General features: G+C 42.3%; 1 protein-coding gene across 1 annotated transcript; it reads right to left on the bottom strand.

Annotated features, from left to right (window-relative positions):
- Positions 1 to 12,879: 12,879 nt before the first annotated feature.
- On the bottom strand, positions 12,880 to 60,778 carry LOC130275982 (NUAK family SNF1-like kinase 1). The gene is made up of 7 exons (XM_056524739.1): positions 60,056 to 60,778; positions 42,231 to 42,351; positions 37,796 to 37,947; positions 26,618 to 26,683; positions 23,434 to 23,553; positions 21,505 to 21,637; positions 12,880 to 17,245 (listed from the first exon to the last, which is right to left on the bottom strand). Exons 1-7 carry the CDS (start codon positions 60,326 to 60,328, stop codon positions 16,299 to 16,301), a joined length of 1,812 nt encoding a protein of 603 aa, XP_056380714.1. The 5' UTR covers positions 60,329 to 60,778; the 3' UTR covers positions 12,880 to 16,298.
- Between the last annotated feature and the right edge of the window lie 9,086 nt (positions 60,779 to 69,864).

The following is a 69,864-nucleotide window of genomic DNA, read 5'->3' as shown; positions in this document are numbered from 1 at the left end:
CAGCAGTTGAAGGCAACCTTGTTAGAAAACACTGCTCTTGGAAATAGTATACAAATAAGGATTGCAGTAATAATAGTGCTCAAGGTTTAGAATATTGGTAAACAATAGATACTATAATTAAAATATACAGTATTTATAGGGCTAATAAATGAAATAATACTTTAAATTGATGGTCTACAGTTCAAACATGCATATATATGCATCAGGGCTTGGCACAGGGCACTTGTACATGCTCATAACTATATAAATACAGTGATCCCTCAACTTACAATGGCCTCAACATACAATAATTTCAACATACAATGGTCTTTTCTGGACCATTGTAACTTGGAACCAGACTAACATACAATGTACAGAGAGTCCAGATCTGCGAAAAGTGTCCATGGATGGAGGAACTGACAATGGGCATTTTACTGGTAAAACACCTGTATTACTGAAGTTTATGCACTGACTGTCTGTCTGGTAGCACCCCCTACAGTACAGGGAGGTATTGCATGTTCTGTACTCTTTACCTGTGTCAGGGTTAGCTGCTCCTTTGGACACCAGGTAAGGGCAGCTTCATTACTTTTTTAGGACATTGCGTGTACTGTTCAGGACCCTGATAGACGGATAGACAGTGATTTACAGCTCCCAGCAGCAATTTCTTACTTTTATATGTAAGGATTTGCTTTATCTATATTAGTTATCTACTTATTTTTGTTTGATCCTCACTTTTTCCTATTTTTGGATGACATTTTGCTGGCTTCAGAACAAATTACCAGGTTTCTATTGAGTTATGGTCTCAACATACAATGGTCGTCCTGGAACCAATTAATATTGTAACTTGATGGACCACTATATAGATAGAATATAATAAGTACAATTGAATACAGTCAATTTATGCCCAAGATAGTAAAATGTGCATAAACAAGGTTTAGGGATAAAAATAATATATAAAAAAAATGAATATGCCAATAGTAAAAGCAGTGTATATACTTTCTGATATTTATGAATGTCCAGTTGTCCTGTGAAAAAACAATGCTTATGCCGATAGTACATTCCTTTGCATCGTCCTGTAAACAGATACTCCTGTTAATCTGCTAAGAAGATCTACAATTATACTCTTTAGGGAATTTTGCTATGCACCGCTTATCACGAGATCACTAGCCCTGTGAAAGAAAAGGCACACAGTGCCGCTCACCCAACTTCAACATGCACTATGGTGTTGAATGGTCCGCTAAGGCCCTCTTTACATATGTGCTTCGTTCAGCAGCTTTTCCCTTAGGCGCTGTAGAACCATTCATCTGGTGTCTCAAATTGGATAGCAGATGGTAGAACACACTGCATAGGCGCCAGACAGGGTTACACATTTTGCTGCGTTCCTCTGTCCGGCATACACAGTTAATGAATGCAGGATCCTAAGCAACTGGTGCTAACTGATGCACTTTTATCATCAGTTGCCTCAAGTTTAGGCTGGGTTCACTTAAGTGGATGTTGGGCATATGTAAACCCAGCCTAACTCTCCTCAACCTCCATTCTGTTTCCGCCACTGCTGCGATCCCACGGACTGACCATACAGGCTGGCGGATCAGATCATGTGTCTCCAAACTGCTGGAAGGTAACGGGATAAGGGGGCCATATGCTCCAGGTTCTCCTGACCTCGTATTCCATCTTTGTATCCTGTCCTCATATACCATCCTTATATCCCATCCTCATATCCCGTCCTCATATCCCATCCTCATATCCCGACCTCATATCCCAACCTCATATCCTGTTCTTATATCCCCTCCTCATATCATTACCTCAAATACCTTCCTCATATGCAGTCCCCATATCCCATTCCCATATCCCAAACTCATATCCTGTCCCCATATCAAGACCTCAAATCCGACCTCATATCCTGTCCTTATATCCTGTCCTCATATTCTGACCTCATATCCCGTCCACATATCCCATTCACATATCCTTTCCTTATATCTAATCCTCATATCCTGTCCTTAGGTGGGTCTGAGTTGTGATGAACATATTGTAAGCCAAAAATAGAAGAGGGCGTGGCTTTATGGGAGTTGGCATGATTTGCAAGCCAGACCGATACACAAAAAGGGTACAAAATAAAAGGGGTGTGGCTTGAAGGGTGGGCATGTTTTTTCAAGATGGGGCATGGCATGCGGGGAGGGTGTGGCTTGCCAGCCGGATTAGTGTATTCACCAAGGGATGCAGAGCGGAGCTTGTTGAGTAAGGTAACAGAAGTACCATATACTTGCATGGGACTTGAAACAAAAACCCCATCCTTCACATAAAGGATTTGGTTAGGGTTGACTTAACTATCCCATATTTTTATTTGACATATAAGTGACCAAGTGTTATTGAAATACCTCCAGCTGTACCGAAGTTATGCTGGATCATAACATTTCCCATAGACTTGTATAGAACTTTAAACAAAAACCCTGATCCGGGCAAATGGGGATGAGTAAGGGTTAATTTACCTATCCTATGTTTGTAGTTGACATATTGGCCCATATTTATTAATCAGCCTGAAACCCTAATTGTCTGTTTTTCCCACAGCGACCAATCACAGCACAGTTTTCATGTCTTAATGAGCTCTTATAAAGTGAAAGTTGAGCTGTGATTTGTTGCTGTGGGAAAAAACAGACAATTAGGGTTTCAGACTGATTTGAAGAAAAATCGGTAAAAACTTGAAATATGTAATAAATATAATAAATGAGATGGAATAAAATAAATTAAATTAAATCATATAACAATTGATATTCTTTGTTTCCATATGCAGTGTAATAGAAAAATAGATTGTATAGGAAATCATTTAAAAATAAAACAGAAATATGTAATACATGTATGAAATCATGTACGTGTTTGCATGTATTCCAAGACAGTTTTAAACCCGTATTCAATCATCTTGGCCATGTTTTCACAATGGAATTTCTGTGCGGAATTCCGCAGAAGAATTCAGCACCGACCTTCTGCTGCAGCAGAGTCCCATTAATTTAAATGGGATTCTTATGCATTGGGCACACGGCAGAATTTCCATCTGCCACGAAAACGTAGTCCGTAGAAACGAATGTTTTCACAGTTGGGACAACGACCACATCTAGAGAACCCTTTCATGTCTGCAATTATTTTTAGACAACTTGGTTGTCAGCTTATGGATTGTTGGGACCACTTTTAAACTTAAATTAGATGCCCTAGCATAGACTTTCAGAGGTTTTTGGGGTAAATTGTCTCCTTTGGTCCTGCTTTGGTATAGATGTGGCCGATATCTATTAACAATGTGTTCCACTTGTTTGTACTGAGTGTTGTAAGGCAGGATCAACTTAAGGCTCGGTTTCTGCAGGTTTTTTTTTCTGCTGTCTTTTGGAATTCTGCCACTGCAGTTTTTATGCCAAAGCCATAAATGTATTCAAAAAGGCATGGGAAAAATAAAGGAAAGACTTACACTTCTTTCTGTCTGACCACAGTGTTCTCTGCTGACACCTCCGTCCATGTCAGGAACTGTCCGGAGCAGGATAGGTTTTCTATGGGGATTTGCTCCTACTCTGGACAGTTCCTAAAAGGGACAGAGGTGTCAGCAGAGAGCACTGTGGTCAGGCAGAAAGGAAATTCAAAAAGAAAATAATTTCCTGTGGATCATACAGCATCTGATAAGTACTGGAAGGATGGTGATTTTTTTATAGAAATAATTTGCAAATCTGTTTAACTTTCTGGCACCAGTTGATTTAAAAAAAACAATGTTTTCCAGTGCAGTACCCCTTTAACACTGCATCTTTCTCAAACTGGTCAGTTAAATGGGCACTCTCATTAAAACTACTTTTTGCTATTGCACTCCTTATGGTAAATAAAAAATCTTTCTAATGTAACTTGTTTAAAAATAAAAAATAAAAATAAAAAAAAGTTTTCTATATTTTATTTGAGTTTAAAAAACCTGCCACTAGGTGTCTCCTTACTCGACTATAGCCCATTTTCCCTCATGTTTTGCACAGACTTTGAACTCCTGCTTGCCTGGCAGAAATCCAAAATAAGGAAATGCTGAGGGGGGGGGGGGGGGGTGTAGCCTTATCCAATCAGAGTTCCTCTCATACACTTAACTGTTCTGGGCTGTGTGTAGCAGAGTGAGGGAGGAAGTTCTCCCCTGTATGGCTTCAGATGATGTCACCCCTGCTGGGGAACGCCCCTTCCCAGTCTGTGAATCTGAGACTGAGCAGAAAATACAAGGCATTATAAAGGTAGAAAACAAACAAAATAATAAAAATAAAGGCAGGGGGGGGTTTATCATGATGGGGGAAGTGAACTGGGAGGACAATAACATTTAAGAAGGTCATGAGAGGTACTCTTTAAGGTACAACTGACCATTACTTTATCCAGGCTACTGAGGAAGGGGTTCTGAAAGTCTTAAAACCCACATATAGATTGTTTAAGCCTAGCTACAAGCTTTTTTCATACATTGCTACGCAGGAGATACAAAAACAAAATTCCCGTTCTTATCAAAATCAGTTGTTCATTCAACAGGACTCTGGGGCCCACTACCTTCAAGCAGTTTAGAGCAGTGGCTGCACATGGAGTTTGAGGAAAGTTAGCGGATCATTTAAGTTAGTGGACCATTTAAGTTAGCGGACCATTTAAGTTAGCGGACCATTTAAGTTAGCGGACCATTTAAGTTAGCGGACCATTTAAGTTAGCGGACCATTTAACTCCATACTGCATGCTGAAAGAGTACAAGCGGTACTGTGTGACTTTACAGGACTATTGATCTCAAAATAGGCGGTGCATCGATCTTCTTTGCACAGTACCATTAGTATAATTTGTATTATTCTTATCCCTGTCTGTCTTTTTCTTAGTCCTTGTTTATGTGCAACTTACTATCTGTGGTATAAATTCACTGTATGACATTTTATAATATCATATATCATATAATTTATAAACATTTTTATTCCATCTACATTTATATAGTTCTGGGCATGCACAAGGGTCCTGTGCTACACCCTTACACCCACACACACATATATATATATATATATATATACTTTATATATAATCTATTGTTTCTCTATATTGTAAACCTAGAGCGCCATTATTACTGCATTATGTCTAGCCTAAGCAGTTTTAAAGGGGTACTCCCACCCTAGACCTCTTATCCCCTATCCAACGGATAGGGGATAAGATGTCTGATCGCGGGAGTCCCGCCGCTGGGGACCCCCGCATTGTTGCATGCGGCACCCTCCTGTGTTCTCACCGGAACCGCTGGAGGGTCTGAGTCGTGACTCCGGGAACGGAAGTCCGTGACGTCAGGACTCCGCCCGGCCGTCACGCCCCCTCCCATAGACTTGCATTGAGGGGACGGGCATGACGTCACACGGGGGTGGAGTCCTGATGTCACGGACTTCAGTTCCCGGATCCGCGACTCAGACCCTCCAGCGGTTCCGGTGAGAACACAGGTGGGTGCCGGATATAATAATGCGGGGGTCCCCAGTGGCGGGACCCCCGCGATCAGACAAATCTTATCCCCTATCCTTTGGATAGGGGATAAGATGTCCAGGGTTGGAGTTCCCCCTTAACAGGGATAGATATATGCTTTGCAACAAATGTACATATATATATATATATATATATATATATATATATAGCCTCTCCTCATGACGTCAGTTGTATGTATAGATAGATATATATAGATAGACAAAGTAGATTGACCTAGACTCTATTAACCTCCAATACATATTTATTCAGGAATTACATCATATTTTATCTTAGTAAAGTAAAGATTTCTATAGATTTTATTGGGTCACGAAAATGTTTATTAAGTCTATTATGTCTATTTTATTGGGTCACTACTGTACTATTAAGTTTTTACTGCTGCCTTTTCTGTATCTTGAAAGGCCCTTTTATATTAAGACTAAATTCCATAGGTTGGACAGAATGTTATTTTTAGATCAGAATTTGCATTGTGAGCTATAAATGCGTAGAACAAAAATTCATGGATAATCCGGGTTATATTATCTCTGATTTGAATTCATGTATTCTTCATGTACTTTCTTGAGATAGTTTGGGGCTGATGCACCAAAACATGACTAGAAAATTAGAGATGTTTCTCAAACACATTTGAAATAAAGGCACACTGCAGACAAAGTGGATACACTTATGTCTAGTAGAGACTCTAAGGGGTGGGTCATGAGTAGAATTCTCTCTCTGGAGTACTTTGAATTCCTGTGTCATAAACTACCACCTCAGATTCCGTGCTAACACCATGCATCAGTTATGCTGGGAGTGTTCCTATAAAGTTATATTATAGAATCTCTTAAGCAGACAACCCATATAAGTAAAAAAAAAACTAAAGTGAAATCTCATTGAAATGACCACCAAAAATAGAATACAGTGAAACCTCTTTAAAGGACATCTGCAGCATGATTAACACTTATCCCCTATCCACAGGATAGGGGATAAGTGTTTGATCGCGGGGGGCCCGACCGCTGGGACCCCCTGTGATCTGTTGTACGGGGCCGTGGCTGTCCCGTGCAGGGGGCGTGCCGGACGCAGCATGACGTTGCGGCCGGCACGCCTCCTCCATACATCTCTATGGGAGACGCGGGGAGGCAGCGTTCGTGCCTCCCTGTCTCCCCCATAGAACTGTATGGGGACGGGGAGGAGACGGGGCGTCATCGTCGACCTCTAATGGCGGTGCCGCGCTAATGGCGGTGCCCCGTTAGGATGATCGGGGGGGGGGGGGGGGTCCCAGCGGTCGGACCCCCCGCGATCAAACACTTATCCCCTATCCTGTGGTTCTTGTCAAAGAGGTGGTCTTTTGGAGAGGTTTCAATGCAATTGTCGAGTGGGTAAGCACATTTAAGATGGCACCCTGTAAAATAAATGTCAGGCACAAATAATTTATTTTACTGTCCCTATTTATATCTATCTATTCAGTAGATACAACACATTTGTCTTCATTTGCCTTGAAGAACAGATACTTAGACACTTTTTTTTCTCTCTCATTCACCAGCAGTGACTGAGTTAAGTATCTTCTTCCAAACTCATTCCAGTCTGTTTGGTAATGTGAGCAGAGGGAACAGTAAGAACTAAATCAAAGACTGTTCCTTCCAAGCAATCCTGTGTACTTAAAGGGGTACTTCAAACATTTATTTTTAATCAACTGGTGCCAGGAAGTTAAACTGATTTGTAAATTACTTCTATTAAAAAATCTTAATGCTTCCAGTACTTATCAGCTGCTATATGCTTCACAGGAAGTTCTTTTCTTTTTGAATTTCCTTTCTGTCTGACCACAGTGCTCTCTGATGACACCTCTGTCCATGTTATGAACTGTCCGGAGCAGGATAGATTTGCTATGGGAATTTGCTCCTACTCTGGACAGTTCTTAAAATGGACAGAGGTGTCAGCAGAGAGAAAGGAAATTCAAAAAGATGAGAACTTCCTCTGTAGTATACAGCAGCTGGTAAGTACTGAAAGGATTACAATTTTTAATTAGAAGTAATTTACAAATCTATTCAACTTTCTGGCACCAGTTGATTAAAAAATAATGTTTTCCAGTGGAGTACTCATTTAATGCATGTCTCTTGCATACAACTTTCTTTTCTTCCTTTTTTCATTTCTCTGCTTTACTGTAAGCAAAACGGAAGAAGTACTTCTAGGTGAGCAGGTAACTTCCCTTAAAAGCGGATTCAGCTTGGATCCAGGAAACCAACCATTTGTATTCTTGGAAAACTGCAATGCTTTGCACAGGAATGACTCAACCACACCACATTCTTCTTTTCTAATAGTCTGCACCCAGTGGCCTTCTAGAAGTGGTCATGCTAAGGGTCTATTCACACGGCAGAATTACCGCTTGCGGAGTTCCGCTTGCAGAATTCCACCTCAAATTAAAGCCCATAGACTCCTGCGGGATTCCGCACTCCCGTTCATCCCAGGTGTCATCAGAGAGGACTTCGACAGAAAAGAACAACCTTAACTTCAGAAGCTCATAAGTACTGAAAGGATTAAGATTTTTTAGAAGTAATTAACAAATCTGTTTAACATTCTGGAGCCAGTTGATATATAAAAAAAAGTTTTTTCCTGGATAACCCCTTTAAAATACACAATACCACAATGGCCTCCATAATTCTTAAAGGAGTACTCTGGTGCAGAGTATTCCTTCTCCGTCCTGCCCGGGCTGCAAAATAAATGAAAATAAACCATCTCTCACCTCCCTGGGTTCCCGTGGAGCGCCACTACAGCTGATCGGTCCTCTGGTCCATCCTCTTCATACTTCCGGGTGTAACGAAGCATCACATGGCGCTCAGCCTATCGCCGGCCGAGGCGGAACATTGCGGCGGCCGGCGATAGGCTGAGCGCCATGTGACGCTTCGTTACACCCGGAAGTATGAAGAAGATGGACCGGAGGACCGATCAGCTGTAGTGGCACTCCGCAGGACCCCATGGAGGTGAGAGATGGTTTATTTTCAGTTATTTTGCAGCCCGGGCAGGACAGAGCAGGAGTACTCTGCACCAGAGTACTCCTTTAAATGAAAGAAGTTTGAATAACTAGTATTCTTCCTAGAGCTGTATGTTCCACCAAAGTAATTGAGGGAGAAAGGCCTTGGTAAGAAAGGTGACCAAGAACCCAATGGCCACTCTTGGTGACCTCCAAAGATCCTGTGTGCAGATAGGGGATACTTCCAGAAGGTCAACCATTATTCATCACCTGCTCGATACCATCCCTACAGTGAAGCATGGTGGTGGTGGTGGGGGGGGGGGGGGGCATCATGTAGAGGTATTTTTCATCAACTGGGACAGGGATAATGGTATAGGTTGAGGGAAAGCTGAATGGAGCAAAGTAGATACCTCAGCCTGGGCCGAAAATTCACCTTTAAACAAGACTGTGACAATAACCACACAGCCAAGACAACACAGGAGTGGTTTGAACTCCACATGAACCCGGACTTGAACCCAATCAAACATCTCTGGAGAGACCTATAAAAATGGTTTTCACCGATGGTCCTCATCCAACCTGACAGAGCTTGAGAGGATATACAGAGAAGAAGGACAAAAAGTGACGTCACTGAAGCCTGCAAGAGCTGTGCCTTGCCATGCCCCGCACGCACTTCCTGAGTTTGGTCTCCTGCCAGGCCGGGGGGAGACCAAACTAACTATTTGACTTGCGGCAGGGAACAGAACAGAGCCACCTAGTGGCCGTTTTTTTCAATCACATTAAAAACATATAAAGGTTGAGAATTTTAACAGCAAGTAAATAGCAAAGTGTCTTATAATTACATAAGGAACAATATAACAGTTTAGTTTAGTAACAGGTACTCTTTAAGTACTGAGAAAAGGGTCTGAATAGTTAAAGGGGTTATTCAGAGATTTTGTAATTTTGTCCACTCTGCTTGTGCTGCAACAACAAAAATAATAAACTTTACCTTACCTATCTTTCTTACCGCCGATATCGGTCTCCAGTCCTTTGGCCCTGGTCTCCTTCCTATTTCTGGGGTTCGACACGTCAGACTATGGTCAGCTAATCGCCAGCTGCAGCGGCAGTGTCATGAAGGACCCGGGCACCAGGAAGAAGGCCAGGCCCATTATATTACACTGCTGTTCAGCGTATGACTGGCCGAGGCAAAACATTGCTGCGACCAGTCCTCAAAAGCCAGAGAAAGAGTAATTTTTCCAATGTGTTGTGTTTTTTTTAATTTAATTTTAAGAATTAGTAGTGGAAGCCGTCTTATAGATGCAATCCATTACTAAGACAGGGCTTAGCATTAGTCCCAAAAACAGCTAGCGCTAACCTCTAAATATTAACCTGGTACCCAACGCCACAGGGGTACCAGGAAGAGCCGGTACCAACAGGCCTGAAGTATAACAAAAATGGTGCTCCAGGGCTTAGGTGGTAAAAGGCTGGTGTTATTTAGGCTGGGGAGTGCCAGTAACAATGGTCCTCGCCCACCCTGGTAACATCAGGCTGTTGCTGCTTGGTTGATATCTGGCTGAGAATTAAAATAAGGTTGAATCCTATGCGTTTTTTTTTAAATGTATTTATGTATGGAAAAAATTGCTAGGGTTCCCTATATTTCATTCTCAGCCAGATAACAACCAAGTAGCAACAGCTTGACATTACCAGGGTGGGCACGGACCATTTACTGGCCCTCCCCAGCCTAAATAGTACCAGCTTGTTACCGCCTAGGCCCAGAAGCGCAATTTTTTATACTTCAGGCCTGTTGGTATCGGCTCTTCCCAATACCCCTTTGGTGGGTACCGGGGTAATGTTTGGGTCTTACTCTAAGCCCCGGCTTGGTAATGGATTCTATCTACAAAGATAGCTTCCACTACTAAGCCTGAAAGAAAAGAAAAAAAAAGGACACATTGAAAAAATATTTTTTTTTAGCAAAGCACTCCCCCACAGCCCTTGTTAGCCATTTTATTAAAGATTAAAAGGAAAAAAAATGCAGTTCATCGCTGTAGTCCATGGAATCCGAAACGAGAAGAAAAAAAGAAACAAAAAATGGGTTAGTACATTTTTGGCACTCTCAGCTGAAGAGAGCGCCCATAATGCAATGTCTTATCAAACAGGGAGCCGCCAATTGTTGCAAAACTACACCTCCCCGCATGCCCAGGCAGCCAAATCAGTGTTAAAGGGGTGCCAGAAAGGTGCCAACTGGTGCCAGAAAGTTAAACAGATTTGCAAATGACTTCTATTAAAGAATCTTAATCCTACCAGTTCTTATCAGTTTCTGAAGTTGAGTTGTTCTTTTCTGTATGACAACATTGCTCTCTGCTGACACCTCTGTCTGTCTCAGGAACTGTCCAGAGAAGGAGCAAATCCCCATAACAAACCTCTCCTGCTCCGGACAGTTCCCGAGACAGACAGAGGTGTCAGCAGAGAGCACTGTTGTCAGACAGAAAAGAACAACTCAACTGATAAGTACTGGTAGGATTAAGATTTTTTAATAGAAGTCATTTACAATTCTGTTTAACTTTTTGGAGCCAGTTGATTTGAAAAAAAAAATTGTTTTTCGCTGGAGTACCCCTTTAACCCCTACAGGACCCATGACGTAACTGTACGTCCCGACACCCTGGGTCTTAAGGACCAAGGACGTACATTTACGTCATGGGCAGTTCTGGTCCCCGCCGTGCGCCGGGCGGGGATCGGAGCAGGATGCCTGCTGAAATCATTCAGCAGGCATCCCGTGCAAATGCCCAGGGGGGTCATCATACCCCCCCATGTCGGCGATCGCGGCAAATCGCAAGTGAATTCACACTTGCGATTTACGCGATTCCGGGTCATTACGGGTCTATAGTGACCCGGTGACCCGGAATACTCAGAAGAGATGGGGTTACAAATTTGGGGGGTCTTTTCTGCTATTAACCTTTGCAAAAATGAGAAATTTGGGGGGGAAACACATTTTAGTGAAAATTATATATTTTTTTTTTTACATATGCAAAAGTCGTGAAACACCTGTGGGGTATTAATGCTCACTTAATTCCTTGTTACGTTCCTCAAGGGTTCTACTTTCCAAAATGGTATGGCATGTGTTTTTTTTTTTGCTGTTCTGGCACTATAGGGGCTTCCTAAATGCGACATGCCCCCCGAGCAAAATTTGCTCTCAAAAAGCCAAATATGACTCCTTCTCTTCTGAGCATTGTAGTTCGCCCATAGTGCACTTCAGGTCAACTTATAGGGTACCTCCATACTCAGAAGAGATGGGGTTACAAATTTTGGGGGGTATTTTCTGCTATTAACCCTTGCAAAAATGTGAAATTTGGGGGGAAACACATTTTAGTGAAAATATATATATTTTTTTTTACATATGCAAAAGTCGTGAAACACCTGTGGGGTATTAATGCTCACTTAATTCCTTGTTACGTTCCTCAAGGGTTCTAGTTTCCAAAATGGTATGGCATGTGTTTTTTTTTTTTGCTGTTCTGGCACCATAGGGGCTTCCTAAATGCAACATGCCCCCCAAAAACCATTTCAGAAAAACGTACTCTCCAAAATCCCCTTGTCGCTCCTTCGCTTCAGAGCCATCTACTGCACCCGCCGAACAATTTACATAGACATATGAGGTATGTTCTTACTCGAGAGAAATTGGGCTACAAACATAAGTATAAATTTTCTCCTTTTACCCCTTGTAAAAATCTAAAAATTGGGTCTACAAGAACCTGCGAGTGTAAAAAATGAAGATTGTGAATTTTCTCCTTCACTTTGCTGCTATTCCTGTGAAACACCTAAAGGGTTAAAACGCTGACTGAATGTCATTTTGAATACTTTGGGGGGTGCAGTTTTAAATAATGGGGTCATTTGTGGGGTATTTCTAATATGAAGACCCTTCAAATCCACTTCAAACCTGAACTGGTCCCTGAAAAATAGTGAGTTTGAAAATTTTGTGAAAAATTGGAAAACTGCTGCTGAACTTTGAAGCCCTCTGGTGTCTTCCAAAAGTAAAAACACGTCAATTTTATGATGCAAACATAAAGTAGACATATTGTGTATGTGAATCAAAACATTTTTTATTTGGAATATCCATTTTCCTTGCAAGTAGAGAGCTTCAAAGTTAGAAAAGTAGAATATGTCACGAAAAAACTATCTCGGAATCAGAATGATAACTAAAAGCATCCCAGAGTTATTAATGTTTAAAGTGACAGTGGTCAGATGTGCAAAAAACGCTCTGGTCCTAAGGTGTAAAATGGCCTGGTCCTTAACGGGTTAATCAGTAACCCCTGCCTTATTAGCTTATATCAGCAGGTTAGTTTTTCTTTAATAAAATTCTCCCATTAAAAACACCAAAATAAAAACACAACAATGTAGAAAGAAATTGATTTAAATTTTTTATTCTTAAACATTTGTAAAAGAAAAAAAAAAAAAAAAAAGAAAAAAAAAAATTTAGAACATACAGCAAATGTTTATTAGATTAAAATCACAAATGTTCTCTTTACTCTCATCCCAGTGTTTCATCTAACAGTGTTTCCCAAGCAAAGTCCTCAAAAGAGTGCATATTTTTTTGGATTTTTAGGATTTCCTTTAGAGGTGATATAATTCTGGTCAGTGCGTCAGGTATCAGCACAATTATATCATGTGTGAAAGACTAAGGAAATCCTGAAAACATGACCTGTTGGGGGGTCTTGAGGAACCCGCTTGGGAAACACTGATCTAATAGAACAAGTTACCAGGTTTGAGGAGTGAATATCTATACACTGTATTTTTATCAGACTGTGGCCAGGAGGAATCCGAATACTTCATTGTCAGAACTAGAGACCAAAGTAATAAATAATAGAATCTCGTTCATTGTTTTTGCATTATACATAGTAAGTTAAGAGATAATTAAAAGTGGTGATCCGGGGTTGGAAAAACATGGCTCATTTCTTCTAAAAAAACAAAAAAACAGTGCCACATATGTGGACAGGCTGTATGTGGCATTACAGCACAGCAGCATGAATTGCATTTAAGCTGGGCTGCACTACTAGTCATAACCCAAAGACCGGTGTGGTGCTGTTTATGGGAAAAGCCAGCTACAGTATGTTTTCTTATTTCTCTATAACCCATTTAAAATCAGAGGCATCCTACAGTATTATTGAATGTGAGGTGAGGTGAACTGTATGCATTTTACTGGTTCAGAAAATCCAGGTCATTACGGCTGAAGTCCAAACAGCAGGACGAATTGGTCAATTCAATCAGGGTGCCCATCAAATAAAATGGGATTGTCCAAAGTGGAAAGCTACACAACTCGGAGAATGGTAACTGACTGTTCTGAAACCTCAACACTATTGTCCATAGTCTTTGACTGGTATTACAACTTTGCCTTTAGTTACTTAAAGGGGTACTCCGCACCTAGACATCTTATCCCTTATCCAAAGGATAAGGGATAAGATGTCTGATCATGGGGTCCAACGGGTGCAGCGCCGGAAGCTCGTGATGTCATGGCAGAGCCCCGCTCTTGACGTCATGGCCATGCCCCCTCAATGCAAGTCTATGGGAGGGGGCTTGACTGCCGTCACGCCCTCTCCCATAGACTTGCCTTGGGGGGCGTGGCTGTGACGTCACAAGTGGGGTGTGGCCGTAACGTCACGAGCCTCTGCCCCGCGTCGCCAGTCATCGAAGTTTGCTCTGTGCACCGGATGTCTGGGGTGCCTTTGGATAGGGGATGTCTAGGGGCGGAGTACCCCTTTAAAGATTGCGATTCAAGATAAAGTAGATAGGCTCTGTTTCCAGAAAAAAAACAATAAACAATAAATAACATTGTTTAATCTTAAGGCCCCATTCACACTGCAGAGATTTCCTCCGGCAATCCGCCTTGCAGCACCTTCCCATTAATTTCAATGAGAATTTTGCTGCTTAGTTCACACGTCGGAAGTTCTATAGTGGAACCTTCGACAAGGAATTGAATTCCAGCAGAATATTGAACGCGTCCGTCAAAGGTACGGTGCTTATGCTTGCAGCAAATGGGCATGGACATAAGCGCCGATTCCGAATCATATTGAACAGCGCAAATCCACTAAAGAATTCAGCGAGGAAAATTTTCTTGCTGAATTCTGTCACTGTGAATATTTTCTGCTGCAGAAATGCTGCAGTGTGCACAATGTAGCAGAATCCCATTGAAGAAAGTGGCAGTTTTCCCAAAAAACTGCTGAAGTTGACACCAGTTTTAAAAACAGCTCAGGCAAGATGGCTGGCCCTATAACAATGTATAAAAAATGGGAAAACAATTAACAATCAGGAAATAGAAACATGGGAACAAAGGTAAGTAAAGTAAAATAAATATCTAAATGATTCATTCACGTTAAATCTGTCATCTGAGCTCCCACAATGAAGAAGAAATCAGAATAGTGAATGTAGTTCTGGATATTATTCAAGTATAAAACGTTTCCATGGAAAAACATTGATTCCATATCATGTATTTTGATCATTGCTCCTTTATACATAGAAGCAGCAGCTGTCATTGGGTTAAAGTCAGATGCCACCGAGCAATTCAGTACGAAAGAGACTTACGCTGGTGCCACTAAATTTAATCAAGGTAATGACATTCTTCACCAGCGTCTTGTTTTCCTTTCCCTTCCTTATAAAGAGTCATTGTTTTATGATTTTGACTGAAGACAGAACTAAGTGGATCTTAATCCCGTTATTTATATACCCTTTCTCCAACTAAACGCTCTGGCATTTTCATATTTTGTTTAACAATTTCCTCTGGCTTTACACAAAATACTCCATGTTATGTAAAAACATCCTCACACTGGTCGCCTTTTACTCTAAATGTTTAAGTTTCTCAATATCCACCTTCTGGGTTTTTTCTAATTGTATCTGCAGGCCCATAACCTTAAAGGGGTACTCTGCCCCTAGACATCTTATCCCCTTTCCAAAGGATAGGGGATAAGATGTCTGATCCCTGCCGCTGGGAATCTCCGCTATCTCTCTGCTGCACCCGGCACTCGTTTAGGGCATCGGGTGTAGTGCCGGAGGCTTGTGACATCACGGACACCTCAATGCAAGTCTATGGGAGGGGGCATAATGACCGTCACGCCCCCTCCCATAAACTTGCATTGCGGGAGCGTGGCCATGACGTCATGAGTGGGGCATGGTGACAAGCCTCCGGCCTGCATTGCCAGTCATCCGGGACGGAGCAAAATTTTCTCCGTGCCCTGGACAGATGTCTGGGGTGCTGCAGCCGAGGTCGTGGGGGTCCCGGATCAGACATCTTATCCCCAATCCTTTGGATAGGGTATAAGATGTCTAGGGACGGAGTACCCCTTTAAGACGGACTTTGTCTTATTGGATAAAGATCTCAAAATCTTTAAGAGAAATAAAGTTATATCATCAAATTGTGTTTGCCTCTACCCACCACTAGGAGGAGCTCACTGCATACAGTTTATCAATAGAAATAATAGATTAAACTTTATGCAGTAAATAAGGATTGCTTACAATGAATGAGGCTGAAATACAATACTGCATACAGTGAATGGATACGAGTGGTGCTGTTTATGAGAAAGGCAGCAATATTTTTGAAATGTCACACAATCTTTAAGTACTGGGGTGAATCAGCCAGACTAATTTCCTCATCCCTAATGCTCACCTATCACCCTTTATTGTTTAAGACACTGCAAAGTGATATTTACCATATTCATAACTTACAAAGTTGATCAAGGAAACATACAGTATGTTCAATGAATTTCACTAATAAAATACAACTGCCATATATACACAACTTGTCAACAAAGTCTTTGTATTTCAAGATCCAGAACAGCCCAACAAGCAGCACTGGATATGTGCAAAGTTGAATTCTTATAGTTTTTTCGTACTGTTTCTTCAGGGCCGTAAACACTAAGCTGTCCTTTATAGCTTATGGTCTCGTATGCACCATCGGTTTATTGGTCAACACATCTTCCTCCTCAGAACTGTAGGCATGATTTCTAGAGTTATAAGAGAAGAATTGAGATTTTGTGACCGAAGGTATATCGAGCAGATCAAAAGAATCACTGGAGAGAAAACTGTCATCGCTGATGACACTTGATGGTCGACTTGGACTCTTTGGTGGATCTGCATTGGGTATTACTAAATCTTCCATCGAGTCTGAAAGCCGTATAGCCGAGCAATCACTGGGAAGGTCTAAGCTGGTGGAGAACCGTCCGTTCTTTTTCAGAATGCCTTTTTTCCTTTTTGAATGCTTGTCAGACTTTGCTTTTTCTTCAGGTACTGTGAGGTAGGTCTTCTGAATTTCTGAGGATGTTAACCTCTCTGGGGAGGAAGAATAACCCGATTCCCTCTCACATGTTTTTTTTAGGATCCCTTTTTTCGGCATACTGAAAGTGCATTCAATATTAACTGACTTGTGGGACTCGTAGGTGGATGTGGTTTGTGCTTCTCTGCTGAGCTCCAAGCGATTTCCAGACAGGTTCTCTGAAAAAGTAGAGTTTAAAAAAGAACTGTCAAAACTGCTCCTTTTCTTCAAGATCCCTTTAGGTTTCTGTCTGGGAACAATAAGTTCATGCTCCTGCTGAGAGTGATTGATGTCGTTCTCCTTTTTGGACTTTCTCAGGCAGACTTCATATTCATCATCTTCCCTTTGCTGGGCTTTGCAGTGTTCTTTCTTTGCTCCTTTAAAACTTGGTGTGTTCTGACACTCAATATACCGGGCCAACAATGGAGATTGGCATTCCGCTACCAGGTCACAGTCACAGACTACAGTGTCGTAGCCCCAATTAACCCACCAGTGATTGGCAATGTCTTCAATGGTAGCTCTTCTGGCTGGATTTACTGTTAGCATCCAGTCAATGAGTCCACAGGCTCCTATATAGAAAAGACAATGGTTATAGTTAATTGCTTCATTCTGGAGTAGAAAGAGTGCATTAAGTTTTCTTATTTTAAAGGAAAACTCCAAGTCATATATTGGAGAAAAAAGCTGATGTGGAAAGATGGAAAAGCCGGCAGGGGTTCCTTTTCTTCCAATGAAAAACCCGACTTCAGCTGGTGGAGCTTCCCGGACGAGATGACACGGTAGTCATAAAAAGTACAGGCAGATACAGACAACGTGTTTCGGAGGGGCTCCCTCCTTCATTAGGTCTAGACCTGACAAAGGAGGGAGCCCCTCCAAAACGCATTGTCTGTATCTGCCTGTACTTTTTATGACTACCAATAAAAAGTACCCTAATCCTACACTTTGACTCCTGTATCATCTCGTCCGGGAAGCGCCACCAGCTGAAGTCGGTTTTTTCATTGGAAGAAAAGGAACCCCTGCCGGGTATTCCATCTTTCCACATTTGTTTTTTTCTGCATTCTACACAGTCCTGGATGGGACTGGCGTCCGGCTTCTCCCGACACATCACAGCAGAGACCTGCTAAAACGATTTTCAGTGTTGTGCCTGCATTGTGCAACCTACAAAGGTGAGCAGGTCCATTAATACTCTTTGCACTACTACTATATGCTATATCTCGGATAATCGGTACCATAAAGCGTCAATTCTATCCTTTTTTTCTGCACTATTCTCAGTCATATATTGGGGCAGATTTCCTATAATTATCTAACCCTTAGGGCTGGTTCATATCTATACCACAACAGTAAGCCAGGAGATACTCTTAAATGGTACCTGAATGTTGGCTGAGGTATGCCCATAGACTTCCATTATGCCAACATTGTCAAAAGTAGCTATGCTCATGTTGTGATTTTGTGCCACAAAAAATAGTTTGTAAATGCATACTTTTCTTTTTCCCATGGAAGATGAAAAGTGACGTATGGTCTGGTATAGGTCTAAGTGTTAGGTCTAGATGTTTAAAACATATCTTGTTTTGTTTTTTTTGCTGTTTTTACAGATAAAAAGTATGTTTAAAACATATACAATATGCCACAAAAATGTATATACGATAAAAACGTCTGCAACACTGCGCCAAATTTGACTTGCAGCGGTACATTCATTTGTGTTATACCATAAACATATATGTGTGGTACAGATGTCAACTTACATTATATTAGAGTGAAAGCTTAGTCTGGCAGTCTAATGCCATGTTCACACACAGCATTTTGGGGCCATTTTTGAGCTGTAAAATGCTAAAAAGACAGAAAAAAAAAACTGCTGTTTTTTTTTCAACCAGTTTTTGATTTTAGTTTGGTTTTTGTTTCAGTCATTAATGGCCCAAACATTATGGGGGAGATTTATCAAAACTTGTCCAGAGGAAAAGTTGCCCAGTTGCCCATAGCAACCAATCAGATCGCTTCTTTTTATTTTTCACAGGCCTTTCTAAAAATGAAAGGAGCGATCTGATTGGTTGCCATGGACAACTGCACCACTCTTCCTCTGCACAGGTTTTGATAAATCTTCCCCAATGTATGTTGCCCAATGCTGGGTGCACACAGTATTTTCAGCCTTATTTTCTACTATCTTATTCGGTCATTTTTGTTTCCATGTAGTTTTTCAGCAGTTTTTTTTTTTTGCATAAGGCTATGTTCCCAGCCACAAACAGTCACAAATACTTTTTGTGAACAAAGCCTTAGAATGGATCAGATTTACCACAGTGGCTCATGCTTTTTGTTAAATTTGGTACATTTTTAGTCAATCTAGTCTAAAAATAACTATTAGTTGGCTTAAATTATGCCAGAATCTTGTACCACAATTCTTGTAGAATTTTGCACACATTTTATGCCAAACCCCTTTATCGAAGCCATGTCTCTTTGTTGGATTCCGTTTTAAAAGTGTCTAAAACACATAATAAAAATAATTTCCTGTGTAGCATACAGCAGCTAATAAGTACTGGAATGATTAAGATTTTAATAGAAATAATTTACAAATCTGATTAACTTTCTGGCACCAGTTGATTTAAAAAAAAAAAAAAGTTTTCCACCAGAATACCCCTTTAACCCCTTAAGGACTCAGCCCATTTTGGCCTTAAGGACTCAGACAATTTAATTTTTACGTTTTCATTTTTTCCTCCTCGCCTTCTAAAAATCATAACTCTTTTATATTTTCATCCACAGACTAGTATAAGGGCTTGTTTTTTGCGCGACCAGTTGTCCTTTGTAATGACATCACTCATTATATCATAAAATGTATGGCGCAACCAAAAAACACTATTTTTGTGGGGAAATTAAAACGAAAAACGCAATTTTGCTAATTTTGGAAGGTTTTGTTTTCACGCCGTACAATTTATGGTAAAAATGGCATGTGTTCTTTATTCTAAGGGTCAATACGATTAAAATGATACCCATTATTACGTACTTTTATATTATTGTTGCGCTTAAAAAAAATCACAAACTTTTTAACCAAATTAGTACGTTTATAATCCCTTTATTTTGATGACCTATAACTTTTTTATTTTTCCGTATAAGTGGCAGTATGGGGGCTCATTTTTTGTGCCATGATCTGTACTTTTTTTTGATACCACATTTGCATATAAAAAACTTTTAATACATTTTTTATAATTTTTTTTTAATAAAATGTATTAAAAAAGTAGGAATTTTACTTTTTTATTTTTTTTCGTTCACACCGTTCACCGTACGGGATCATTAACATTTTATTTTAATAGTTCGGACATTTACGCATGCGGCGATACCAAATATGTCTATAAAAAATGTTTTTTACGCTTTTTGGGGGTAAAATAGGAAAAAACGAACGTTTTACTTTTTTATTGGGGGAGGGGATTTTTCACTTTTTTTTACTTTTACTTTTACATTTTTTTACATTTTTTTTTACACTTGAATAGTCCCCATAGGGGACTATTCATAGCAATACCATGATTGCTAATACTGATCTGTTCTATGTATAGGACATAGAACAGATCAGTATTATCGGTCATCTCCTGCTCTGGTCTGCTCGATCACAGACCAGAGCAGGAGACGCCGGGAGCCGCACGGAGGAAGGAGAGGGGACCTCCGTGCGGCGTTATGAATGATCGGATCCCCGCAGCAGCGCTGCGGGCGATCCGATCGTTCATTTAAATCGCGAACTGCCGCAGATGCCGGGATCTGTATTGATCCCGGCACCTGAGGGGTTAATGGCGGACACCCGCGAGATCGCGGGCGTCGGCCATTGCCGGCGGGTCCCTGGCTGCGATCAGCAGCCGGGATCAGCCGCGCATGACACGGGCATCGCTCCGATGCCCGCGGTTATGCTTAGGACGTAAATGTACGTCCTGGTGCGTTAAGTACCACCTCACCAGGACGTACATTTACGTCCTGCGTCCTTAAGGGGTTAAACACGTGTCAGATCAACTGGTGCCAAAAAGTTTAAGATTTGTAAATTACTTCTTGGCGTAGACAGAGATGAGAACAGAGAGCACTGTGGTCAGACAGAAAAGAACTACACAACTTCCTCTGTGGTATATAGCAGTGGATAAGTACTGGAAGGATTAAGATTTTTACATAGAAGTAATTTACAAATCTGTTTAACTTTCTGGCACCAGTTGAATAGAAAAAAATTGTGTTCCACCGGAGTACCCCTTTAAAGTAATTTAGTGTACATTGAAATCTGCAGCATAAAATCTGCAGCTTCAAATCCTGAGCATCAAATAGGCACAGGATACTGTATGCGTTAATAAACCCTTAAAGGGTACCTCTCATCAAAAAAACTTTTGATATATTATAGATTAATGTATGCAGAATAACTTCACAATTGCATGTTATTAGAAAATATGCTTCTTTCTAATTAATTTTCCACTTTGAAGAAATGACCACTAGGGGTCTCCCTACCAGTCCTGGCAGCAAGCATATCAGACTGATGCTGGAGTCCTAAACACTATGAGCTGCCAGTCTGCTTTGTTCACAAAGGAGAACACTCAGAGCTGCCAGCCTGCTTTGTTCACAGTCTGTTTGGCTGTGAACAAAGCAGGCTGGCAGCTCTGAGTGTTTAGGACTCCAGCATGAGTCAGAAATGCTTGCTGACAGGACTGATCGGGAAAAATACAATAGAAAGAAGCATATTTTTCATTAACATGCTATTGGAAAGGTATTCAACATTCATTAATCTAAAATATATCAAAAGTTTATTTGATGAGAGGTACCCTTTAAAATTCTATATTTTATAATGGTCATATTAAAAAGAAGAGAGAATGGAACTGACCTGACAGATGAGGAGGCTGTCTATATAGTCCGCTGCCAATCTGTTCTGCCAGCGTCTTATAGTTGCTGTTATCAAATGGCATGCTCCCATAGATCAGTGCATAAAGCAGCACCCCAAGAGCCCAGCAATCTACCTGTGAAGGAAAAGATAGATATTATGATGAGCACTAATGCGGATAATTCAGATAATTCACCCAGAGACTGAATAATAATAATGATAATTCACTACAGAGACTGAAGTTTGATAATAAAATGAAAGCAAAGAATATGGTATTTCTTTGCACAGCTTCAAGGCTCCTACAATGTCACAGAGCACAGCTGAAGTCTGTTTAAAGGGGTACTCTGGTTGAAAACTTTTTTTTTTTTTTTTAAATCAACCGGTGCCAGAAAGTTAAGCAGATTTGTAAATTACTCCTATTAAAAAATCTTAATCCTCCCAGTACTTATTAGCTGCTGAAAACTACAGAGGAAATTCTTTTCTTTTTGGAACACAGAGCTCTCTGCTGAATCACGAGCACAGTGCTCTCTGCTGACATCTCTGTCCATTTTAGGAACTGAGCAGAGCAGCATATGTTTGCTATGGGGATTTTCTCCTACTCTGGACAGAGATGTCAGCAGAGAGCACTGTGTTCCAAAAAGAAAATAATTTCTTCTGTAGTTTTCAGCAGCTAATAAGTACTGGAAGGATTAAGATTTTTTTTAATAGAAGTAATTTACAAATCTGTTTAACTTTCTCGCACCAGTTGATTTAAAAAGTTTTCCACCGGAGTACCCCTTTAAGACACTGCAGCTCATGACCATGATGCAGCTAGATCTAACCTAATCTATAGGTGCGTTGTGATGTCCCAGTACAGGACATTGTCCTGCACTACACTTAGGCCCTATCAGGCTGAGTCCCTCGATGACCTGGGGGCTCCCCTGCAGTGTCTCCCCTGTTGTTATTATAGTGTTATTTAATGTAAAAGTATTATAGTCAGTATGTCAATGTATAGTCAGTATAAAGGACCTTTGGAGGACCCCAGTAAATGTCTAAAGGACCTGTGAAAGGTCACATGTTATGTTTATGTTATCACATGTTACCCAGAGGGAACCAGGTTAACACATGACCTGCAGCTTGACCAATGGGCCTTGGCTCAGCCCCCCTATATATAAGGGGGCAGCTATTACAATTGTCTCTCTTCTACCATCACTCTTGCTCTTGATACAGTGGAGACCAGATGTCTCAGTGCTAGTGTCCAGAACCCGGAAGGCCTCAAATCTACAGTCATTCCAAGTCTATGTCCGCTGTCACTATCTATAGTCTAGTTAAGCCTCAAGTCAATTGTCTAAAGTCTATTACAAGTATAATTGGTCCCAGCAAGCTGTGAGGTCCTTCAGTGTTCCTGGCCACCTCTCTGGGATTCTGGCCTAGCTGTGCAGATAATACCACCTATTTGACCTCAGTAAAGCCTTCGTTAAACCATAACCTGGTTGTGGACTCTCCTTTCACTGCCTAGTTATTGGAATACCGGAGATACCGTTTGGGTAATTCCGGTACCCAAAAACCACTCTGGCATCACGAACAATAGGTATTAATAACACCTTGCCCCTGGGGTTAATACCATGTTGCCCCATCCACCTACACCGCTACACCCCGTGGTCCTGCCATCACTGTGGGTCACCACAGCGTCATCTTGGCCGCACATCAGCGGTGCTGTGCGTCACCGGCCATACTGTGCAGGAAGGCTGCAGGGGAATGTTTAAAGCAGTGTTTCCCAACCAGTGTGCCTCCAGCTGTTGTAAAACTACAACTCCCAGCATGCCCGGACAGCCTTCGGCTGTCCGGGCATGCTGGGAGTTGTAGTTTTGCAACAGCTGGAGGCACACTGGTTGGGGAACACTGGTCTAAAGATACTCAGAGTATATTAAACAGTATGCAAATAACATTTACCTCAGGTCCTTGGTACGGTAGACCCTTGACAATCTCCGGAGACGCATACAGAGGACTGCCACAGTATGTTTCCAAGACCTGGTTCTTATGATAAAGATTTGAAAGCCCAAAGTCTGCAAGCTTAAAAATAAAAGAAACATGTAAATCCCTTAGAATGTAAATTACAAAAGTGTAAACATACCATAAATTCCCTATATTCACATATTCCATCAGCTTGGAGTTGACATGCTTATGTGGGTTAAATAGGGTGCAACGCCATCTTGGTTTTACTGGGATTTTTAAAAAATAGAGCCAAAAATACTGTGGCTTTTCTACGGTTTCAGGACAATTGTGTTAAAACAGATTTTTAGTCTGAAAGGGTGTGTGGGTACTGTCCCCCCCCCCCCCCCCCCCCCAGAAAGCAGCCATGTTGTACAACAAATCTTTCATTGGCTTCCTATGAAACAGGCCCCAGTGTGTGTATGAAATAGGGAGATTAGATGTTGTAAGTGGAAACTGTACAACGCTGCGGCTTATGCTGCCGCAATATAACAGGGAAGGAATAGTATACAAAACATGTCTGCCTATGACAATGTGCAATCACGTTCTTCCCCTACATGTAGAAGCGACAAGAAGACTAAATGCTGGCACGAGAGACTACACAAAGGAACCGGATTGTTTCCTTGAAAGAGTAATTCCAGGAATGCTAATACATCCTGTGATATGTCAGGAATAGAATGAATTGCTGAAGACGGATCCAATTAAACTCTTCTTTTTTCCCCGTTCAATACTAAAACACAGACATTCCCGGCATTCTTCTGCACAATGTTAAACCTGCCATACCTTCCATAAAAGGCCAGTGCACCAGCAGGATGTTAGTCAGTGGCAGTTTTAGGTTATTTTTAGCCATCCCATGAATCTTTTAGCTATTTCTGCCTGGTCGCACTTCAGCTTTTTAATACTTGGAAAATAGGTTAATTTTTGGCTCCGAGTTGGTCACTTCTTTCCCACAGTTTATCACCGCTAAAAGCGCACATGGTTGTTAAGGAGCTGGCAGGGTGTCCAGATCAAGGTCTATTTGCATGGTAATAAGGCCCCCACATAGGTAATTCCCCCAGTTGGGTAATAATCCCCCCAAATAGGAAATGCTCCAGATAGGTTAAAAAAGGTTATGCCCCCAGTTAAGCAATAATACCCCCAGTTAGGTAACCATACCCCCACATAGGTAATGCCCCAAGTTAGGTAGCCATACCCCCACATAGGTAATGCTCCCAGTTAGGTAGCCATACCCCCACATAGGTAATGCCCCCAGTTAGGTAGCCATACCCCCACATAGGTAATGCCCCCAGTTAGGAAGCCATACCCCCACATAGGTAATGCCCCCAGTTAGGAAGCCATACCCCCCACATAGATAATGCCCCCAGTTAGGTAACCATACCCCCACATAGGTAATGCTCCCAGTTAGGCAGCCATACCCCCACATAGGTAATGCCCCCAGTTAGGTAGCCATACCCCCACATAGGTAATGCCCCCAGTTAGATAACCATACCCCACATAGGTAATGCCCCCAGTTAGATAACCATACCCCACATAGGTAATGCCCCCAGTTAGGTAACCATACCCCCACATTGGTATGGTTATCTAACTGGGGGCATTACCTATGTGGGGGTATGATTACCTAACTGGGGGCACTACCTATGTTTGGTATGGTTATCTAACTGGGGGCATTACCTAACATAGGTAATGCCCCCAGTTAGGTAATAATACCCCCACATAAGTAATGCCTCCAGTTAGGTAAGTTTTCTTTAAAATAAAAAATAAAAAAATACACTCACCTTTCCGCTGATCCTGCGCTGAGGACATCTCCCGCAGGCTGCGTGATGAAATGACATCATCACGTGGCCTGCAGCGCAATGTGCGCTCTTGTACGTACATTGCATGCGCTATTTGTGTAATATACGTACAGGAGCCTGAAAAATGCTTTAGCCTGTATGTACATTATTTACACAATTTGCGTACTGTACGTCAGGAAGCAGGAGACCGCTGCACAGTGGTCTTCTGCTTCTGTGCTTCCCACAGTTCTTTCCCACAGTTTATCACTGCTAAAAGCGCACATGGTTGTTAAGGAGCTGGCAGGGTGTCCAGCTCAGGGTCTATTTGCATTCCGGCTTCTTGCAAGTGACTGTCCCGTCTGGAGAATAGGAGATTGTGACATTTTAGCAAAAGCAAATGCTTTGTGGGGAATGGAGAGTGTTGGGAGCTGGAGTAAGGCTGCAAGCCTTGGTCCTTTTTGCACCCACCTCTGTGATCCAGACACAACTGACCCCTTTTGCAGCCACACAGAGGTGAACATGCATGTAGTGAGGAACTCTCCATTGAAGTCTATGGGAGTTATGAAGCATGTCTGGTTACCCATCCAACTGAATAGGATTACCAAATGCTCACCAGGGAGAGTCAGGCCATGTTCACTAGTCGGAATGTCTGCACGGAAAATCTCTGTGTGGACATTCCGCAATCTGCAGATGTCGGCTTAAGGCCATGTTCACATGTCAGAATTTAGATGACAAATTGCACATTGGAATTCGGCATGGAGATTCCGCTGCAGCAGAGTCACATTGAATTCAATGGGATTCTGCTGCGCTGTTCTCACAGGCAGAATTTCTATGCCAGATGTTTTCGGCACAGAAATTCTGTTTTCCATGTCCGCAGAAAGAAGGAATATTTAGACACCGCATGGAATGCATAGCCGTATATGAGATGGCACATTCTTGAGCGGTCCTATCACCAGCATATTATGCCGGTGCTCGCAGACTCTGGAGTGTCCGTACAGAGATTTTCCTTGCGGACATTACGACATGTGAACATGGCCTAACATGCCGGCGCTAGGACCATAGGTTCATTCTTTCTGCGGATGATGAATCTCTGACGCAAAACCGCACGTTCGTTCTGCCTATACTCTCCTGCTCTGGCTGCCGGCTGGTAGCTGCTCTGCCTCCATGCACACCGGGTGAATTTATTTATCGACTTTGTTCGTATTTATGCTGCTACAATAAAAGAATGAACTGCTTCTGAACATCATGGTGAGTGCAGACATATTTCTTTCTCTCTATGCTTACTCATATCTGATTGACTGTCACATGTCTCATTCTATCAATTACATGCCCTGGGGCTGATATTTTATTTTAATTTTTTTATTTCCACTTACCTTTACATTAAGGTTTTCATCCAGAAGGATATTCTCCAGCTTAATGTCTCTGTGCACAATTCCGTTCTGAAAATAATAAAATAAAAGAGGATAAATAATAATTCACTCATGTCATATACGTCATGTGATCTGTATTGGATTATCGAATAATGTGTGATTTATTGGAAGGTCACAGAAAAGTAGATGACATGGTCTGCCATTTTTGCATTCAATGGGAATCAACCGCTTTTCCAGACTAACAATAGAAAATATGCCTAGTTATGTGGTGTTACAGGGGTGGCAGATTACTAAATAAGATTTTACTGCACAGGTAAGCAGATATGCTGTTCAGTGGCCCGAAAGCAACTCTTTGAAAACTATGGCAGCCATATTGATTAAATTATGACCCATTTTGTAGTATTTTTTTACACACCATTTTTGAGGCTCACTTTGGGCCCATAAAAACCAGCAATTTTAGAGGCAAAAATCCTCTGACATAGCAAAATCTATACCCTCTGAGGGTCTGATGAATCGTGCTCTGCGCATGCGCAACAGCTGTCACCGATTCTGCTGATCGAGGTTTGGCGTCCGTGTCTGGCCGCACTTGATGTTCACTTCTGCACTTTAAAATAAAAGAAGAATATCCTTCAACTGTTTCAGTGAGTGCTGCCATCTTCTTCTTTCATGGAATTGATTTATTCTGTAACACTGACCCAGATTTATCTATCTGCCTAAAACCAAAACTGTCTGGTTTTGCTGTGACAACCAATCACAGCTCAGCTTTAATATCTTAATGAGCTCTGGTATTGGTTAAACAATTTGAGAAATCTGGGCCATTATCTTTTTACCCAGGAAGAGTGAACATTTCTTCTTCCATTTATTCCGTACATAGGTTTCTAACATTCTCCATACTAATGGGTAACGGAGAAGGAAGATTTAGTGTCAGACATTTTACTATTTCCAGTAGTCACAGTTAGGAGTAACAAAGTATTGTTAGCGGAAGCGGAGTAAGCTGAAATAAAGAGCCTATCACCGGAGATAAACGCACAAAGGTTCCCCCGGAAACCATAGTAATGTTTGCCTAGACAGCCACGTGATGCTAAACTGGCAGACAAGGGCTTTAAAAAGTCAGTCTTAAGATGAAGACAAAAAAGACAATCAAATAATCTTGTTGTAATTGTTTGAAAATGTGAAAAACAATAACGGCGGATGTAGCGATGTAGCAGGGCTGAGTACATCCCTTACATGTTTCTTTTGTGCATCAGGATTATTCACGCTGGTGAGATCATGAAGTAAATTTAACAGCAACTTTATGAAAATACAAGGTAGTATCACCATGAATTGTGTTTATGCAAATCTATGAGTCTCCATGGTTACAGACTACAAACAAACCCTAAGTGTAGTCTGATCCTGCAGTAATATGTTACTCATATTCATCTACACTCTATTTTTCTGGTTATTGTTTATCAAGAAGAGAAGGAGAAGTGGAGTGCATGTTTGTAGTCTGTAGCCATGGAGACACAAAGGTTGGCAGAAGAGTGGGGTAAACTATTTTTTTTATTATTTAAGACTATTTGTAATGTTGCTGCATTTAGATTCAATGGGGCAAAGAAGATGGTTAAAAATGCGCACAAATCTCTCATCACAGGCATTTGTTATGAGAGGCACTGACTGCAACTATCAGCTGATCCCCGAAGCTAAGGGTCTTAAGACCCCCTTATTTTGCGGGGTGAATGAGCTGCATCTTCTCACTAGTAGAGTCAAGGTCACAATAGGGAAAATGTATTAAATTAATCATCACCTATGTAATGCAAGGACAGGTTAAGTCTGCCAGAAACTCTAACCCATTTATATGCCCAAATAGGGCACATTTACAAAGGTTGTCCTGATGTGACAACCCCTGCAATTAACAGTGTAAAACTTAAAGGTCTTTTCCACATTTTGAACAAAATAATATGAGAGGACTTAATGTTACACAATAACATAAAAACCTTTACTCTCCAATCCTGTGGCAATCCAATAAAGAGGCTTCTGTAGAAGTAGTACTCCATGCAACCGCTGAGGCCACTGATGCAGATGTGCCGGCTGCTAGTAAACAGAGACCAGGGCACCCACCAGAGCTTCTCCATTGGATCATTGTGGAATCAAAGAGGTGAGTAAATGTTTTTTTATATTATTTTGTGACACCAGCACACAGTAAATTGGGATGCGCCCCGAGTAATTTCCGCTACTTTACCAACTAGTGTAGCCCCCATTGACAAAAGCTGTGCACACCTAGGGCTGGGATACACTGGGACAGTCACACCACTTACAGCACCTTTGACATACCAGGAGCACTACTGGTCCCAGGGTAGCCACATATGGCTTCTTAGGATGTACATCCTGGCATTATTTTAGGATGAGAGATTTCTCCTGAGAAGAGGCCATAGGTGAACACTTCCATGTTGATGCTAGTTTTGAAATTGATAGAAAAGGTAATCGTGAAGGGTAAGAGGACGGAGGGAGAAGGCTGTAATGTGGTGTCGTTTTCCTTTGAGCCAACACCAAGTTTGCAACTGTTTTTGAACAGAAGAATTAAAGTTTTCCTTCTTAACACAATAGTGGCACAAAAGCCTTAATTGTTAAAGATCTCCAGTAAAGCACATAAGCTCATTGGTTGCAGTACATTCTAGGTGAAGCTATTACTTAAAAATCCCAGAACATAACTTGAACAGTCTTGCAACCATTATAACTCTTCCTCACAAATAACTGTTGACTTCACAGAGGCCACAGACCAGTGTTGACTTCACACTACATCTCAGAATCGTTTACAATTTATCAATAAATCCAGTTCAACTTTATAACATAACATGTTGTGGGAACAAAGGAGAAGGGTCAATACTGCTCCGGACCTCCCTGCCCACTCAGCTCACTCAGTAAACAAGCCCATTCTGGAATTTAGTCCAATACACAGGTCCCAGGCCTAGTGAATTTCACAAGCCAAACTGAGGTAATAATGTCTACACCTGGACAATATCTGCACTTGGCCTCTTGGCACTAAAACATTCATTTTTTTTTTTTTGGCTCCTTTCATACCCGTCCATCAGTGCTACAAAGCACATGTCCACATTAGCATCAGGTTATTTTTGCCCCCACCCTGAATCCCAGACCTGGTCACTTTCATTGTAAGCAACTGTGACAGGCTTTGGCAGCACCACTGGGTATTGCCACCTGGGAGAAACCAGAATCCAAAGACGCACAGTCATTGCATAAAATATCATCACATCACAACAGACGAATGTACAGTTCATTTCACACAGCTGAGCAGTCTCTTAGCTAACTAAAGTCTCTTAAAATAAAACAAATACCCAAAGAGGGATTATAGGTGTTACGGTGAGCACTCAGGCCGGTCACACTCGCCATGAGTGCTCTCTTCCTCTGTCCTCCGGTGAGCCCGGGATTCACATCGAGGGACGCGCCCGCATGTGAATCTCGGGCTGTCACTCACCTCCTCCTTCTTCTGTTTCCTCCGTGTTGTCACACGGCCGGCAACGCGCGTCCTCGCCTCCTAGGGTGCGCGAGCCGGAGCTCTGAGATTTAAAGGGCCAGTGCGCCCTTAATTAGTGTTGCACCTGTCCCTTCTCTATAAGTATGTGCACCTCCCTCTACCTCTTGCCGGAACTTTGTGTGCCCAGTGCCCTAGTGAAAGCATTTATTGTGTCTTGCCTTACCATGTTCCTGACCTACCTGCTCCGTGACCTGACCTTACTCCTGTGCCGCCTGCCTACTGACCTCTTGCTACATTCCTGTTCTCGCTACGGTGCTGCCAGCCCTGACCTTCTGGTATCCTGACTATGAGTTTCCATATTCCACCTGTACAATGTTTTCTCCTCAGCAGCCTGTGTGGATGAGTCGTATAAGGGGTAGCGACCTGGGGTCACCTGCCGCAGCAACTCTATTCCGCTTTTTGGCGGACTCTAGTGAAAACCAGCAGCACCTTAGACTCCACTCCCTGACACGGCCCAAACCATCATTTACACAGGCTCAGAGGATTTACTACCTCCTTGCCACTAACAATAGGTTTAACCCTCTCATATAGTCACGGGAGTAGACATACAGTCTTGAAGAAACTAGGTGAAGAAGTAGCCGATCCCATAAAAGACATCTGCAACCAAGATAGGACGCCTCCTGTGAAGCTACCTGTCCTAGCTTGCTCCTCTAGCTTTCACTGACTGGGGATCCACCTACAGGATTTGCTCAGTATACTGCAGTTTCTGGGTTATTAGGTCTACTACAGGTGACAACTCCTAATAACAGCAAATGTCACTTTGGCTTTCCACATATGAATCCACATATGTATTATTATGGAAATTAACAATGAACAATAATAATCAGCAATGGCCAAGCAGAGTTATGCTCATACCTATTGATGTCCTATAACACTAGCCAGTGGCCAATGAGAGTTAAAGTTTAAAACTGACTTGCATATCTATCAATAGTGATGTTGTCTGCAGTTATGAGATCATTTGTATTGATCATAGATGAAATAGTGGCTCAGTGATTACCTTTTCTATTAGGAGCCTAAGGTAGTCTCAGATCTCCCTATTACTTTGACCCTTTTCCTGGAGGGGCAAGCTGTGCATAACTAGCTTGCCCCCTGACTGGTGAGCAGTTAAGGGGTTAAGAAATAATACAGGCAAGGTTTTAGCCCCCTCCCCCGCCTGTAAAACTTGCCGGTGGCTATAGTGGTATGTCCCATGGGTGGGGGGGGGAGGAGGAGTGCACCAATCAGGGGTTTAATAGTTTCCCGGGCTTTCAGGGGCCCTCCCCTGGGTATTTATAGTCTCCCTTCCCCCCTCAATCTGCCCAGGACTCGGAGTTTTGCCCTCCCTCCCTCCCTTTTTTGCATCTCTGCTTATTGTAAGACACAGCTTGGTGGTAAGAAGACGGTGAAAGCGGGGTCAACCCGGGGTAGACCTCCACACAGGACGGTGTGGCAGCACCTCTCGGGTTTGGTAAGAAGCCAATCGGTGTCTTTGTTACAGTTAAATTTTTATTTATATAAGTAATTTTATAAATAAAGCTGTGGCCGATTCCCACCCACGGAAAAGTTAAATTGTTGTTGTGTCAGTTATTATTTAATTATTTATTGTAGTAAGGGGGAGGGGTAGTTATAGCCTGCTAGGAGCTAATTGGGTCTCAACAGTCATGCCTTACACTGCAACTTTGCCTGTTTAGGTTAACTTCTAAACATAAATACCCGAAGGGAAGAGGGTGGGAGAGGTGGTGGGAATGGGGTTTACCAAACAACTGACCATACAGACTGGTACTTATGAGTCTCATTCAGGGGGATCCTATGCATTTACTTGAATTGGCCTCTTGTAAAATTTATTCTGGCATGTAAGTGTAAGGCAAGGGCATCCACTACACCACAAAGGCACATAAGGTGGCTGTATTGGATGTAAGGGTCCAAAAACTATTTCTATAGAATGTCATATTTAAGCACTTGACTATTTATAAACAAAAATGGTCAGAGCTGCAACAGATCTTGTGAAAGCATGTCTTATGAAAACAAGATATCTTAAGGGGGTACTCCGCCACTCAGCATTTGGAACAAACTGTTCCGAACGCTGGAGCCAGCACCAGGAACTCGTGACGTCATGCCCCGCCCCCTCAATGCAAGTCTATGGGAGGGGATATGACGGCTGCCACGCCCCCTCCCATAGACTTGCATTGAGGGGGCGGGGTGTGACGTCATGAGGGTGCGGGGCTATGAGGTCACGAGCTCCCGGCGCCGGCTCCAGCGTTCGGAACAGTTTGTTCCAAACGCTGAGCAGCGGAGTACCCCTTTAAGGGTTTAAAGGGGTTATCCACCATAAGGTGATTTTAGTACGTACCTGGAAGGCAGTAATGGACATGCTTAGGAAGGATCTGTGCTTGTCTTGGGGATAAATGGCTATGTTGTGAGATTACCATAACATTACCATAACACTGTGGCTAGCTTTTAGTGAACTGTTATTTCCTGTTTGAGTTTTTTTCTTTTGCCTATAAATACCATAATTCCATTTTCCTCCCTCCTACACATCAGCCACCCCACCCATTTAAATATAAATGAGCTGCATCCATTCAAAAGACCTGTGGTTTTCAATCAGGGTGCCTACAGCTGTTGCATTACGTGCAGATTGATCTCTCTCCCACCAAGCGATCCCTCCACCCATTGAAGCAGACAGGCTCCCTGTCATCAGCTGACTAGTGATTCAGGTCTCGGCTGCATTGCAACCTGGGAAAAATCTGAAACAGTCATTTTGTATGCTGTTAAAAATAAATATTAGGGTGATAATCCCAAACGAATTGTGAGAAAACCGTCACACACAGATACAGACACTATATTATGAACTACACTAACTTTACAGTGTATGTGAAGTGAATTTAATTTTCATATATTATGAATTATTTCCAAATGTTTGTAAAAAAAACAAACTTTAAAAAGGGGAATTAGGGTAAAAATACAAAAAGAATAAATATGTTTAGGCCTCTGCTTAACAACAAAGAATGGGGACTTGTGGGAACAAACTGGATTTCCATTATCTTGTGGAAATCAAGCATTGTTTACATTGGACAAATTGAAAGATGGCGTCTAAGATTCTGGTGCGAGATTGTGGGTTTATGGGTAACTGAGAAGGGTGGGAGGGTTATAGGTGCCAGCTATGGATAGCTTCATCTCCTCCAATGACACCATGTTAAGACGGTGCTTGGACCCACTGAAGGCTCCTCTGGTGGTCAGTCTGACCCTTCTAAATCAAGCCTTGACTCAAATTATACAGATGATTATTGTCGTGTTGTTGGATACTATGACTTGCAGTCTGCGTTTGAGTACTTATCCCACCTCCGGGTTAATCTCTGTGGAGACGGCCAATCACAAATTCCTCCCTGGCTGAGTCCTGAAATAAACACACTACGGCGGTCATGTTACATGAATACCCAGGCAGTGCTGCATAGGTACATTCTTATAGGCCTAAATCACCGCTCTCTATGTACTTGTGAAATCTCTGTTCTATAAACTCAGACACTTCCATGTTTAGTGAACTTAAATCAAGATATAAAAAAATAAAAATCTTAAGGCTTTGGACATAAAGCAGGCAGCTCTACATACACATAAACTTGCTGCCAAGAATTCTGTATAAATATACAGTATTCCATAGCAACAAATCAATAGAACGGCTATCAGTAGCTAGCACACAAAGTATTTGGCCCATATCCACACCTATGTTCCCCTATATCAGAGCTATTAAAAAACAAAATAAACTAGAAGGCATGCAAGGGACAAATGAGTATAACTACACCATGGTCATAACATGTATCCTGTCCTCTCGTTATTAAAGGGGCACTCCGGTGGAAATTATTATTATTATTTTTTTAAATCAACTGGTGCCAGAAAGTTAAACAGATTTGTGAATTACTTCTATTTAAATATCTTAATCTTTCCAGTACTTATCAGCTGCTGTATACTACAGAGGAAGTTCTTTTCTTTTTGGATTTCTTTTTTGTTTGACCACAGTGCTCTCTGCGGACATCTCTGTCCATGTCTGTAACTGTCCAGAGCAGAAGCAAATCCCCATAGCAAACCTCTCCTGCTCTGGACAGTTCCTGACATGGACAGAGGTGTCAGCAGAGAGCACTGTGGACAGACAAAAAAAGAAATCCAAAACTTCCTGTGGAGCATACAGCAGCTGATAAGTACTGGAAGGATTAAGATTTTTAAATAGAAGTAATTTACAAATCTGTTTAACTTTCTGGCACCAGTTGATTTAAAAAAAAAAAATAATAATCTTTTCCACCGGAGTACCCCTTTTAATATTTAGGAGTGTAACACAAAGCTCCAGTATAATAATGTAAAATCTGTTATTGGGATCTCAACTATAGGTCACTTCCTGTTCCTGCCAGTTTAGGTGAAAGAGTTTTTTGGATCCCCGCTGGTAGTGGGGCTCAGGTGCACACTTTTTGGGTAATTTTCTAATTTTCTGTGCCAGCAGAGTGGCAAATTTGCGCAAGTTCCGCTTTTGCTAAAAGTTGGAGTTTGCCCAACAATTTTTTTGCGCCTCGGAGCTGGTGCAGGGAATAATACATTTCCCCCCTTTGTGTTTAAGCCCAGATTTTTATTATACGTATTAGTAAAAAATGTAATTTATATAATATTAAGGTTACAACCAGGGGTCAAGTCCTGGGAAAAAAGTGTGGGAAATCACCTAAGATTCCCACTATAGGACCCATCCTGCATTACTGCTAATAGGAACAGTGATACTGCTGTGGAAAAAGTGCAGGAACTCAGTTCCCATGTGTTCCTGCAGGACTTGAGCCCTGGTTACAACAGATACAGTGTGTTTATTGTGGTTATTTATTGGTAGAAATGTACTTATATGATGCCTATTAGAGAAGCCACAGCAAGTGTAAGGATACAAGTGATAAACCTGGGCTGGAAAGTCTAAAGCAGTGTTTTCCAACTAGCATGCAAAACTACAACTCCCAGCATGTTGGGACCCCCCCATGATCTCCAGTATGGGGCTGCGGCAGTCTTCATGAGGCACCCCCAGCAGGAAGCCACGGCAGAGATGCCCGCTCCATTTATCTCTATGGGATACATGGAGGGGCGTGTTGGCCGCTACGTCATGCGGGGACAGAATGCCCCCTGCCAGCATACTGCCGTGGCCCCGTACAGGGGATCGCAGGGGGTCTATAACTTATATATATTTATAAGTTTAAATAAATTTATATTTAGAAGTTAAAATCCAGAAATATATATAAACTGTGATACTGGTTTTATATGACACTGTTTCCCGCCATGTTATTGCTCATTGCTTTACACCAGTGGTCTTAAACTGTGGCCCTCCAGATGTTGCAAAACTTCAACTCCCAGCATGCCCGGACAGTTCTCCATTGCTGCCATACTCCATGAAGTTTTGCAACATCTGGAGGGCCACATTTTGAGACCACTACTTTACACTGAAGCTCTGCCTGTCCAGATTATCTACTGTACATACACATATGCCCAGCATGACGTCCACAGAGCTGGTTTCCGTTACAATATGGTCAGATTAGGATCATGGAAGAATATCGGTCCCGTGGTCCCGAGAAAAAAGAGAAGTGCTTCTGTGGGCGCTCACCTCCGTTACAGATGTAGTCCATCACAGGTATGTGGAAGTTTCCGAGAACTTGGTAAAATAAAACCGCTTGGACACGGATGTATTTTGGAAAATAAGAAGAAGGTTTATTCCTTCAGCATGCAATACAGCAACGCGTTTCGAGGGGCAGGGACCCCCTCTTCATCAGGCTATCTGATTGGGCAGTGTGGATGTCCTTTATTTATACCTCATTTGCCCGCGAAAATCACATGTGTGTGTTACATAACATGAAAATAAAACAATAAAGAAAAAAAAAAAAAGAAAAAATTAAATAAATAAATAATCAAAATAAATAAATAAAATCTATAGAAAAGAAGACATTTACATTAAAAATGGAAGTGAGCATTCTGTAAAATAACCCACAGATGGTCAGTTTGACTAACCATTATATTATGCACCTTATCTTGTATTGCATATGTGATATGTAATAATTCTGCAGACGTCGGGCCATTTCAAATGCTCTCCCTTCGGAGATCTACAGTGGCTGGGTGAGAGGTCTGAGGCACCGACCGCCGGTCTGTCCACACATCCGTCCTCCTGGCTGCTTATTGGATGGGGGACCGGCGTCAAACCCATTTCCCCACACAGGGATGATTACATTTATTTAATGCATATGTGTATGTACATACACACACATCCATACGCATGGTGGATGGATGTGTACTTAGCTGTTTGTTTTGTTTTAATTCAGTTTGTTTGTTGTGGTTGTTGTGTCAGTTGTTAACTATCTCATCTTTTTAAGATATTAATTCCACCGCTTCATTCAGGCCATGTGGTTGTAATGTCTGGAGGCTGTAAATCCAGAACATTTCTTTGCGTGACAGGATTTCAAACCTATTTTTCTTTCCCGGTGGAATGTGCTCAATTGGGGTTATGGATATGGCTGTCATGTTTCCCTCATGCATCAGGCTCAGATGTCTAGATAGGCTATGGTGCATGAATCTCTTCTTTATGTTGGAACGATGCTGATTCAATCTCAAATGTAATGGTTGTGTTGTTCTTCCAACATATTGTTTACCACATTGGCACTCTATGAGGTAGATGACATATTCCGTTTGGCATGTCATCAGATGTTTGATGGGGAAGGTTTCACCCGAATGGGTACTGGAAAAACATTTTTTGTTATGGCGTATGGTAAAGCAACATAGGCATCTAGGTTTTCTGCATTTGTATGTTCCCACGTTTCCAGTTTTGTCGTTTTTCTGGGAGGATTTGTTGTGGCATTTGATATTGCTTGGGGCTATCATACCCTTTATGGTTGGTGCCCGCCTGAAAGTCTGATGAAGAGGGGGTCCCTGCCCCTCGAAATGCGTTGCTGTATTGCATGCTGAAGGAATAAACCTTCTTCTTATTTTCCAAAATACATCCGTGTCCAAGCGGTTTTATTTTACCAAGTTCTCGGAAACTTCCACATACCTGTGACGGACTACATCTGTGACGGAGGTGAGCGCCCACAGAAGCACTTCTCTTTTTTCTCAGGACCACGGGACCGATATTCTTCCATTCCAGTGACCGTCCTCCGCCGGTGAGAACGGGTCTAGTGCCGGCTGCACTCCTCCAATCTGTGTCCCCCAGAATAGTGGGAAACAAGCGTCTACTGGTGTTGTGCCCACGGTACAACACAGAAAGGTGAGCAAACCTAACATAACAACTGAAAACACGAATCTGGAAACGGCTGCTCCCCCCCTTCCTTGGAGCCGACATCCATTTTTTATTTAATTTAATTATTTTCTTTTACACTCAGATTATCTATATATATATATATATATATATATATATATATATATATATTTTTTTTTTTTTTTTACTACGCTTCGATGCGCATTGTGTCTCCTCTGTCTTTTTCTATATATTTCTGCAGATTAGGATCATAGAATACAAGCAGCCAACCAGTCAGTGACTACAGATTATGAGGCTTTTACAGATACCCTCCATGCCGACAGTATTTTGTCAGTCATCAGGTATGTGCTCCAGGCCTCAATAAACATGACATGAAAGCTTTGCGACATAACTACAATACATCGTATCTGAACGTGTTTACCTTGTGGCAATAGTGAACAGCAGAGACAATCTGCCTGAAGAACCTGCGGGCGTCACTTTCCGGGAGCTGGTGCTTGTTATTTATGAAGTCGTACAGTTCGCCATTGCTGCCATACTCCATGACGATGATGATCTTATCTGTGCTCTCAAACACTGCCGAAAGAGGGGAAAATGTTATATTCAAAAGAAAAAACGTAATACCTTATTTGGTTTTTCTTATTTTATTTTATTGTTTTATCTCATGCCCATCGGGGGAGATTTCTCAATGCCTTCCTGACATTTTATTGGCTGAAATTTGGCGCAACATTCTTGAGCAGTTAGTTTTTGCACAAAAGTTTTGCGCAATTTTAAACTAGACAACTTCGGTAAAAGTGGCAATATTTCATTCTTGACTATGCAGTGGACGAGATGTATAAACTGTGGGGGGAGATTTATCAAAACCTGTCCAAAGGAAAAGTTGCCCATTTGCCCATAGCAACCAATCAGATCGCTTCTTTCATTTTTAAAAAGGCCTCTGAAAAATAAAAGAAGCGATCTGATTGGTTGCTATGAGCAACTCAGCAACTTTCCCTTTGCACAGGTTTTGATAAATCTCCCCTTATGTGTCTGTGTGCAGCCACTTCACAGCCTTTTTTCTTTGCTGTGTTTATGGCCTATATGCGCCAAATTTATCAAAATAGCACACAGACTTTGACAAAATTTGCACAAATAAAAAATCACCTCAGAACTTGCTGTAGGATGTCACTTTTCTAAGACAAAGCAGAGATGGTAGGAATTTGCATTTTTTTTTTTTTTTTTTACTTTTGCACATTATTTTTGTGCCGTTAATAAATCTCGTCCACTGCATAGTCAAGATTGAAGCATTCATTGTATTCACAGTCACTTTTGCCAAACTCAAACTCTTTGTGCAAAAATTAACTGCGCAAAAATTTTGCCCCACATTTCAGCAGAAAAATATCAGGAAGGCAATGATAAATCTTCCCCTGCATCTTTCTTAAAAAGGCGCAAAAATATTGCGCAAACGTTCGAAAAAACACAAATTCACCACGTCTGCCTTGCTTTAAAAACGTTACATCCTACAGCAAGTCCTGAGGTGACTTTTCATGTGAGCAAGATATATCAAAGTCTGTGCACCGTCTTGATAAATTTGGCGCACTTAAGGCAAAAACACAGCTAAAAAAAAAGTCTGTAAAAGTGGCTGCACACAGACACATGGGGGAGATTTACCAAAACCGATCCAGAGGAAAAGTTGGATGGAGATTTATCAAAACCTGTGCAAAGGAAAAGTTGCCCAGTTGCCCATAGCAACCAATCAGCTTGCTTCTTTCCTTTTTAACAAGGGCTCTGATTGGTTGCTATGGGCAACTGGGCAACTTTCCCTTTGCACAGGTTTTGATAAATCTCCCCCATATTGATAAATCTCTACCTCTCACAAAAACAAAGGGAAACTGAAGCTACATCCCCCTCCTCTCCCCCTCTACTACTGCAATTCCCAGTATCCCTGTGCATTTACAATGAATTTCACTTAAAGGGGTTATCCAGGAAAAAAAACTTTTTTTACTCGCTCCAGAAAGTTAAACAGATTTGTAAATTACTTCTATTAAAAAATCTTAATCCTTTCAGTACTTATGAGCTGCTGAAGTTGAGTTGTTCTTTGCTGTCTAAGTGCTCTCTGATGACACGTGTCTCGGGAACCGCCCAGTTTAGAAGCAAATCCCCATAGCAAACCTCTTCTACTCTGTGCAGTTCCCGAGACAAGCAGAGATGTCAGCAGAGAGCACTGTTGCCAGACAGAAAACAACAACTCAACTTCAGCAGCTGATAATTATTGAAAGGATTAAGATTTTTTTAATAGACGTAATTTACAAATCTGTTTAACTTTCTGGAGCCAGCTGATATAAACATTTTTTTCCCTGGAATACCCCTTTAATCTTAGGGGCATGCTATTTATTCACTTGCCTAATGCAATATCATGGCATATCCGAGCGTGAACGGAAACAAAATAAATTGCAAATATGTACATTTTTAATTTTATAGGAAACCAGTCACAGCTTTAAGTACATAGTACGATGTACAGTATATATTATAGATGACACTCAATACTTTAATAGTCAGGTATTGTAAATCCACCCTACTAGACATTCTGGTTTATCCATAAATAAACTGTAAAATTTAATTTGATGTCCTCCCTGGTATAATCTTTCCCTGCTGTTAAAATTTGTTATGGTCGTACTCCATTTGGGATTACTACACGTTCCTGGTCACACTATTACAATAGTGTCTACCAGTATTATATTAGATATAGTCTTGACTAGAGGCAGTATTACAGTACTTATGTTGCTAAACATTGGAGCAGTATTATTATACTGTAGTATCTATTAGTATTATAGTATTCTATTCTTGGAAGTACATGGGAAGCAGTATTATAGTAGTTACATTTTTGTACATAGGAGGCAGTGCTATGGTAGTTATTTTTTGTGTACATAGAGGGCAGTATTATTCTAGTTTAATTCTTGCACATAGGGAACAGTATTATAATAAAAGTATATTGCTGTAAATAGGGGTATTTTTGCTCTTGGGGGACAGTGTTTTAGTGGATAAATTCTTTTACATAGGGGGCAGTAATAAAATAATTATTATTTTCTACACAGAGTCAGTATTATAGTGGGTATGTTTTGTATATAGGATGCAGTATTGCAGTAGTCACATGCTTATACATTGGGGGCTGTATTATAGTGATGAAATTCTTGTACTTAGGAGGCAGTATTATAGTAGTTTTATTCTTGTTCATAGAGAGCAGTATTAAAGTAGTTTTATTCTTGTACATAGAGAGCAGTATTAAAGTAGTTTTATTCTTGTAGATAAGGAGCAGTATTTAAGTAGTTATATAATAAGATAAGTAGAATGATTAAAAAGCCACATTCACCCTGTGTTGCAGTAAAAATGGATGCTTTATTTAAAAAAATTCCATAAAAATTAGGCAGATTGGGATCTAGACAGAGGCTGGAGCTACATGTTTCACGCCATTAGATGGTACAGCTTGACAAAGTGCCTGATGGCGTGAAACGTGTAGCTCCAGTCTCTGTGTACATCCCAATGTGCCTCATTTTTATGAAATTTTTATGAAATAAAACATCCAATTTTACTGCAACACAGAAGGTGAGTGTACAATCAGTCTTTTCCAGTCAGCAAACCCAGGTGTTATCATGCACTGCATTCCCTGTAGCTCCCAGGGTTAAATGTTTGGTTCAGCAACACTCATATATTCCAGGACAGTGCCACCTAATTCTATTGTTTTGTTGGACAAGTTATATTCTTGTATATGGGGAGCAGTATTATAGTAGTCACATTCTTGTACAGAGGGGGCATCAATAAAGTAGTTATATTCTTGTATATGGGGAGCAGTATTATAGTAGTCACATTCTTGTACAGAGGGGGCATCAATAAAGTAGTTATATTCTTATACATAGGGGCAGTATTATTGTTATTTTATTCTTGTTGGTGCTGTACAAAGGTAGTCTATGTAATATGCATTATAAATAAGCAGTGCAGATTTGTTTAAAGGGGTACTCCCATGGAAAACTTTTTTTTTTTAAATCAACTGGTGCCAGAAAGTTAAACAGATTTGTAAATCACTTCTATTTAAAAATCTTAATCCTTCCAGTACTTTTTAGGGGCGGTACACTAAAGAGAAATCCAAAAAAGAAATGCATTTCCTCTGATGTCATGACCACAGTGCTCTCTGCTGACCTCTGCTGTCCATTTTAGGAACTGTCCAGAGCAGGAGAAAATCCCCATAGCAAACATATGCTGCTCTGGACAGTTCCTAAAATGGACAGCAGAGGTCAGCAGAGAGCACTGTGCTCAGGACATCACAGGAAATGCATTTATTTTTTGGATTTCTCTTTAGTATACAGCCCTTAAAAAGTACTGGAAGGATTAAGATTTTATAATAGAAGTAATTTACAAATCTGTTTAACTTTCTGGCACCAGTTGATTTAAAAAAAAAAAAAAAGTTTTCCACGGGAGTTCCCCTTTAAACAAATCTGCACTGCTTATTTATAGTTCAGCCATCTTCTTATATAGATGAGAAGCTGTTGAAACCCTCAGACACCAAGTCCAGATGTAACTACAACTCAGATAAATAAAAACGGAAACAAATACATTTTGAATACAGCTTTGGAGAAGACTAGAGCATTGTAACCCATTTTAATACAAGACAAGTAAACTTTCTGCAAAGCTTCTGAAAAATGACTCCAAGAATCCCAGCGTGTGTCAATGAGAATGAATTGCTGCTTTTATGCTTTGGTATGGCAGACGTAAGTCTCCATGAACAATCAAGCTGCTTAATCCTATTATATAAAGGGATCTGTAGCGCTCAGGGAATCCTCTGCTTCTGACGCACACTATGACATATGCCCCAGGCCTTTACTGACCTTCGAAGACCTGTATAATATGCTGGTGTTTCAGCAGCGCTGTGATCTCAATCTCACGCTGAAGATGGACTCTGTCCAGCTCATCGGTGATCTTGTCTTTTTGAATGGACTTCACGGCAACCTAAAAGACATAAATAGTTTATGGTATTTACCCAGTTGGTGATCACTGTTGGCCTTCTACAATCAGTTTCAGTTGTAACTAGAGATGAGCGAACTTACAGTAAATTCGATTCGTCACAAACTTCTCGGCTTGGCAGTTGCTGACTTTTCCTGAATAAATTAGTTCAGCTTTCCGGTGCTTCCGTGGGCTGGAAAAGGTGGATACAGTCCTAGGAGACTCTTTCCTAGGACTGTATCCACCTTTTCCAGCCCACCGGAGCACCTGAAAGCTGAACTAATTTATGCAGGAAAAGTCAGCAACCGCCGAGCCGAGAAGATTGTGACGAATCGAATTTACTGTAAGTTCGCTCATCTCTAGTTGTAACTTATAATTAGAGTTTGTCTTAAAGGGGTTGTCCCATTATTAAATATCATTTTCATTGTATAGAGCAGTGATCTTCAACCTGTGGACCTCCAGATGTTGCAAAACTACAACTCCCAGCATACCCGGACAGCCATCGGCTGTCCGGGAATGCTGGGAGTTGTAGTTTTGCAACATCTGGAGGTCCGCAGGTTGAATACCACTGGTATAGAGCATAAAAAAATAGCAATCTGCGCCATTACTTCCCAGGAAAAAATCATCCAGTAAAGAGTCATAACTAGAGATGAGCGAACTTACAGTAAATTCTATTCGTCACAAACTTTTCGGCTCGGCAGTTGATGACTTATCCTGCATAAATTAGTTCAGCTTTCAGGTGCTCCCGTGGGCTGGAAAAGGTGGATACAGTCCTAGGAGACTCTTTCCTAGCAATGTATCCACCTTTTCCACCCCACCGGAGCACCTGAAGGCTGAACTAATTTACGCAGGAAAAGTCATCAACTGCCGAGCCGAGAAGTTTGTGACGAATCGAATTTACTGTAAGTTCGCTCATCTCTAGTTATGACATTTACTTATGACATAGTATGGTTCCACCTGGTGTTCAGAGTGTATGGCAATGTGCTCGTCTTCCTAATAAGCAAAATTAAAGTGGGCACAGATGCTTTTCATGACAAATACCATTGACTTGAAGAGGTACTCCGCTTTTAACATCTTTTTACTATGTAATAGCCATCATGGCCCCTCCCATAGACATGAATAGAGGGGTGTGGCATGACGTCACAAACATAGAAGCTCCAAGCTTCCGTTTTAAGAACACCAAGGTGCCGGCCCGGAGATCGCAGGGGGTCCCAGCGTCCGGTTCCCCCTTGATCAGACATTTTATCCTCTATCCTTTGGATAGGAGAAAAGATGTCTAGGGGCAGAGTACCCCTTTAAACGGGGATCTGTTGGGTGTCCGGTATTTTGGAGGACTTGAGTGGAGAAAAAAAGATCGGACATAGCGCCCATTAGTGGATCACAGCAAGTGTGAACCCAAGCCTAATAAAAATAGCATTATACCCTGGGGCAGAGCATATGACAATATAGGTGAGAGAGTTCAGCGTTTGTCCCAGCAGCACCAACTGGTATTCCATTGTGCAAAAATAATATAAGATATTTTTGAATGGCTATTAAAGCTTTTAGGACTTTTTTCTTGTACTAATTAAAGGGGTATTCCAGGCAAAACCTTTATATATATTATATATATATATATATATATATCTCAACTGGCTCCGGAAAGTTAAACAGATTTGTAAATTACTTCTATTAAAAAATCTTAATCCTTCCAATAGTTATTAGCTTCTGAAGTTTTCTGTCTAACTGCTCAATGATGATGTCACGTCCCGGGAGCTGTGCATGATGGGAGAATTTCCCCATAGGAACAGCACAGCTCCCGGGACGTGAGTCATCAGAGAGCAGTTAGACAGAAAACAACAACTCAACTTCAGAAGCTAATAACTATTGGAAGGATTAAGATTTTTTAATAGAAGTAATTTACAAATCTGTTTAACTTTCCGGAGCCAGTTGATATATAAAAAAAACTTTTGGGCTGGAATACCCCTTTAATGTTTCAATCCATTTAAAGGGGTTATCCAGGAAAAAACCTTTTTTTTATATATCAACTGGCTCCAGAAAGTTAAACAGATTTGTAAATTAGTTCTATTAAAAAATCTTAATCCTTTCAGTACTTATGAGCTACTGAAGTTGAGTTGTTCTTTTCTGTCTAAGTGCTCTCTAATGACACCTGTCTCGGAAACCGCCCAGTTAAGAAGCAAATCCCCATAGCAAACCTCTTCTACTCTGTGCAGTTCCCGAGACAAGCAGAGATGTCAGCAGAGAGCACTGTTGCCAGACAGAAAACAACAGCTCAACTTCAGCAGCTGATAATTACTGAAAGGTTTAAGATTTTTTAATAGAAGTCATTTACAAATCTGTTTAACTTTCTGGAGCCAGTTGATATATATATATATATATATATAAAGTTTTTTTCCTGGAATACCCCTTTAATGGTGTAACATAATGAAAAGCTCCGCAACTTTCTGACTTTTAAAAGATATCTCCTTGCTGGAAACCTCCAATGGTTCCATTATTTCAGGTGTAGGTGTGGGTTACATCAGCCATATCTACTATATGACATTTCTAGCATTGTTTGACCTGTCGACCTGTTGACAGCAATGACCTGTCTAGGCATGGACTCTACAAAAAGGCGTCCTGTGGTATCTAACACCAAGACATTAGCAGCAGATAGGGGTAGGGCCTCCATAAAATGGACATGTTTTTCCAGCACCTCTCACAGATGATTGATCAGACAGAGATGAGGAATTTTGAAGGCCAAGTCAACACCTTAAACTCTTTTTCATGAATCTTCATTGTTGAGTTTTTTTTTGCAGTGTGCTCAGTGTGTTATCCTGCTTTAAAAGGCCGCTGCCATGAAGCGGTATACTTTGTATGCAACAATCTTTAGGTTGGTGAACTAGAAGTGTTTCTGGAGACTAATAATATTACAGGTTATGGATATTAGACGTATATGGATATAACCAAATCACACTTGACACTTGAAATATTTGTATTGCTTTTTCTTTAGTGTTCAATTTTCACAGTACAAAAGTCGATCAATAGACCATTAACTTCGTATAATTAAAGGGGTACACCCGTGGAAAACTTTTTTTTTTTAATCAACCGATGCCAGAAAGTTAGAACAGATTTGTAAATCACTTCTATTAAAAAATCTTAATCCTTCCAGTACTTTTTAGGGGCTGTATACTAAAGAGAAATCCAAAAAAGAAAAGCATTTCCTCTGATGTCATGACCACAGTGCTCTCTGCTGTCCATTTTAGGAACTGTCAAGAGCAGGAGAAAATCCCCATAGCAAACATATGCTGCTCTGGACAGTTCCTAAAATGGACAGCAGAGGTCAGCAGAGAGCACTGTGGTCATGACATCAGAGGAAATGCATTTCTTTTTTGGATTTCTCTTTAGTATACAGCCCCTAAAAAGTACTGGAAGGATTAAGATTTTTTAATAGAAGTGATTTACAAATCTGTTTAACTTTCTGGCACCAGTTGATTTAAAAAAAAAGTTTTCCACGGGAGTACCCCTTTAAACAGATACAAAAGTTTTTCACCCAAAAGTGCTCACTGAGTATGTCCAATAGTCCTTCCTTCCTTCCTCTCATGAAGGGGTAGACAAATGTGAGGTTACTGGACACTTCCGACGTTTCGGAGGACACGCCCTCGGGGCCGGGGGAAGTTAATGGTCTATTGATCGGCTTTTGTACTATGAAAATTGAACACTAAAAAAAAAGCAATACAAATATTTCAAGTGCCAAATGTGATTTGTATTGATTTCTGGTTGCTATTGGAAACGGAGTAGAGCCTCTGTATTTGAACACACTTACACCCTGGTGAACTTTAAGGTGAACCCGCTGTTTGCCACATAGTATATGGATATAATGCTGATACAGGGATTTATTCTGATTGCCACATTGTGGTTGGGAAGGACCTTTTTTTTTTTGCCTTCTTCTGGATCAACACAGTAGGAAAAAGAAAAACAAAATTGAAAAAAACTGATTGATCTCACTAGTAGCACTTCTTCCATTGTACCATGGTCTTATTCTGATGCTCACATGCACAATGTAGATGGTCAAAAAATTCTTTTTTTCAGAAGTTTGTGCTCTAATGTGGGATCAGATGAGACAGTTTAGTCCTCACTCGTGTGGCCACTTCACCAGCTGTACCTCCCTGGACTACTTTTCCTTGGTTCTGGCCTTACATACCAGTTACATCCTAAGAGACCTTCCTTTTAGGGATGTTCTGACCCAGTGACCTAGCCATCACTGTCTGAACCTTTTCAGTCCCTCAGATCCTTCCACGTGCCTATTCTTCTGGCTTTCACTACATTAACTAGAACTGACTGTTGACTTAGGGCCTGATATATATAACCCCTTGACAGGTGCCATTGTCACAAGATTAACCATGTTATTCCCTTCACTTAAATGTTATAGTTCATTTATATATGGACAGCAAAGCAGGAACATTTAGTCTCTGCAGACACAATGTACATCCAGACCACAAGACCGGATAGTTACATAACCACCCAGCATTCTGGCCCAAGTCTAATTTTACCTTCATTTTGCAATCACTGTCCAGTCACAAGGTTCTTGTAAACACCAGTAGACACCAGTACACAGCCCCAGATCAACAGACAGAAATAGAGGCCCCGCTTAACTTCTCACCCCAAATGTCTATTTTCCAGATTGGTTTGCTCCTAGTAAGTGAAAACACTTGGACAACATCTTGGGACAACTGTATCTTGTCTAGTCTAGTTTAGACCAACCCTTTGCATTGAGCTTGTACTGGTACATTTTACCTCCACTGTTTCACTGCAGTTAAAGGGGTACTCCGGTGAAAAACTTTTTTTTTTTTTTTTTAACTCAACTAGTGCCAGAAAGTTAAACAGATTTGTAAATTACTTCTATTTGAAAATCTTAATCCTTCCAGCACTTATCAGATGCTGTATGCTGCACAGGAAGTTGTTTTCTTTTTAAATTAATTTTCTGTCTGACCACAGTGCTCTCTGCTGACACCTCTGTATGTCTCAGGAACAAGTGCAGGAGAAAATCCCCATAGCAAATCTCTCCTGCTCTTGGCAGTTCCTGAGACAGACAGAGGTGTCAGCAGAGAGCACTGTGGTCAGACAGAAAATACATTTAAAAAGAAAATAACTTCCTGTGGAGCATACAGCTGCTGATAAGTACTGGAAGGATTAAGATTTTTAAATAGAAATAATTTACAAATCTGTTTAACTTTCTGGCACCAGTTGATTCTACCCCCCCACCCCCCGGTGTACTCCTTTAAGTATTGAGCCAAGAAAGATTTGTGCTATTGATGTATTTGTGATGTCCCAGTACGGGATATGCTCCTACAGTACAGTCCTGTAAGGTTGAGTCCCTGTATGTCCTTAGGGTTCTCCTGTAGTGTTCCCCCATATTGTGTATAGGTTGTATATTTAGTGTAAAGGACCTTTGATATGGTCACATGATTGTTAGTCACCTGATAATGGTTGTCACATGTTTAAGTCATATGTTTGTTACCAAGAGAGCACTATGTGACCAGATGACCCACAGCTAGCCTATGGGCTCCTTTCTCAGCCCCCCTTTATAAGAGGGGGAGGTACTACAATCACTCTCTTAATTCCTAAGGTCAAGTCCAGTCCAGACGTCTCAGAGTCAGTGTCTAGCCCATCTGGAGGCCTCAAGCCTGAATTGCAGCCACAAGTCCGTAAGTCAAGTCATCTTTGTCTGCTGTCACCATCTTCAGTCAAGTCAGTTATAGTCAGTGTGGCTGCACTAAAGTCTGTCAAGTCACTACAAGTCCCAGCAAGCTACGAGGTCCCCTGTGTTACTGGTCACCTCTCTGGGATCCTGACCGAGATGAGATGTAGAGACTGCACCATCTGTCTACCTCAGTAAAAGCTACCGTTAACCTTAACCTGGCCTTTGACTATTATTTGCCCTGCCTAACCTAGGACTAGCAGTGCTACCTTCGGGTGGCTACATAGCCAAACCACACCCTGGCGTCACGAACACTAAGGGGTTAACACCATCTACCCCTGGGCAACACCATCTGCCCCTACACCTAACATCGCACCCCGACAGCACATATTTATCTCAAAGAGGATTGTCTACAATGGATACATGCCCTCAGCTGTAAGAAGTATTAGATCAGGATAGATGTTAACATAAATGTTTGGTTTACTAGAAACAAGCAGATTTAGTAAAAATTGAGAGCATACAAAATATAGATGAAAGTTGCATAAACATAAAATTGAACTTGTCAAGGAGCAAATGTATTGTGGCACAGGGAATCTGATCATATTGATGGACAGTTTAAAGCAATGCCCGATTGTCTCCCTCTCATAGACCCATGATCACCGTCCATAATCCGAGCTGGTGCTAACACCAGTAAGATTGTCCTCAGCCTTGGCTTTCAGAAGAATTTGACTTGTTGTGCCTTGTTTCTCTATGTTTTACATGTTTATGTTTATATTGCAGCTGCTTCTGTAGAAAGAGACTTCCTCCCCCCCGTGGTGTTGGCACAATGTTTCTTACTAACTGCGTCATAAGCAGCAAGGAATCCAGACTAAATAGACTTATGCATAAATACACACCGGTAGAGCTTGGCATGAGTAGCTCATATCAGCTGCCCATAAAGAGATCATTGGCCATTACACTACATAGGGGTACGTTCACACGAGCGGATTTACAGTGTATTTTACGCTGCGGATCCGCTGGTGAAGGCCCGCTCTATGCTGTCTTTACATGTGCCTGCTCGTAGCGGCAATACGCCACAACGAGCAGACACACTGCAGCGATGTGCGCAGCGTACTCGCTCATAGCGGCCACTCTCCCTGCTCTGAACTAGGCAGAGAGCTCCCACGATGTGGGGGTATATTGCGACTCGCACATCGCAGTGTGTCTGCTCGTGGCGGCGTATTGCCGCTACAAGCAGGCACATGTAAAGACAGCATAGAGCGGGCCTTCACCAGCGGATCTGCAGCGTAAAATACGCTGTAAATCCGCTCGTGTGAACGTACCCTTAGTTGTATTTAGGCAACAACTAAAGAGCTACAGGTAGAAGACAACTTAGGGTACGTTCACACGAGCGGATTTACAGCGTATTTTACGCTGCAGATCCGCTGGTGAAGGCCCGCTCTATGCTGTCTTTACATGTGCCTGCTTGTAGCGGCAATACGCCGCCATGAGCAGACACACTGCGATGTGCGAGTCGCAATATACCCCCACATAGCGGGAGCTCTCTGCCTAGTTCAGAGCAGGGAGAGTGGCCGCACATCGCCACAGTGTGTCTGCTCGTGGCGGCGTATTGCCGCTACAAGCAGGCACATGTAAAGACAGCATAGAGCGGGCCTTTACCGGCGGATCCGCAGCGTAAAATACTCTGTAAATCCGCTCGTGTGAATGTACCCTTAGTTGTCTTCTACCTGTGGCTCTTTAGTTGTTGCCTAAATACAACATTCACCGTGACAGCAGCATCCTGTCAGGTCAAGCTGGGAGTTGTAGTTTGTAACAGCTTGGAGATAACTCCCCCTATATGGGATGGCAAAGACTAATAAAAAGGCATATGTAGTTGTAGGGACGTGCACAGACATTTTGGGGGGCAGAGGCTCAAGTAGAATAAAAAGGGCACTTCTAATAAAAAAGATAAAAAATAAAATGTTTGTAAAAACCTTAACACAACGCAATTCCTGAGGTAAGGAACCTCCGGCAGTCATGTCACCTGAATGGTACCTGCATCACCCCACGGTGGTCACAATCAGTGAGGGCATTATAGGCCAGGTGATTAAAAGGTGAGGACTTCCAAGGGGCGGTGAGGGATATCGGCGCAGACCAGGAACGGACACGTCCTGGTCAGCGCCGATATCCCTCACTGCCCCTTGGACGTCCTCACCTGTTGAATATTGCCTTGGTTGGGGAGGCTGCAGACCAGACTTGTTTTCTCATTCACGAAGACCATTGTTGTGTGTGAGTTCACACAACCGCCTTCGGTAAGGTTTTTTTTTACTATTACTAACTGTACCCTGGAGTGGCGGTTTTACGCTATGGAGCGCTCTTCCTTCTTGTTTTAGGTGCATTAAAAGGGCATTGGCTCAAGCCCCCTTTCGAGTCTGTGTGTGAACGTCCCTGTGTAGCTGCAACTTAGCCTATGGAAAAGGTGGAGCACATATAAGGTTATTCCTATATCTACTCTAAAGAGTGGCAGAAACCCTAGCAGAATTCTGCCCCAGTATGAACGTTGTAAAGTATAGAAGGTAAAAGACCCAAGAAGAGCAATAATTTCCAAACTTTATTTACTATGGGACTACAACTGAAAAGATGGTTCCACTCACGGGAACCTCTACAGCGGTGGTCTCAAACTGTGGCACTACAGATGCTGCAAAACTTCAACTCCCAGCATGCCCGGACAGCCAACGGCTGTCCGGGCATGCTGGGAGTTGAAGTTTTGCAGCATCTGTAGAGCCATAGTTTGAGACCATCACTTTACAGCTATCGTATAGTGATGAGCGGCATTGCCCATATTTGAATTTGCGATATTTTGTGAATATATAGACAAATATTCATCCTATATTTGCAAATTTTGCATATTTGTTATATTCGCATATTCGCATATTTGAATATTTGCGCATTTGAGGAAGAAAACAGTGAGGGGGTGGGCAAATTTACTATTGGTTGCTAAGGATGTTGTTGATAACCTCTGACAAGTGTATTTGCATCATTCTAATTGGCCCATAAGTGAAAAGAAGGAATATGCGAATATTCGCATATGGGAATATCCGCATATGCGAAAAAAAGTGAATATTCGTAATTTCGAATATATATAGCGCATATATTTCCAATAGTCTCGAATTAGCGAATTTGCGATATTTGCAGTTAAAATGCGAATATTCGCGCCCAACACTACTACCCTACTGAGCTCGAGGTCATTTGCCTCACCTCCAAATGGTTAAAATAAATCTGAACCCCATTGATTGTTGTCAGGAACTATGCAGTTAAATGACAAACGTCTATGTAGACACCAAACATACATGCCAGTGATAATACAATTAATACGTGCCAGTGATCAGCATGAGAGATCAGTGTGTGCAGTGTAATAGTAAAAAAAAAGTGTTAATAAAGGTCATTTAACCCATTCCCTAATAAAAGTTTGAATCACCCCCCTTTTCCCATAAAAAAAATTAAAAACAGTGTAAATAAAAAATAAATAAACATATGTGGTATCGCCGCGTGCGTAAATGTCCGAACTATAAAAATATATCATTAATTAAACCGCACGGTCAATGGCGTACGCGCAAAAAAATTCCAAAGTCCAAAAAAGCGTTTTTTTGGTCACTTTTTATACCATTAAAAAAAATGAATAAAAAGTGATCAAAAAGTCCGATCAAAACAAAAATCATACTGATAAAAACTTCAGATCACGGCGCAAAAAATGAGTCCTCATACCGCCCTCTACGTGGAAAAATAAAAAAAGTTATAGGGGTCAGAAGATGACATTTTTAAACGTATATATTTTCCTGCATGTAGTTAGGATTTTTTCCAGAAGTGCGACAAAATCAAACCTATATAAGTAGGGTATAATTTTAACCGTATGGACCTACAAAATAATGATAAGGTATCATTTTTACCGAAATATGCACTGCGTAGAAACGGAAGCCCCCAAAAGTTACAAAATGGCGTTTTTTCTTCGATTTTGTCGCACAATGATTTTTTTTTCCGTTTCGCCGTGAATTTTTGGGTAAAATGACTAATGTCACTGCAAAGTAGAATTGGTGACGCAAAAAATAAGCCATAATATGGATTTTTAGGTGGAAAAATGAAAGGGATATGATTTTTAAAAGGTAAGGAGGAAAAAATGAAAATGCAAAAATGGAAAAACCCTCAGTCCTTAAGGGGTTAAAGGGTTTGCACCAAATTTTGTGCCTTTTTAAAAAAGTTGCATTTTCATAAATTCCTGACCACTGCAAAAGCCCTACTGAAAACACACATATTGCCCCCAAGGAAAAGAAGGTGCGTAAATGAAAAGGCGCAACAAAAGGAGCAAAAAACACACTGCGCCAAATTTTTGCACCAAATGAACCACAGAAAACAAGGGTTAAAGTGCTTCAAAAATAACCACATTGAATCTACATATTCATTTTTAGTAATACCTATGAATATAGCAGTAGAGTTAAAAGTCTTTAGTCCATTATTACCAACGCCATGTTTATTAATCGTCATAGCGCCACCATTGGGTGTTGTGCATGCGTGCAGCTGTCTAGCTGCTGGAACTACATCTCCACTGATGTTCATATGGTGGTCTATGACGCTGGGGTCTAGGAGGCTCTTATCTGTAGTCTCTTAACAGCAGACAACTCAGCTGCTTCCGGAACACTTAACCACATCCTCCTGCAACGAATGTGTCTGGTGCATCATCGAGACCATGTGATAAGATACGGCTCCGCAGAATTCCATTCTCATTCATTCGGAATGCAGTACTATAAATGGAACATAACTGCGCCCCCCCCCCCCCATGCAATCTATTCTAAATGATCATATACAGTATAGCCCTACCCCCTCCCTCTCCAGTTATAATTGTTTCAGACTTTGAACTACAGTGGTCCCTCAACATACGATGGTAATCCGTTCCAAAGGGACCATCGTTTGTTGAAACCATCGCATGTTGAGGGATCCGTGCAATGTAAAGTATAGGACAGTGGTCTACAACCTGCGGACCTCCAGATGTTGCAAAACTACAACACCCAGCATGCTGGGTGTTGTAGTTTTGCAACATCTGGAGGTCCGCAGGTTGTAGACCACTGTTAGAGGAAGTTGTACTCACCTGTCCCCGCCGCTCCAGACCGTCACCGCTCGTCACCGCTGCCCTGGATGTCGCCGTCCATCACTGTCGCCGCGTCCCCTACGCTCCAGCAAGTCCTCTGCTTCCCCGTTATCCGCGCTCTCCGTCGCCGCCATCATGTCGCTACGCACGCCGCTCCTATTGGATGACGGGATGGCATGCGCAGCGACGTGATGACGACGATGGAGAGCGCCGACGATGCAGAGGATCCCGAAGAGGACGCGCCGGAGCCCAGAGGACAGGTAAGTGATCGTCAGCGGACCACACAGGGCACCGTAAACGGCTATCTGGCGGCAGCTGAAGCAGTCTGTGCTGCCGGATAGCCGTTTATGCGATGGCCCCGACATACAAAAGCATCGTATGTTGAAATGATCGTATGTCGGGGCCATCGTAGGTCGAGGGGTCACTGTATAACATACTGCAGTCTGTCCGCTGAAGATAGGACTAAAGGTGACCAAAAATGGAACACTAGTGGTTAATTCTAATAAGAAATGGACTGCCCTATGACCACAGTGACCAAAAGAGAACTACAAGCCTCAACATTCATATCAGCTCTCCCGGTGTTATTCTATATACACTACCTCTGGGCTGCAGCATATATACACAGTGACGGCTCTATAGTAAGTGTGCAGTAGGCAAAAGTCTGGAAGACAGGACTGTTGTCCCTATCACATATATCAGTGGTCTCCAACCTGCTGACCTCCAGATGTTGCAAAACTACAACTCCCAGCATGCCCGGACAGCCGTTGGCTGTCCGGGCATGCTGGGAGTTGAAGTTTTGCAACATCTGGAGGTCCGCAGGTTGGTGACCACTGGCATATATGTTCATCTCACCCTGTGCTTATACTTGTCAAGCATCTATTGCAAAGTATCAATAGGAGTATGTATCAATAATGGTGTTGCAATGTGTGATTTTATGTTTTTTTGCCTCAAATGGAGCGTAGTTGCGCCAAAATTATCAATTGTCACACACAAGTATGTGATTTTGCCACAAATGCAGCCCTACAAAAGGCGCAGACGCCTGCCCCAGAATTCCAGGCAGAATTTCTGACCGTGGAAGTTAATGGAAAACTGTCAGATAGATATTTTCTCCTGCACTAAGCACAGGTACTGATGGATAGTGCGGGTGATTCTGATTCCAGCGAGCCCTACCTTGCCCCGATCCGCCCGGCCGTTCGCCCGCAATTGTAGTTTTATTCTATGTATATATCTTGCTGTAACTGGCACAGGCGGGGCTTCTGCAGCTAACTGGCACTGACGTCAGCACCGGCCACTTGTGAATATTCATCCCCCCTCCCTCCAGTTAGGAGCGGCGAAGAGAAGGAGAACTGGAGGGAGGGTGGGGGGGGGATGAATATTCATAAGCGGCGCTGACGTCAGTGCCAGTTAAGCTACCCTGAAGCCCCTGATGATCCAGAAAATAATGAAATACTATGATATACCCTTACCAGTGAGTTTAACAAAGATTCAATAAGAGTCCAATAATCCAGAATATGTCATAACCCAGCACCTATCAAATTCCATTGATGCCATATTTTCTTAAAGGAGAACTGTAGTGCAATATGACTTATGCCCTATCCATGGGGATAAGTTATAGATCACAGGCGGTCCAACCACTGGGACCCCCCCGCGATCTCCTGTACGGGGCCACGGCAGTCCCCAGCAGGAAGCTGTGGCAGACACGCCCCCTCCATGTATCTCTATGGTATACATGGAGGGGGCATGGAGGGGGCATGGAGGGGGGCGTGTCGGCCGCCGCGTCATGTGGAGGAGGAACACCCCCTTCCAGTATACTGCCATGGCCCTGTATAGTAGATCGTGGGGGGGTTTGTCTGTCATTCTAGACCTTGGGTAAGGCTATGTTCACACAGCGTTTTACCGGCACTAGGACCGCTTGGAAATGCACCTTCTTCATAGACAGCCATGCAATTTTAAGAGGATTTCGCCAAAAGACTTAACATGTCAATTCTTTCTGCAGACGATAGATTTTGAATTTTCACCTCAAATGTTTTGGCGTGGAAATTGTGCCATGTGCACAGTGCAGCAGAATCCTATTGAAAACAATGGGACTGTGCTGCAATAAAATTTCCAAATGAAAATTTTCCGGCCAGATTCTGCTTGGAAATTCCGCCATGTGAACGAGGCCTTAGGCTAGGTTTCCACACAGGTATTTTTTTGCCTTTTTTAAAAATATTTATTGGAAAACTGACACTGCAGTTTAGAGTCAAACCTTAGCCTTACAATCCACTAAGAGCTTTGACTACAACCATGTTAGAGTTCATTCAGCTTTACCGGAAACAGACATACAGAATACAATTTCTTGACAATAGATGACTCAAATTGTGAGATTTTGGGGATTTTGGGTGTAGTGTTTCGGATTGTTTGACTCCATGCACTTGCAGCTGGGTGGCAGGCACACGTGGGCATGGCTTCTGAGCATGTTTAGACGAGTCAGCACCCGGGACTTGCACAATGTGTGACACATGTTGTGGAATTCTTGTTTTCATCATTGCACCTTTAGCCTTTATCTTAACATATGAAACGTTTCATATATCAAAGCTGACAACTAAAAACCTCCTGACCTTCTGAAAATAGTACATATCTATAAAATTAGCTTCTGAAAGTCCAGAAATTCCCATAATATAGCAAAATATTGTGAAATCCCATAAAGCAGGAGCAGATTGGCTGATATGGGCAATAGGGTCATTTGTTCTTTACGGGTATGTTCACATGTTGCAGATTTACTGTAGATTTTGACTTCCATTTTGAAGGTAATTAGGGATTATTAGTACAACAAATCTGCACTACCCAAATAATGACTGACTTGACGCAGCATATGATCAGAGTAACTTTAGTAGGTGCTGTGGTTGCAGTTGAATTTGGGCCCTATCTTGACGGGGCCCAAAAAAGTTGATGCCCTCTTGGAGATTTTGCATTGGGTCAAAGAAGCTTCAAGTTAACTCTCTCTAATACAACAACCAACTGGCATCCCTTAATGCCATAGCTGCCACCATCATTATCTGGCCTGCATTGTTTCCCATCTGCCATAGGCGCTTGCCATCAGTTTCTACGTATTAAACAGCTGTTCTGGTCTTGGGTCTGGGGATTTGATCTATTTTTAAAGGCGCAGCGATGCAAGACTATCAGTTGACTTTGTATTTACATCTGCGCCAAACAGTTTATTTAACTTGGCAGGGACAAGGCATGCAGCGCAGCAGACTCAATTCATTCCCATTGCATTCCAGCTTTATTCTGGAGATTCTTCAGCTCATAATCACTGAGCATTGTAAATCTGAGAATTGTCTAAAGAAAATCTGATTGTCCCTTACAAGCCAAAAGCCTAAATACAGTACATCCCCCTGATCAGAGAAGTGTTCCAATAGTTTTTCAGTGTTTGCCTTGACAGCCAGTTGTTACCCTTGTCCCATTTGGGTCCAGTTAGCAGAGATATAAGTAGCTTTTAGCATGACCTCAATACTTCATGGCTTTAGATGCCTCTGCCTTGGTGTGTGACATAACTCTGGTGGCAGGGTGTGAGGGGCAAGGCAGATGTTGTTACCCTAGGGGCAGATGGCATTAACCCCTTGTATTCGTGACGCCAGGGCGTGGTTTAGCCTGTAACCCCCCGAAGGTATACCGCTGGATCCTGGGCTAGGCACAGAGGCAATAAAGACTCCAATGCCAAGTTACGGACCACGGTAGCTTTACTGAGGGTAGACAGTAGGTAAAGTCTATACAGTTCAGCCAGGGCCCAAGGAGGTGACCAGTGACACAGAGACCTTAATAGCTTGCTGGCACTTGTAGTAGGCCTAGGCAATTTAGTGCAGGCCACGTTGCTTGACAATTTGACAGAGACTGACTTGACTTGACTGATGACGGACAATACTGCAGGTTTAGCTTACTTGCACTTGACTGTGGCTGCAGGAGTTGAGTTGAGGCCTACAATACTCTGGACACACACACTAGGCACAACTGACCTCAGCAAAGACTTGGTGCAAAAGAGAGAGAGACTAGCTCCTCCCAGGGCTTATATGGGGGAGACTAGCAGGGAGCCCATAGGTCACCCCTGGGATCACCTGGTCACTGGTACCTCCTGGGTAACAAGCACATGGTAAAACTCTTAAAGTGATAACACATTTTATACAGTACAACATATTTACAATGGGGAAACAAATGCAGGGGGCCCTGGGGACACTGAAGGATGTTGCCTGACATGGCAGTGAAGGTACAGGGTAACACCTTCCATACTGGGCCACCACATAACAATCGAATCATACAAGAAATTAGGTTAGTCGTTCACTGTAGGACCCCATTATAACTATTACTCGAACAGTTAACAGGCGTTTACTCATAGAGACAATAAAGCAATGGAGGCCTATACTATCCTAACAGCATGGAGTAAATGGACTCCAAGTCAATTCCGGACGTCTCCTTGCTGCAGACACATAGGACGTTTTTATTTTATTAATTTTTTAGCAATACTGTTAGGCTAGGTTCACACTACAGAATTTGTGAAGTGGAATTTGTGAACAGAAAATACTTGCGGAACACATTGCAGTCTAGTGGAGACTGCACTGACCGCGCGGTCCTAGCGCCGACTGATTCAGTCGGCACTGGCCGCACTCGGAATCTCTGGGCTGGGATCACACTGTGGAATTTCTGGGCAGATTTGCTGCCGAAGATCAAGCTGGCGGCACTAGGACCGAGCAGACGGCACTGTTGTCCCCATAGACGGCAATGAATTTCTGGGTGGATCTTTTGGGAGATTTGCTCAGAAATGCATTGCCATCTATGGGGATGGCAATGCAGTCCGGGTGGTCCTAGTGCCACCAACTCGATCTCCAGCAGAAATTCTGCCTGGAGATTCCGCAGTGTGACCCCAGCCTTATAGTGTTCCAAGTCAATAACAATGATGTAAATAATGCAAAAGTTATCAAAGTGGTACTAACCAGACATGTTGACATGCATACATAAACACTAATACTTTGCATCAAAATAATGGTGCATGCCTTTAGAATATTTGGTGCATTTCACTAATTAAAACTGCCAAGATATCCAATTTACCGTATTTTTCGCCGTATAAGATGCACTTTTTCTTCCCCAAAACTAGGGAGGGGGGGAAGTTGGTGCGTCTTATACGGCGAATACACATTAAAACCTGTCCTACCGCTGAGGTCCCTGCGGCCATCAATGGCTGGGACCCGCGGCTAATACAGGACATCACCGATCGCGGTGATGCCCTGTATTAACCCTTTAGACGCAGCGATCAAAGCTGACCGCGTCTGAAGCGAAAGTGACACTAATCCGGCTGCTCAGTCGGGCTGTTTGGGACCGCTGTGGTGAAATCGCGGCGTCCCGAACAGCTTACAGGACACCGGGAGAGACCTTACCTGCCTCCTCGGTGTCTGCTCCGTGCCGGGATCCCCTGCATGGCCGGCGCTCTCCTTTGCCGCCATCATGTCGTAGCGGCGTGCGTAGCGACGTGATGGCGGCGACGGAAAGCGAGGATACCCGGCAGCAGAGACGTTCCGGAGCGACGGGGACACCCTGGGGACGTGGCGACAGTGATGGAGGGCGACATCCAGGGCAGCGGTGACGGGTCTGGAGCGGTGGGGACAGGTGAGTATTACCTCCTATACCAGTGGTCTTCAACCTGCAAACCTCCAGATGTTGCAAAACTACAACTCCCGGCATGCCCGGACAGCCAACGGCTGGCCGGGCATGCCGGGAGTTGTAGTTTTGCAACATCTGGAGGTCCGCAGGTTGAAGGTTCAGAATCTTTTTTTTCTAGATTTTCATGCTTTAAAATTGGGTGCGTCTTATATGCCGGAGCGTCTTATATGGTGAAAAATACGGTATATCATAAATATGGTGCTTCCTGTATTTCCTACATTTCTGGTGCTACTGGAGCACTTTGCAAAGTAACCCCATTAGGCCATATGTACAAATGTTACACTTTCTTCATTATCTGAGTGCATCTCTGACCATCACTATGCAGCAGGTATTTGCCTACAGGAGCTGAACACCTAGTGACAAAGAATGTCACATTTATATGTAAATGACATTTGCCTCCAAAAAGAGCGGCTCCTAGCCATAAACATATTCCCCCAGCCCAGATAAGATGTACATTACGATATGTAACCCTCAGACCCTATTTATTTTACTCATTTAGGGCCCATGCTCAATGAGGAAATTCAGCGAGGAATTCCCTCGTAAAATTTCCTTGTGGAATCAGCATTGCACTTATTTGGCACAGAATTTTACCATGGAAATAAGCGACGGATATCAAAGTCCAATTGACTAGTGGGCTTTTCCTGGCAGGTTCTGCCAAAAGAATCAACATGTTCAATTATTCGATTGAATTTGGACCTTCTACAGTGCGCACTGAGCACCAGAATCCCATTGTAATCAATTCTGCAAGTACTTCATACCAAGCGGAATCTCCAGACTGTGCATGGGCCCCTAAACTCCATTCAGATGTTTTCCTTGGTTGGATTCAAACCCAGAACCCGAATGCTGACCACGAGCCACCATGCTGTTAATGGGCAACAAACATCACGTGCACAAATATGCAAAACATTTCCCAAGGAGTATTGGTCAAATCATTACGAAACAACACAGATACAGTAAGAGCCAAGTTAGCCCCAAAATGTGTAAAAGCACATATAATGCAAAATTATTTGGTAAGAAACATGAAGAATAAGTCACTATGAGGTTATACATAGATCTCATTGTAATGAATGTGATCCATCATTAAAAAATGTTTTAAAATAAATCTCATGTCTGCCAGCTTTACGCAGGGCACAATCCCAAAGGTTTTTAAATGACAAATTCAGCTCTGCTACATGTGCATTACCCATAGTCCCATTACTCAGTATGGAAATCATTGCCGGACTTACCATCATGCCTGTGCTCTTATCTATGCCTCTCTTCACTTTTCCGTATGTTCCTCTTCCAAGCGTCTCCAGGAGTTGGTAGCGATGCTTAATACTGTGCTTGTGATGGTGTTTCTTTACAGCACCTGACACAGGAGCAACATCTGACACTCTGTAGGGGTCACACCTGTCCCAACTAGGGGACCTCTCCTCTAATTTTCTATGCCCTTTTGCTCTTACTTTGCCACCCAACATAACCCCTTCCTTTGCATTGTCCTCCCTGGTCACTCCTGTCATCCTGTCCCCTCTATCAGCAGCAAATACTTCCAATAGTTGTGCCTTTCAATTGGGCATCCTAAATAATGAATAAATATTGTTAAATAATCCTAATAAATAAAGACAAATATTCCAGATCTATTCTCTGGGTGCACAAGCTACAACTATTTTGTTTGCAAAAGTTGCGACAAAGTGGCCAAGTGCTGATGGAGCTCTACCTGGTGCAGGATCTGGGAGGGCACATATGCTGGTGCTGCGCCCCTTTTCCTAGCTGCTGCGCCCCTTTTCCTAGCTGCTGCGCCCCTTTTCCTAGCTTCTGTGCCCCTCTGTTCTTTACCCTTGATGACCCTTCTTCTTTCTGAGACAATCTCTCCTAGCAGCAGCTGCTATAGGCTTAAGACAGCAGTCATGATCTTCTACTCCTTGTTCCTGAGCTGTGGTGTGGTGTGGTGTGTATGAGCCCCAGGCAGTCAGAGTGTTCTGAGCTGAGAGCCTGGCATTGCTTTCTCATAGAATGACTGGGAGGAGACAGATTTGGGAAGTGGGTGAGGCCTCCTCCCTGGCCGGATGACTGATGTAAGAATCACATCTACTACCTGCTGCGGGGTGTTATTATTACAGTAGTCCCTCAATTTACAATATTAATTGGTTCCCGGACGACCATTGTATGTTGAACTCTATGGAAACCTGGTAATTGGTTCTAAAGCCACCAAAATGTCATCCAAAAATAGGAAAAAAGTGAGGATTAAAGAAAAATAAGTAGATAACTAATACAGATAAAGCAAATCCTTACATATAAAAGAAAGAAAGATCTGCTGGGAGCTGTAAATCACTGTCTATGTCAGTGTTTCCCAACCAGGGTGCCTCCAGCTGTTGCAAAACTACAACTCCCAGCATGCCCGGACAGCCTTTGGCTGTCCGGGCATGCTGGAAGTTGTAATTTTGCAACAGCTGGAGGCATCCTCGTTGGGAAACACTGGTCTATGTAAAGGACAGGAGCTTCTTCGGGGTCCTATACAGTACACACAGTGTCCTAAAAAAAAATAAAATGGAGCAGAGTACAGAACATGTAATACCCCCCTGTACTGTAGGGGGCGCTACAAGACAGCCAGTCAGTACATGCACTTTAGGAATACAGGGGTTTTACCAGTGAATGTCCATTCTGATTGGTCGGTTCTTCCAGCCATTGACAGATTGAATCTGCAGATTCCATATCATTGTATGTTGAGTCTGATTTCAAGTTACAATGGTCCAGAAAAGACCATTGTATGTTGAAACTATTGTATGTTGAGGCCATTGTAAGTTGAGGGATCACTGTACAGTGGTCCCTCAAGTTACAATATTAATTGGTTCCAGGAAGGCCATTGTATGTTGAAACCATTGTACGTTGAGACCATAACTCTATGGAAACCTGGTAATTGGATCTGAAGCCACCAAAACGTCATCCAAAGATAAGAAAAAGTGAGAATTAAATAGAAATAAGTAGATAACTAATATAGATAAAGCAAATCCTTACATATAAAAGTAAGAAAGATCTGCTGGAAGCTGTAAATCACTGTCTATGTCAGTGTTTACCATCCAGGGTGCCTCCAGCAGTTGCAAAACTACAACTCCCAGCATGCCTGGACAGCCAAAGGCTGTCCAGGCATGCTGGGAGTTGTAGTTTTGCAACCGCTTGAGGCACCCTGGTTGGGAAAGTCTGGTCTATAGGACAGGAGCTTCTTCAGGGTCCTGTACAGTACACGCAAAATGTAGCTGCCCTTACCTATGTCCAAAGGAGCAGCTAAAGAGCCAAAGGCACAGGTAAAGAGTAATACAGAACATGTAGTACCTCCCTGTATTGTAGGGAGGGGCTACCAGACAGTCAGTGCATGCACTTCAGTAGTACTGTTGTGAATGTCCATTCTAATTGGTCAGTTCTTCTGGCCTGGATTGTCTGTACATTGTATGTTGAGTCTGGTTTCAAGTTACAATGGTCCAGAAAAGACCATTGTATGTTGAAACTATTGTATGTTGAGGCCATTGTAAGTTGAGGGATCACTGTACATTTATTGTGAATGAATGTGGTATGTGCTGCACATTATAAGGCTATAGCTTCAGTATCAGCATTATAAGATTAGATGTAGTGATGGTAAAGAAAGTCATTGCATGTCTCAGCACAATCTTGCCCAATGTTCATCTGAAGTTTGCAATCTTTTTAGTCCCCGACCCCTAGGAAAACATAACTTTAATTGTTTATCTATTTCTTCTGTATTTACAAAATATATCCTATACTGTATCCTGTGTTCCTGCTTGTTTTACTTATTCAATGCAACATGTCTCTCTATTTTGCATCTCCCTATATTGTAGAGTACAGTGATCCCTCAACATACAATGGCCTCAACATACAATAGGTTCAACATACAATGGTCTTCTCTGGACCATTGTAACTTGAAACCAGACTCACCATACAATGCTCTGGACAGTCCAGATCTGTGAAACGCGTCACAACTGGAGGAACTGACCAATCAGAATGGGCATTTACTGGTAAATCACCTGTATTACTGAAGTGCATGCACTGACTGGTGTCTGGTAGCGCCTCCCTACAGTACAGGGAGGAACTACAAATTCTGTACTACTGTGCCAGGGTTAGCTGCTCCTTTGGACACCAAGTAAGGGCGGCTCCATTTGGGACACTGTGTGTACTGTATAGGACCCTGAAGAAGCTCCTGTCCTCTCCTCTATATAAACCATTGTTTCCCAACCAGGGTGCCTCCAGCTGTTGCAAAACTACAACTCCCAGCATGCCCGGACAGCCAACGGCTGTCTGGGCATGCTGGGAGTTGTAGTTTTGCAACAGCTGGAGGCACCCTGGTTGGGAAACACTGACATAGACAGTGATTTTCAGCTCCCAGCAGATCTTTCTTACTTTTATATGTAAGGATTTGCTTTATCTGTATTCGTTATCTACTTATTTATCTTTAATCCTCTATTTTTCCTATTTTCGGATGACATTTTGGTGGCTTCAGAACCAATTACCAGGTTTCCATAGAGTTCTGGTCTCAACATACAATGGTTTCAACATACAATGGTCGTCCTGGAACCAATTAATATTGTAACTTGAGTGACCACTGTAGTGATGAGCAGCAGGGGCCATATTCAAATTTGCGCTATTTCATTTCATGAAATTTGCATATTCGCTATGTATGTTCGAATATTCGTGCTCAACACTATTGTAGAGCCGCACCATGTTCATACAGGGTAATTTCCACCGATTAGCATAGACAGCATAAATAACCCTTTAGGGCACTAACATTAAGGACACATCATTTTTTTCTTTTTTTTTTCTTTTCAAGATATAAGTTAGGAGCACATGATGTGTAGAGCTGCGGACTTCACACGAACCTCTTCAACCTGGAAGCAAACCTTTTGACCCTGGAACCTCTTTACCATGTACGGAATGACGCAGGGCACCCCCCAAAATGTTGCGTCCGGGGTTAAGACTGGAGGTTCGATATGTGTGAACTCTGCAGCTCTACACATCTACCTTAAAGGGGTACTCCGCCCCTAGACATCTTATCCTTATCCTTTGGATAGGGGATAAGATGTCAGATCACCAGGGTCCCGCTGCTGTTGACCCCCCGGGATCTACCATGCAGTACCCACCTTTAGAGGCTTCCTCAGGCTGAGTCCATCTCGACCACGAGGACGGAGCATAGTGACATCACGGTTCCGGCCCCGTGTGACGTCCCGCTCCGCCCCCTCAATGCAAGTCTATTGGAGGGGCGTGGCAGCTGTCACGTCCCCTCCCATAGGCTTACATTGAGGGGGCGGAGCGTGATGTCACACGGGGGCGGGGCCGTGACATCACTATGCTCCGTCCCCGAGATCGCCAGTAATCAGACCCGGAGCGAACACGCTCCGGGGACTGATTCTAAAGGGGTGCGGCGTGGAAGATCACGGGGGTCCCCAGTGGCAGGACCCCCATGATCAGGCATCTTATCCCCTATCCTTTGGATAGGGGAAAAGATGTCTTAGCGCCGGAGTACCCCTTTAACTTATTTCTACTTTATGTAAAGCAAGAAAAATAAGAAAAAGATTGAAAAGAAAAATAAAACAAATGAAAACAATGTGTCTTTAATGTTAGTATCCTAATGGGTAATTTATGCTGTCTATGCACTGGAAATAACTGTGACTGTTCCCTATCACTGTTACATGTATACAAAATATATATCAGGCAGTGCACCAGAGGTATTCAAGACTAGCGCAGCCATAAAGGACTTATCTTTCTACAAAGGAAGGCACCCAACTAACCTGAGGTAGCCCAAAGGCCTCTCTTGTGTGCAACGGGGCCCAGGGGCTTTAGGTTATGCTTGTGGGTGCAAAGTGTAATGACTATATGTTGGAAGCAATTGGGTGGCTGACAGCTGGCACAAAGTATCCTGACAGTAGGAAGGTCAGTGTGGAGCTGGAAAACACACCAGGACGACAGCCCTATAGGGCTTGTAGATCTGAAAAAGACCATTAGGAAATGAACTATGTAGCATAGGTTCCTGATCACTGTGATCTTGCTTTGAACATCTTGCCTGCTACTATAACTACTGCAGAAATACTTGTATTCTATAAGGCCCTTGTGTTACTGTAGTATGGATACATTATATGGTGTCCATCAGTTCACTGCACCAGGGAAAATGGCAATTCACACAATTCAAGCTGCGATAAACATCTGGAAGAGTTCTTCACATTCGAAAGTTGTCATTGTGTGTTTGAACCTAGAGCTGGTTAGTGTGGCTGACACCAGAGACAATAGCTATCCCTCCATGCCTGCTTATGCACACAGCCGAATGTTCATGTGTTCTCTATAGAGAGGAAAAGGGTTAAACTACAGCCAGACAGCTCTGGCAATGGCTTATGCTTCCCAGAACAATGGGGTCAGGTGGTGAAAAGCCAACACACCCGACCCTTCTCTCCACCGACACCATCTGTTGGGAGAGTTGTGAGGCCACCAGGCTGCAGGTTAGGCCGACATCTATTGGATATGAATAAGTTATAGGAGGAAATGGGCTAATCATTGCTACTAAGACTAAACATCCAGGGGACATCTATGTGCATTATCAGGCAGTGTCTCCATTAACAGACTGTACATGTAGTCACACAGAGGTCATCCAGAGGAAAACTATATCGCCATAAACAGTCTGGGTCAAATATAACCTCCATGAATCTCCCGTTTGATGAAATATTCCTCTTACTCATACACAACAGGATCATACCAGCCCTGAGCAGCACATTGAGCAATGTATAGAATTCAGATTTGGGGAATGTATTAGACGAGGATGACTTGGAAGACAGATGGTGGGTTAAGACAAAAAAGATGCGGATGTAGTCAGTAACAGCACGCTATGATGACTGCTCCCCTTCCCGAAATAAACTGTGTGGTAAAGGCAATGATAAACTAATAGATTTCGCAGCAACTTCTGATCCAGAAATGGCAACTAAGCAAAGTTTTTACAGTCCCTAATTTAAAGAGGATTGCACACAGTATATGATCTCATAGTGTCAAAACCTAGGCTTACATATTCATACCCTGCCTGCGGTAGAGTTTTGGCACTTCACCCCTCTCTTTGTACCTAGAATCTGATAGACATGTTTCTCCATTGTCCCTCTAACGATTCTTCTGTGATCAAATTTGTGTTTAACATTGGTCCTTGGAGGCAAATCTAAAGGACTGCAGCAACCAGAGTTCCAGAGTGTATGTATAATGTGCAGATATATACCTGTGTAGATATGCCATGTAATCAATAGAAGCATATACAGTGATCCCTCAACTTACAATGGCCTAAGGTTACAATATTTTCAACATACACTGGTCTTTTCTGGACTATTGTAACTTGAAACCAGCAATCCGCAATATAGAAAGAAAAGGTAAGTCCGGCACTGCAATCCACAGATAGAGTCTATGGGAGACTGAAGCTAGGCAGTAACACCTGGGTGGCTATTCGGGGTGCAATTCAGTGAGAAGCAGTACAGCGAACAATCTTCAGCGTAAAAAAATGAGATGCACTCACCCAAGCCTATGTCTTTCGGCAAACTTTATTCTTGGAACATAAAAAAGCACAGCGGGTAGATGCGGGAGGAGCAGCCTCGCAGCGACAGAACTGTTTCTTGCGCACCAAGCGCACTTCCTCGGGCTGCAAGAAACAGTTCTGTCGCTACGAGGCTGCTCCTCCCGCATCTACCCGCTGTGCTTTTTTTGCCGAAAGACATAGGCTTGGGTGAGTGCATCTCATTTTGTTACTCTGAAGATTGCAACTTGAAACCAGACTCAACATACTATGCTGTGGACAGTCGAGATATGTAAAACTGGTCAATGGCTGGAAGATCTGACCAATCAGAATGGGCATTTCACTGGCATAATAATTAGGCTAGGTTTCTTTAAAATCTGTTTATTTGTTTTTGTATTTTTCTGTTTAGGTGTGTATTCACACACTAGGATGTTTAGAGCAGTTTTCTATTCTCCCTGGATAGGGAATGGTTAATGCTCTGAACGAATGAGAACTCGGGTGTGTCTATATTAAGCCAGACTTCTCCTGCATTCAGTGCTGGTTATTTAGTTTAATGCCACTATGTCTGTTTGTGCAATCTGCTATGATGCCTGTTTGGGCAATATTCTGACTGTGTCTGCTTGAGAATTTACCTTGTATTTATCTTGTCATTTTATCTGGGTTTTTAGCCATGCTTATATAGGATGCTCCTTGTATTTTAGTCTGTGTTACATTAGTCGGTTTTAGGATTATGTTTGTTTGTTCTGCTTTGTCTGTGTTCACACAGTGTTATCCGTGCTCTGTATTTTATCATTCCTGTCTGGTGTCCTGGAGTGTATTAAGACTCATCCAGTTCTAGTCATGTATCTTGAGAAATATCCTGTCTATTATCCTGACCAGTGTTCCTCTACGTTGTAGAGTTTGGTGTTCTTGTATCCGTTTTTATCAAGTTCTGTGTTTTATATTTCTGTTTCCTACTGGGTCAGCACCCTGACCACACGGTGGAGTGTGCCCGCTGGCCAGTAGTCTATTTGGCTTTATTATTAATGGCTACTCCTTTTGTGGAGTGGGGTGTCCAGTTTGTTTGCTCTGTGTCCCAGTGTGAACAGTGTCCTATGTTTCCTTATAAGTTTGCCTGTTTTATATTCTGCCCTGTTAGTATTTGTATCCTGTTTGGTATATCTGGTCGTCTAGTAGTTTTCTGTTCTGGCCTGTGACCGACTATGTATGTTATGTGTTTTGCGCCAATGCACTTTAGCTCAGGCAGGGACCGGCTCCAAAATGACGATTCACTGCTTGGGGTGTATGGGCAAGTAGGCAGGGAGAGTGTTTTTAGGGTCAGTTTGGGGCTCCCTGTCCCCCAGTTGGTCATGACAGTTTCCACACAGGATTTTTCTGTTGTTTTTTGGAATACTGCCACTGCAGTTTTTGACCAAAAGCCAGAAGTGGATGCAATGGGAACAAAAAGTGTAAGTTCTTCCTTTTATATGTCCTATTCCTTTTAAATACACTTTTGGCTTTGGCTTAAAAACTGTAGTGACAGTTTTCCAAAAAATTGCCAGAAAAAAACCTGTGTGGAAACCTAGCCTTTCTGAAGTGAATGTACTATCTGGTAGCGCCTCCCTACAGTACAGTGAGGAACTACATGTACTACTCTTTACCTGTGTCAGGGTTAGCTGTTCCTTTGGACACCAGATGAGGGTGACTCTATTTTACTTTTTAGGACATTGCGTGTACTGTACAAGACCCTGAAGAAGATCCTGTCCTCTACATAGACAGTGATTTACAGCTCCTAGCAGCTTTTTCTTCCTTTTATATGTAAGGACTTGCTTTATCTGCTTAAAGGGTTTGTGCAGTGAAAAGTTACTTTTCCCCTATCCACAGGATAGGGGATAAGTGTCTGATCGCTGGGGGGGTCCGACTGCTGGGATCCCCAACAGTCTCCGGAACAGGCGCTGGCTCTCTGAGTGGGGTGCATGCTGGGGATGGCACGCGCTCCATTCTTTATGGAAGCGCAGAAGAGACCTGAGTGCTGTACTCGGGCATCTCCAGCACTCCCATAGAAATTAATGTAGCGTGTGCCCAGCAGTCGGACCCCCTGTGATCATACACTTATCCCCTATCCTGTGGATAGGGTTTAAGTTACTATTCACTGCACAACCCCTTTAAGCAGTTTCCCAAATACCTTTGGTAAATCTATACTTCACGGTACATCGTTCCTTTACTATCCAGGAAAGCATGTATAGTAACGCTGCAAATCACCGCCTTTTGTTAAGAAAGTGCTCAATAATTATAACAATTTAAGTCTCGATCAGGGAATTCATTTTCACTAATGTCATGGATAATTTGACGATTTATCTGGAGCTGATCCCTGACCACAAATACCTTATGTTCTGCCTTTGTATTTAATGATTTCTGTCTGCTCGGTAAGGACAGCTCTAGGCCACAGGGATAAAAGGTGAGTCAGGGAGAGGGTAAAGATAGAGGCACCTATTGAGTCACACAGCTGGGTGCAAGACATTGTCTACAGCCCTGGGGCCTGAAGCAAATTCCAGTTCCTTTTCTCACTGCAGAAGAAAGTGCCCATTGTGGCTGCCGCAGACAGCTGTTCCTGCCAGAAATCAATGCACATCAAGGGCACACTCCAGTAAATAAATGTATGCAAACTTGTTATTGCCCGTCCAAAAACTTCTTAGGAAGTTTAGGATTTTTGAGTTATGTCTTGAGAAGGTAACTTACGTCACATACATTGCTTTTTGTGTTCCTTCTTGGGTTGCGTTATTTGGGGAATTTTAAAGGATTCCACTATCAACATTCCTGGAGCCCCACTGGGATAATTACTGAGAGTTGTTTTCAGGGGCAAGACCAAGGTTTTTTTTTTATTCCCATGAGGGCATCCAAATGGTATACGAAGTTTGATGGGGGAAGGGCTGAATTTGCCTGGTCGGTATTAGGCTAGATTTCCACTTGAGTTTTTATTGACTTTTTTTACCATGAAAAAAATGCCAAAAAAAGGCAACTGAGTTTTGCCCTTAAAAACACAAGTGGAATCTTAGCCTTACTATTAAAATCCCTGAACTCTTGCGGTTCTAAAATCACCTTAAATCCAAATTGTGACATAATTTTGGATTAATAGAATCAGAAGGTCCACTTATGGTATTCCTAACAGTGATGCCAAATTACGGTTTTGTAAAACCATCCAATAATTGTCATGAATGGACATAATGATAATCGGCCACTATAGAGATCAGTAACACTCTACATTTAGGCTATGTTCACATGGTGGAACAACTGCAGAACGTCCACCTGGAACACAAATTTGAATGTTCCCCTGGCACCATCTATACTGCAAAGTATCTATATACTGCAATACATTTACGAGCGGAATCTGCAAAAACAACAAACATGTCACTGTTTCAGCATACACAGAAATCAGGATTTCTGCAGAAGATATTTCTTCCACAGAATTTCCGATGTGTGCATGGGGCAGCAGAATCCCGGTAAAATCAATGAGACTCTGCTGCAGTGGGATTTCTG

The sequence above is a fragment of the Hyla sarda genome, chromosome 6 (assembly GCF_029499605.1).
Source record: "Hyla sarda isolate aHylSar1 chromosome 6, aHylSar1.hap1, whole genome shotgun sequence".
NCBI lineage: Eukaryota > Metazoa > Chordata > Amphibia > Anura > Hylidae > Hyla > Hyla sarda.
Note: the sequence above shows the minus strand (reverse complement) of the source record. Positions and strands in the feature narration are given on the sequence as shown.

Excerpts from the sequence above, each read along its gene's own strand:
- LOC130275982 (XM_056524739.1), bottom strand. The coding sequence starts at position 60,328 with ATGACAGGAGTGACCAGGGAGGACAATGCAAAGGAAGGGGTTATGTTG. Across the intron at positions 37,948-42,230 it reads TATTATACAGGTCTTCGAAG|TGTTTGAGAGCACAGATAAG; the intron begins GTCAGTAAAGGC and ends CTCTTTCGGCAG. Across the intron at positions 21,638-23,433 it reads TACCGTACCAAGGACCTGAG|GTAGATTGCTGGGCTCTTGG; the intron begins GTAAATGTTATT and ends TTTCCTTCACAG.